At 43.2% G+C, this 71761-nt stretch overlaps 4 protein-coding genes across 7 annotated transcripts in view; 3 read left to right on the top strand and 1 right to left on the bottom strand.

The window, feature by feature from the left end:
• The window catches only part of bbs10 (Bardet-Biedl syndrome 10), a 4347-nt gene extending 1278 nt beyond the window's left edge, over positions 1-3069 (top strand). Inside the window, exons 3-4 of the mRNA XM_014152970.3 lie at positions 1085-1963; positions 2062-3069. Of these exons, the coding sequence (XP_014008445.2) occupies positions 1085-1963; positions 2062-2923 (1741 nt within the window). The 3' untranslated portion in view covers positions 2924-3069. The remainder of the gene's footprint in view (positions 1-1084; positions 1964-2061) is intronic.
• Positions 3070-3495: 426 nt separating this feature from the next.
• Positions 3496-10203, top strand: LOC106576083 (cAMP-dependent protein kinase type II-beta regulatory subunit). Its single transcript, XM_014152968.3, has 11 exons — positions 3496-4093; positions 4678-4713; positions 5226-5281; positions 5566-5649; positions 5773-5879; positions 6420-6573; positions 6913-7014; positions 7504-7578; positions 7664-7732; positions 8099-8240; positions 8409-10203. The coding sequence occupies exons 1-11, from the start codon at positions 3814-3816 to the stop codon at positions 8543-8545; spliced, it is 1242 nt and encodes a 413-aa protein (XP_014008443.2). The 5' UTR covers positions 3496-3813; the 3' UTR covers positions 8546-10203.
• A 270-nt stretch (positions 10204-10473) lies between these two features.
• Positions 10474-15895, top strand: LOC106576097 (HMG box-containing protein 1). Its single transcript, XM_014152987.3, has 11 exons — positions 10474-10606; positions 11648-11755; positions 12038-12242; positions 12403-12538; positions 12859-12970; positions 13971-14083; positions 14277-14433; positions 14585-14729; positions 14907-15170; positions 15314-15455; positions 15583-15895. Exons 1-11 carry the CDS (start codon positions 10549-10551, stop codon positions 15598-15600), a joined length of 1458 nt encoding a protein of 485 aa, XP_014008462.1. The 5' UTR covers positions 10474-10548; the 3' UTR covers positions 15601-15895.
• Positions 15896-18092: 2197 nt separating this feature from the next.
• On the bottom strand, positions 18093-71051 carry LOC106576082 (receptor-type tyrosine-protein phosphatase zeta). 4 transcript variants are annotated; one of them, XM_014152963.3, is made up of 30 exons: positions 70783-71051; positions 54571-54639; positions 46586-46765; positions 45554-45705; positions 45163-45258; positions 44984-45050; positions 44667-44824; positions 43749-43899; positions 43445-43468; positions 42331-42515; positions 41673-41799; positions 40459-41403; positions 38629-38776; positions 30255-30346; positions 30106-30191; positions 29304-29324; positions 28810-28906; positions 28576-28646; positions 28220-28354; positions 27908-28039; positions 27552-27715; positions 27200-27335; positions 26882-27028; positions 26589-26682; positions 26245-26321; positions 25447-25578; positions 25145-25297; positions 23560-23702; positions 23164-23299; positions 18093-19103 (listed from the first exon to the last, which is right to left on the bottom strand). In XM_014152963.3, the coding sequence occupies exons 1-30, from the start codon at positions 70844-70846 to the stop codon at positions 18960-18962; spliced, it is 4326 nt and encodes a 1441-aa protein (XP_014008438.3). In that variant the 5' UTR covers positions 70847-71051; the 3' UTR covers positions 18093-18959. The 4 variants fall into 4 exon arrangements, with proteins under 4 accessions (XP_014008438.3, XP_014008439.3, XP_082819969.1 ...); XM_014152964.3 differs by lacking the exon at positions 29304-29324; XM_082963843.1 differs by lacking the exon at positions 43445-43468.
• Positions 71052-71761: the final 710 nt, after the last annotated feature.

The raw sequence follows: 71761 nt of genomic DNA, 5'->3' as shown, positions 1-71761 counted from the left end.
TAGGAATTCATTTTTAGAAACACCAGTTTGGCCGGAGTCTGTGGCTTCATGCTCATGTGATGGTGCCAGCAGTGGAGAATATCCTCTCTGAGCTTGCAGAGCCACTGGGGATGCTAAACAACCCTTTTGGCTACTCTTGGCAGGCTGGGCAGGGATACAGAGTTGTTATTTTCTTCTTCTATAGGTAGGCCTAAAGGTTTTTAGTCAAACAACCCAATCAAAAACAGAAAGCGCCTTGAAAGTTGGAATATGAAAATCAATTATGGCCTATTGTATAGATACTCTAACAAAAATGAAGGAACATTTTCAGAGATCTGATTTGTTATGTGTATATACTTTGCTACAATGAAACTTAATTAGCTACTCACCTCGTTCCTTTCTTTTAGCACGTAGTAAGTACACCATCATGTATTCGGGATATGTGCCTTTTCAGATTCCGCAATTATTATTTAGTTGTGGACACTACATCACCACACTCCCTCTCTTGCTCTTGGTCCTCATCTTTGTAAGACACCTTGATTTTGCACCGGTGTGTTTTATCAGTCTGTTTATGAAAATATTTAGCAAACCATGACAGTAGCTAAAGTAAGGAGCTATAGCAGCACACAAGTAGACTACAAATGCATGCTGGGCCAGGCATGCCCTGAGCTCGTGAAGTGATTGTATAATGGAGCGCTATTGGAGCGGGCGAGAAGACCGATGCACCAGCCTTTGGGAATCTTGATCCACACCAGTTAAATAGGGCACGCTCCAGCTCCGCTCCAGCTCCGCTCACATACTCTGACTGTCTACACTGTATTTCTGATCAATTTGATGTTATTTTAATGGACAAAAAAATGGCTTATTTTTTCAAAAACAAGGTGATTTCTAAGTGACCCCAAACTTTTGAACGGTAGTGTACATACATATATACACACACACACACGTTCACGCTTACAGTACTTTGTGAAATCTCAATGTGTGTGTGTGTGTGTGTGTGTGTGTGTGTGTGTGTGTGTGTGTGTGTGTGTGTGTGTGTGTGTGTGTGTGTGTGTGTGTGTGTGTGTGTGTGTGTGTGTGTGTGTGTGTGTGTGTGTGTGTGTAGGATGGTGGTGGAGTGTGTGAGGAGACACAGCTCGGTGACAGGAGATGGCTCCAAGACCTTCGTCCTGCTGCTCGCCTCATTGCTACGGGAGATACAGAAACACACCCGAAAAGCCCGCCAGGAAGGCGCAGGCGCCAAGCGTTTGGCTGAAGCTCTGCTGGCCTTCGGATTGGACGAGCTCAGTGATGTCATCACTGTTGGAGTGGCTCCACATGGCTCCTCCCTTTCAGACCCACACAACCCAGGACAAACAGACACACACACTCTGTGTCGCCTACTCAGTGCTTTCCTTCACACCCGGCTCAGCCCTACTCATGCTGAAATCATCAGCCAACTGACCTGTGAGCTGCTCTCGCATTGGAGCTGCCATGGCGACTTCATTAACGAACACTTCCCTGCTCTTCACACAGCAGTATCAGGCTTCCCTATTGGCTGTTCCCGTCTGCTGGAGGGCCAGGTCATACATGCAGATTTCTCTACACCCCTCCCTCTCCGCGACCATGGACCAATCAGGGCCCTAGCGGTGACGGAACCCCTGGAACCCAGCCTGCTGATTGGTGGAACTGTGCTGGAGCTGGGTGGGGCTAATAGAGGGATAGAAAGTGTGTGTGTGAGATTAGGGCGGAGGTTAGACAGTGTGTGTGTCATTCTACAGCATCTAGGAGTGTCTCTGCTCCTCTCATCAGTCAGACAGTCAGAGGCCGTCCTGGCTGCAGTGGGGAGGTACGGGGTGTGTGTGTTAGAGTGTGTGTGTGAAGAGGACCTCACCTTGTTCTCTGTGCTCAGTGGAGCCCAGCCTGTCTCAGACTGGGCTGTGATTGGACAGGAACACGTTGCTACGGTTACCTTCTGCCGGCCGCTGGTGCTGGGAGCTCACAGGTATGGTAACAGGATAGTTACACACACTCTCACACACACACACACACACACACACACACATACACTATTCTAATTATGTGGTTTTCTCTCTCTCCCAGGTTCGTCAATGTGGGGTTTCCTAAGGCAGAGGACAGGGGCAGACCCCACAGTCTGGTTGTGTGTGGACTGACAGAGGGCCAGACGGAACAGAGTGTATGTGCTGTACGAGATGCTCTACTCATGCTGCATACCTCCTGGGGGCCCAAACACAGGACTAGAGCTACAGAGAGAACTGCACGCACAGACGTGATGGAGCCTTATTGTGCCATTTCCGTGGGCGGGACTTTTGAGTTCCTGTTACACCACACCCTCCTACAGCGCAAACACAGACACACACACTCTGTCACACACAGACACATACACTCTGTCACACACAGACACACACACTCTGTCACACACAGACACGCAAACACTCCGTCACACACAGACACGCACGCTCCGTCACACACAGACACGCACACTTCGTCAAACACAGACACACACACTCTGTCACACTTGGACAACCCTGCCGTCTCGGAGATGCTAGCAGAGGCCCTACTGAGTGTGCCCAGACAGATCTACTCCCACAATCCTCGGCGCTACCTGGAGGCTCACGCACACACTCTCAGTTGCATACGTAACCATGGTAACTCTCCGGACTCGCCGGAAATGAGTGCTGTTCTGGCAGCGGATGGTTCTAATATGGTCCAGGCTGACACAGGGTCAGGGTCTATGTCTGGGTCAGGATCTGGGTCAGGGGTAAACGAGGTGACGGTTTGGTCAAGCTCTGGCTCTAGTTCAGGTGTGGAGTCAGTGTCCTGTAAGTATCAACTGGTCCTGGCTGTTCTACAGTGTCTCAGGAGTCTACTGTCTGTGGACACTGTACTACACGCTAATACCTCACACACCTGTCAGAGAGAAGAGGAGGAGGATGATGACTGAGAACTCATGCTTGAATTCCTTTGTGTTTTTGTTTCATTGTTCATCCAAATGTTTCGTATTCACTGCTTGAAAAGGTAATCTATTTGTGTAGTATGTCTTTGCAGATTAATTTGTATGTTAATAAATCCGATTTCTGTTTGATGAAATAGGACTATGGTTATATTACATTGTTACAGCGACAGAACAGAGCATTTCCTTCATCGCTTCTCCCCCGCTCCACTGTAGAGAAAACACTGCCCAACCCAGACTTTTTCTTATTCATTAACTTCTAAGGAGGTCAGTTGCTGTATTTATGTATCAATTACAAATGGAATCTCCTTGTGAAATGAAGGTTCACAGTGTAGGCCTACATAGGACAATTGTTATGCCAAAAATCAAATATTACGCTATACTGTCAATATGCATGACGAAGTATATAATGTACTGATGTGAATTTTGAGAATGGTAAAATCCCAATCGTTTCTAAACGTTCTGGACTGTCTGGTAAAACGATGCTCTAGTGAGATGGAGTGGTGACCGATCTGCTCACTGTTCTATTTCTATGATTCTGCGTGCGCAATCTCTAGATGGGTGGTTGTCATGGATACCCGGGTCACATGCGTGGGTTTCCTGAAGCCAGCAGCAAAATGATGCGAGCTAGCTAGCTAGCGTCTCCACTGCCATTTTCATTCGGCTTTCATCAAAAGGCGGTAGCTAAATTAGCGAGCTATAGCTAGCTACAGATGAACAGAAATTGAGAATGGGTGTAACGTCAACAACATTTGTAACAAAAGGCTGTGTCTGTGGAATTATTTTTCAAGTGAGCTGTCAACCCTTGCAAGCCTGAGCTGGAATATATATTTTTTTATTTGTAGTATTTTTTATTTGCCTGACTCTTAAAACCGATTAAAATGAGTATTGAAATCCCAGACGGACTGACCGAGCTGTTGCAAAGCTTTACAGTGGAAGTGTTGAGGAATCAGCCAGGAGACCTTCTGGACTTTGCCTTGCAGTATTTCATCCAACTGAAGGAGAATCAGAGAGGATCCGCCTTTGACAATGCCCGAAATTCGGCTAACGGTCGACCTGGTGGTAATGTTAGCAGTGGAAGGGCGGTCAATTTTGCCGAGGAGGCAATGCAAATTGATTCGGAAAATGAAGAAGATGATGAGGAGGAGGAGGAATTCGTAGGTAGCTAACCTCACCGTTCTGCTAGAAAAGTCAGTACAGCCTGTGTGTTGCTGCTAACCTTGATAGCTAGCTAACGACGTTACGGTAGCAGCAACTGAGAAAGCCAAGCTTACTAACGGTTTGCTACTACTACACTATAGTTATAGTAGTCAGGAAAGCTGACGTTATCTACTGACCATTTTACCATGAATCCCTCATGGACAGAGGGAAGTGACAACTTTCGCGATAATTGTACTTCTGGGTAACAGATGCCAGGCCAAGAAAAGGCAATTGAACTCACAATCACATCTCGAAGGGAAATGGCTATCTAGCTACCATCCCAAAACCTTGAATAACCCCTATTGTTTACTTTGGCCAGTGCGGAGTGGAAAGATTTTTCTGAAAGTGTCAGTTGCTATCCTGACCTGTGTGAGCATCAGTAGCGTTAGCTAGCTAGATCCATTCCATGTTAGCTTGCTAACGTTAGCTAAAAACAATCAACAGTGATTTTAGATCAGAATGCTCTATCTGTTAAGCCAGAACCTTGTTACATGGTTATAGCATAGTAAAATACATCTCATCTTCATGTAACTTTGTTTTATTAGCTCCAGTGATCAACAGATTCTTGAGAAGGTCTTCAGGTAAGAAGGTTTTATATTCTAGCTATGTCATCTAATAATAGTGTAGTTAAAGAACTCTGGTTTGGTTGTCCCTTGTATTTTGCATCCACAAAAGTACCCACTTTTCCAGTGTTTTCTACAGATAGTGAAAGGAAATGAAATCTGAAGTTGTGTGTTTGATGGGCATAATGATATCCTCTCTGTGGCTGGGACTATTGATCCAGTCAGAGCAGCAATTGCTGCTGTCATCACTATCACATATGTTAATAGTACTGTAGCAGGATCACACAAACGTCTGTCTGCTAGCCAGAGGGGTTTTCAATGCACACAGTACTCAAGTATCAGGAGCAGTCTAGAGTTCAGCATGTTCACCTATAGACATTACAGGCGTAAACAATGCTGGGTGAAATGGATTACACTGCAGGTTATGTGACCTCCTGGGTTTGGTGTGGTTGGAAGCACTCTTGGAATCCTGAGTGAAATCTGAATGAGGCACTCAAGTGTAATGTGATGACTCTTGTTCCTCTCTACAGTGTGTGCTGAAGCATTCAACCCTGATGATGAGGAGGAGGAGGACAAAGAGCCCAGGGTAAGATCACTTAACCTTCATCACTATGGGGTTGACCTTTAACCTCAAGTTAGCTAATGATGTGATGCCGCTGGACCACTGCAAACCATTGTTGATCAAAACTGGTTTAGGTTGAACGTTTGTGTATTTATCAGGAACAAAATAACATTTCAGCATAAGAAGTCAGATGCTGAGTGAAACATGGTGGGAAGGAGATTAGATGACAGTATGCACTCTGTACATGAACCTGATACATTAGCTATAATAATACATGCTAATTATGGCTCTGCTCTGCTCTCTAAAAGATCACCCATCCTAAAACCGATGAGCAGAGGCACAGACTACAGGAGGCCTGCAAAGACATTCTGCTGTTCAAAAACCTAGACCCGGTAAAGTGAAGTGGGGTGGAAAGACTATAGGTTGAACAAATGTATTGAGGAAAAGTCAACAAATATTCTATAAGGATGCTGCTGTGTGCCGTGGCACTGAAATATCTCTGTTTGTGTTAACAGGAGCAGATGTCCCAGGTACTGGATGCAATGTTTGAGATGCCAGTGGAGGCTGGCGAACACATTATAGACCAGGATGACGATGGGGATAACTTCTATGTTATCGAAAGGTAGGACTTCAGATTCATCAAGACATTGTAAACAGACTAGACAGTCTATACAACACTTTTTGAGACCGGGGCCCATATTCACAAAGCGTCTCAGAGTAGAAGGGCTGTTCTAGGATCAGTTTTGTATTTTAGATCATAATGAATATAATTAGATGGACAGATCCTAGATCAGCACTCCTACTCTGAGACGCTGCTCCCGAGTGCCGCAGCGGTCTAAGGCTCTGCATCTCAGTGCTAGAGGCGTCACTACAGACACCCTGGTTCGAATCCAGGCAGTAGCCACAACCGGCCGTGATTGGGAGTCCCATAGGGCGGCGCACAATTGGCCCAGCGTCGTCCGGGTTTGGCCGGTATAGGCCGTCATTGACTTGCCTAGTTAAATAAAGGTTACAAAAAATACTGGCGCCGATGGGTCTGAAATCTATTTCCTGTATTATGCACTACTATTGGCCAGAGTTGGGTGCGATATAAGATTTTCCCATATAATAAATACTTATGAAATTAATGCATTTATCATTATGATGTTGCCTTATTTCCCAGAGGGACCTTTGACATCCTGATGAAATCAGATAAGGTGGAGCGTGTGGTGGGTTCCTATGACAACCAGGGCAGTTTTGGCGAACTGGCCCTGATGTACAACACCCCCAGGGCTGCCACCATCATTGCCACCTCTGTGGGAGCCCTCTGGTGCATGGTAGGTTGAAGGCTGTAGGGTGAACCAGTGGATTGCACTGTAGCTGATATGGATGAGAGGATGTGTAGGTAGGCTGTTACATACTGTTTGAATGGTAGGCTATGCCCCCCAGTAGATTGTGGAGTGAATTACAGAAGTGATGCCTAAAGCAAAACATGCCAACATGCCTTAGTTGTCTGAAGGCATCAGCCTACTAACTTGAAATCAGAATCTTAACCATTACGGGAACAAAATGATAAAACTGACTTGAGTGTTGAAGCAACTTGGTTACTGGAGTAACCATGTAGTGTGGTGTTTGGTTGAAATGATCTGAGGCCTGTGATGTTGTATGTACCCCAGGACCGACTGATGTTCAGGAGGATCATAGTAAAGAACAACCACAAGAAGAGGAAGATGTACGAGGCTTTCATCGAGTCACTGCCCCTGCTCACATCCCTACAGGTAACAACTGTGATCTCTATAGGTGGTTATCAGTAAACCTCCCAGTAAGGTGCAGAATGTTCGATTTGCTTGCTGGGGGGGGGGGGGGGGGGGGGCAAGGAGACCTTCAGCTCCGCTAAAACCATTGACAACTGCGTGCCATTTTCAAGGGATTGTCAAATAAATGACCATTATTTGATTTAATAATAATCAGCTCCTGAAGAACAAGTCAGAACTACTAATTTGGGATGATTCCATGCAAACCTGGAACATCTCGGAGAGTGATTCTGACTGAGTGACACTCTTGATAATCAAATCAAATTGTATTTGTCACATGCGACGAATACAACCCGTGTAGACCTTACAGTGAAACGCATGTTACAAGCCCTAAATCCATTAATAGCACAGTTCTAACACTTTGCATTCTATGGTATATACAATGCATAATGATGTACACCATCTGTAGAGCATTATAACAGCTACCACAACTGTTCTCTCTTGTCCTGACAGGTCTCTGAGAGGATGTGTGTGGTGGATGTTCTATCCTCCAAGACCTACACTGATGGAGAACAGATTATAGCTCAGGTAGTGCTCTCTCTCATTATCCCTGTATTTGGAGAAAGTCCATGTAGAATGAAAGAGGTGCAACTAACTGTTGCTGTTCTTCCAGGGGGCCACAGCTAACTGTTTCTACATAGTAGAATCTGGTCAAGTACGAATAACGATGAATACGAGCAAGGTAAGTCCACTCTATGTTTCTGGAACTGTTGATACGTACTCATGCACATTTATTTAGTTTTTATTGAACCTTTATTTAACTAGGCAAGTCAGTTAAGAACAAATTCTTATTTTCAATGACAGCCTAGGGGCAGAATGACAGATTTTTACCTTGTCAGCTCAGGGATTCGATCTTGCAACCTTTCGGTTACTAGTCCAACGCTCTAACCACTAGGCTACCTGCCGCCCCGCACATGTTAATATGTCTGGAGTTAGTGTTAACAGGTTAAAATGAGCTGAAAGCACCGGTACAGAGCATGTCCATAGTACTGTCTGTCCTATGGAAACCACTATATGTCTTGTATTGTCTGACTGTCTGTCCCCCCAGTTGAAAAAGGAGGGAGAAGGGGTGGAAGAGGAGGTGGAGATTGCCACGTGCACCAGGGGACAGTACTTTGGAGAGCTGGCTCTGGTCACCAACAAGCCCCGGGCTGCTTCAGCGTACGCTGTAGGAAACGTCAAGTGTCTAGGTAAGTAGATAATGACTGCAATCAGCTGGAGGAGCGCTGCCCTCCAGGAATGATCTCAATACTCATGCTCTCTAGTCTAGATGATATCCAACAGCCTTGCTACTTTAGCATCAGCTGATGTGGTTGTCCTTGTGTTTTTGTCTGTGTTTGTGTGTTTGTGCGTTTTAGTGATGGACGTGCAGGCGTTTGAGCGTCTGCTGGGCCCCTGCATGGACATCATGAAGAGGAACATCGTCAACTACGACGAGCAGCTGGCCACGCTGTTCGGAAGTAACACCGGCATTCACGACAACGACACCGCGTGATAGAGTACACTCGGCATAGACGGCTGAGACGTGATGTTTTTATAACAAGGGACTCCTAGACTCTCCTGAGGGGCCAAATACCCCTGGTACTGATCTTCTTTATTATCAGTCTGCTTTAACACACATCACCAACTGTGTTTATATTACAGTATTAGCAATCAGACCATTTTAGATAGACAGAGGTTTGTTCATACTGCAAACTCAGACTTCATATGAGATGAATCCCATTTGTATAGTTTTAGTATTTTGTATGAAACATGAGCATAGTGACCTTCAGATTCATTCCTGGCCTTATATCCAAATGGTACTTATTAAGACACACTTCTATCAGGTTTGTCTAATAGATTAAGTACGTTACGGCTTTTGATTCAAAATGAAACATTGGGGTCATCTATTGTCCAGCATTTAACCTTCCCTCACAGAAAAACACTTTAAAAAGACGTCGCTATTTTTTGTTGTCGCCTATAAATGTTACCACAAGCATGTGAATTCATAATGAAATAAGATTACACTTGTTGTTTCTTATCTCCCAGATGTAGTAGCTACTTTTTCGAGTAACATTTTAGTCTGGACAATGATGTCATATGAAAACAACAGTTTTTCCAGAACAAAAAAGCAACATAGAGCTGGTAGTGGTATATTTCAGTGTACCTTTTATTTGCAGTTGTCAACTTATTTTTGATTAAATTGAAAAATGCATATTGTACTTGAAGTTTGTAATAGTGTTATAGTCCTGAGTTAAGCATTTCTGATCTAGTTGGTGAAGAGCATTAGTAGCATATCATTTGTTAAACTGAGGTGTATTCAATTTGTTAAATCAAATGGGACATTGACACAACTTGGTGCTCAGTAGCTAAAAAGGCAGTATTTCCTGACAAATCCATATGTGAAGTTGGTCTAGACAGAACCAATGAATTAATGGACTGTGTTGCTTACTTCATTCTTGTACTAGTTATTGTCTTATAAGCTGTTAATTAGTTGTCAGAGGATGTTTCTTTGACATAGTGTCTTTTCCCATGTGATTTCTGATGTGTCAGTGGGTGTTTTGGGGAGCTGTTTTTGAGGTCAATATTTCCAACAGGTAAATCATAGGGTGTCTTCATAAGGGAAATATCAGATAGGGAAATTCTCTTAGCATTTTGCATATTGCTGCTAGACCTACGTTTGGTACATAGTTTCTTTGGTACAGTCTGTTAAAAAAGAAAATTGTTGTTTTTGTAATTCACGCACTGCTCTCCTTAATAGCTTAGTACCGTATTTGCCTTTTTTGAACCAGAGATTTCGTAAGTGTCATTATTTGAACCTGCCAATACATTGTCAGATAGATGTTCAACCTTCAATGCAAGTAAATCTCTAAACCAGTTTTATCAGTCAACTGAAAGGATTTATCTTGCCTACCTCTGCACATAATTACCTATGCCAACAACAGGTATCTGCCATTCCTTGTTTCATGGTGTTAATGTCAGTGTTCTTTACTTAAAAACAGACTTCAATTTGTTTTAATTTAATATTTTTTAAGGGTCCACTCCGGCACTTGCTTTGCAGTTTCCCATTTTTCCTGTAATGTTGTTACAATACACCTAATTTCCTGAGTATTTTCAGCATCTTAACTGTTATTTGAATTTCCATTGCAATAAACTTATGTTTTGTATAAATAATTGACCATTTGCATGTTTTACTGTTGTGTATATTACACATGTAAACGCAAACAGCAAATGCATGCATGTTTACAAACATTTATCAAAGACAGTCTGTGCCTTTATTTTTGACTGTCTTTGTCTGCCAGTCCCTGAAATTGTAGTCAAAACTGTAACTAAACCTCATACAGTATAAGGACTACAATAGCTAGCTGATTGAAGTCGCCCAATTAGAGCCATCTAAGAGATGAGGGACATGGATTACAGCCAAAAGGAACAGCGCAAACAAATACGAGGGTGTATTTACTCAGTGAATAACCAATTAACAAGAGAGAGGCCATAGATTGACGTCTGAAGCCACCAATAATGTTTGCGAAAAATAATAATATTTATCTCTCACTTCTCGTTGATGGTGAATGTTTTGGTGAGTTGCAAAGAAAGTTTATTTGAAATACAGTAGACAAAATGTTTAATGCATTGAAATGAAGAAATAATTAGCAGAATATTACAGACGGAGAGGAAAAAGGTGAATTTGACATTGCCTCCTTCAGTTTCGAATGACATGTCAGATCGCATACAATGTTCATTGTTGGCGTTTCGTTTTCTTAACCAGCTTGAGCAAGAGACGAATGCATAGGATCTTTCATTCTTTCATTTCACTGTATACAAATATTGACATTTGTTCCGCGTGACATGTTTTACTCTTTTCTACTTCTGCATATAGCACAAGCTCCAAATTCTGTCAGCTCGACACTTCTGTATTTTGACAAAGCCTTGGCCAAATTAGGTTGCGTTTGCCAAATCAATGGGATCGTGTATTACTATGTAAGAATTTCGTTGTAAACCAAATCACTCGGCAGTAATAAAGTTTGCTGTCAATGGCGGGTATAACTATTTATGAGATATTTTCGTGATTTTAAACTTATGGCAGTGAGTTATCGTCCTTTCACGGTATTGAATGAATGAGCTCAAATGAGCATGCGCGATGTCCTGAACGTTTATAACAAGGCCTGCAGGACATGACGCTGTTGAGAAATCGAAATGAAAAAGTTCTGTCTACGTTGATTACACAATTATACGAATCTTTATTGTTTTGTGACAGTTGCTCTCAATTTCCAAAACAAATGTTTACCAAAGGCAAAGGCGTAATTGGTTCCGCATAAGAACAGTCACCTCAGGCCCCCACCCTTTCCCTTCCTCATCTCACCCCTTTCCAATGTTGTACACCAGGGAACACTGTCCCGTAAAATCATCCTGTTGTCTCGCATTTGGGTATTTTAAATGTGGTCACCCTAGTCAAACATATTGTGTTCACATTCAATAACTTTGTTAATAAAACGTTAATGAATGAATGAATGGTGTGTGTATGTTTGTGTCCAGTCAGATGACCTAAAGAAGCATTATAACATGGTGTGGGAAGTTAAAAGTCCTCTGAGCAGCAGTAGTACTATGTTGGATATCACAGGGCCAGGGCCAGAGGCAGGTAGAGACCAGGGATTGGACCTGCTCCAGTGTGAAGAACACCTGCCCTCCTCCCCCGGATGCCCCACCAGTGACAGCCACATGGAATACGGTAATTATAAGCTAATGTCATGTTTATGATGTGATTATAGATGTGTAATGTAGGCTACGCTTTATGCAGGAAAATATAATGGTAAGTCATTACCATACTTTTAAATTGTAAAGCACCTTTTATACATCATTTAGCAGAGTGATGCAAATACATCATTCCTGATTTACTGTGAAACATCATGCTTTTAGATCTCTGTTCATTCTAGCTGTTCGATTTACATATTTAACCCCTTAAAGGAACTCTGATCAACCTAGTTATTCTATTTCTATAATTTCCCCTTAGATGACCTCCCGAAGCTGGAGGAGGTGGAGGACCAGACAGCCCCCATTGTGTTTCAGGTGGGGGCGAGGGTGTCCCATCAGGAACGTGACGGACACACACACACTCACACGGCCGGGCCCCCGGACACACACTGGCTCACACAGCTAGCTCACATTGCCACGGGCCCCCAGAGTCCCTTGCTACAGGGCTCCACTCAGGTCGTCAGGTAAGGGATGTTACTGTACCACACACACACACACACACACAACACACACACACACACACACACACACACACACACACACACACACACACACCACACACACACACACACACACACACTCCCATTTGAATACTTCATAACTATCCATTTCTAACTACCCCAGGTCAACTCCCATCCACATCTTTGGCACCAGTAGTAACCTCCATTCCTACGCCCGGCCTCCCCACACCCGGCCTCCCCTGACCTCCAGCAGCCTGCCCTCTAGAGGCCAACACAAGGAGCGCAGCAGGCGAGTCAGGGTAAGATCTGTTATGCTACACTACATCCACCAGGTGGCAACACTGGACCAGTGCAGCAAACGCACAGCACTGCTTTTACTGAGAATACACACACACACACACACACACACACACACACACACCACACACACACACACACACACACACACACACACACACACACACACACACACACACACAATTATACAATTTGAAGTCAATTGTCTTTCCCCATAAATTAGGAAATATGTAGTTGTTTGAGAATATAAGTGAAAGTTATCTAGCTAACTAATTGATCCTGTGTTAGTGATAATCCCCTCTGGTCTCTCTCATATCGACAGGTCAGTAGTGAGTGTGAGTCTGCTGTGTCCTGCCACTTCTCTGTGTCTGATGATGAGGACATGGGATGGAGCCACTCCTGGCCACCTACTGCCTGGCACTGCTTCCTCAAAGGTTCATATATATGCACTTATCTGCCAGTTTATTAGGTACGCCACCGCTTTCACGAAAATGGATCGCTCCTACAGACAGTACTGTAAGTCAAGTGGCTGTGGCTTGCTATATAAAGCAGGCAGACAGGCATCGAGACATTCAGTTACTGTTCAGTTATTGAACGTTAGAATGGGCAAAACCAGTGAGCATAGCGACTTTGAGCATGACATGATCGTCGGTGTCAGGCTCGCAAGATCCAGTATCCCAGAGTCGGCCGCCCTCCTGGGCTTTTCAAGCTCGACAGTGTCTAGGTTTTACCAAGAATGGTGTGACAAACACAACCATTCCGTCAGCAGCAGTCCTGATGGCGAAAACAGCTTGTTGATGAGAGAGGTCAAAGGAGAATGGTAAGAATCGTGCAAGCTAACAGGTAGCCGCAACAGACAAATAATGGTGCAGTACAACAGTGGTGTGCAGAACGGCATCTCGGAACGCACAACTCGTCAGTCCTTGACCTGGATGGGCTGTAGCAGCAGACGACCACACCGGGTTCCATTCCTATCAGATTAAAGAAGAAGTGGCTCCAGTGGGCACGTGATCACACTGGACAACTGAGGAGTGGAAAGACATCGCCTGGCTCAACGAATCCCGGTTCCTGTTGTGTCATGCTGATGGCAGAGTCAGGATTTAGCATAAGCAGCATGAGTCCATGGACACATCCTGCCTGGTGTCAACAGTACAGGCTGGTGGTGTACTGGTGTGAGGAATGTTTTCCTGGTACAAGTTAGATCCCTTGATACCAATTGAGCAATGAGCGTTTCCGACACCTTGTAGAATCCATGCCCCGAATAATTCAGGATGTTTTGGAGGCAAAGGGGGGTCCGACCTGGTACTAGATGTACCTAATAAACTTGCCACTGACTGTATACATCTATGTGATCACTTCCGGGACCCGAACGCCTGACCTTGTTGTGCAATGACCATTAATCTGTTTTTTATACATTTCTTCCTGTGTCCTCAGGCACTCGTCTGCAGTTCCATAAGGGTTCTAGTGTGGAGTGGCAGGATGCTGAGGAACTGGTGTCGGACGAAGACTCAGACGATGAGACAGAGGCTATATCCCACCCCCTGAAGGTACATACTCATTTAGAGGCAATATCACATCCCCTGAAGGTACAGTAATGCCTAGCTCAGTGGACTGATGTGTTCCTGAGTAACACAGATGAACTGAAATTCTTTAATATGGTCTCCTATCATCTCCTATCTCCCTGTGAGCCCCTTGTGAGTACAGTTCACCATCACTAACCCTGTTGTGTCTTGTCCTCAGGGCTATGGTCGTGAGGGCCTGAGGCTGGTGTCCCACACAGAGAGCCGGGTGTTCGGCCAGTCCGTCCTCAAGCTGACCTTTGACCCAGGTGCCTGTGGGGAGTGGCTTCTGTCCGCTGAGTGTTTGCTGGACCACCCGTTTTACGTCAGAAACAAAGGTCAGAGGCCTGGGTGTGTGTGTAATGTGTGTGATGTGTGTGTAACGTTTGTAAAGTATAAGGTGTAACGTGTGTTCTTCTAACGTGTGTGTGTGTGTGTGTGTGTGTGTGTGTGTGTGTGTGTGTGTGTGTGTGTGTGTTCCTGCGCCAGGCTGGTCGTCGTTCTACCCCAGTCTGACTGTGGTGCAGTATGGGATCCCGTGCTATGATGTGATGGTGGGTGATGTGTGTCTGCCTCCTGGACACAGAGATGCCGTCCACACTGACGACTCCCTGGTGTTCGACATGTTCAGGAGGTAAAACCTCACAGCGTTAGTTCAATATTGGTAGTAGTGTCCATTCTGTAGTTTACAACGCCTGTGTGACACACTGGATTTGAACCGCGGCTCAAGACTGTGTTAGCCCCCCTGAGCTAAAGCCTCTCAGATCTCCGTGTGTGACTCTTCTTTGTGTTCCTGTGGTTTTCACGTCAGTTATGACTTCACTCCCCTGGACTCGTCGGCAGTGTACGTTCTGAGCAGCATGGCTCGGCAGCGTAGGACCACCCAGTCCTGCGGGGGCGCCGTCAGCCCCGACCAAGACACACACCGTAACAAGCCAATTAAGAGCCAGCAGGACTCGGGAGCAGCCGGCGGGGCTTCGCCAACGAAGTGCAAGCGGCCAATGAATGCATTCATGCTATTCGCAAAGAAGTTCAGGTTAGAGTACACCCAGATGTACCCTGGGAAGGACAACAGGTGTGTGTGCGCATTTGTGTGTGCAAAAAAATCTCAAAATTCCCTGGACTAAAAAAATCAAGTGAAAATAACACATTATTGTGTGTGTGTGTGTGTGTGTGTGTGTGTGTGTGTGTGTGTGTGTGTGTGTGTGCTGCCCTCAGAGCGATCAGTGTGATCCTGGGAGAGAAGTGGAAGAAAATGCGAGGAGAGGAGAGGAGGATGTACACCATGGAGGCCAAGGCTCTGGCTGACGAGCAGAAGAGACTCAACCCTGACTGCTGGAAACGCAAGAGAACCAACTCAGTGAGGAGAGGACACGCACACACACACACATATCCTATGAAGCCTCTTGCATGGTGTTCATTTTAATATCAGCCCCTTGGAACTGTTCCTAACCTTTCCTCTCTCTTCATCTTGTTCTCCGTTACAGGGTTCCCAGGGGAACTAAGAGACGCAGACACACGAGAGAGGGATGAGGCAGATGACAGGAGAAAAGAGAGGGAGGCGAAAGAGGGGAGGACAAACTTGGGAGAGGGGTGTATGGGGGGAGGCAGGACACGGACGACGCACGCGCGCGCACATACACACACACACACACTTTAGATACGTATATAGATGTACAGTTGAAGTCTGAAGTTTACATACACCTTAGCCAAATACAGTTGAAGTCGGAAGTTTACATACACTTAGGTTGGAGTCATTAAAACTCGTTTTTCAACCACTCCACAAATTTCTTGTTAACAAACTATAGTTTTGGCAAGTCGGTTAGGACATCTACTTTGTGCATGACACAAGTAATTGTTTACAGACAGATTATTTCGCTTCTCATTCACTGTATCACAATTCCAGTGGGTCAGAAGTTAACATACAATAAGTTGACTGTGCCTTTAAACAGCTTGGAAAATTCCAAAAAGTAATGTCATGGCTTTAGAAGCTTCTGATAGGCTAATTGACATCATTTGAGTAAATTGGAGGTGTACCTGTGGATGTATTTCAAGGCCTACCTTCAAACTCAGTGCCTCTTTGCTTGACATCATGGGAAAATCAAAAGAAATCAGACAAGACCTCAGAAAAACTGCAGACCTCCACAAGTCTGGTTAATCCTTGGGAACAATTTCCAAACGCCTGAAGGTACCTTTTCCAAACGCCTGAAGGTACTTTCAGGTTATGTCGATATAGGACTCGTTTTACTGTGGATATAGATCATTTTGTACCTGTTTCCTCCAGTATCTTCACAAGGTCCTTTGCAGTTGTTCTGGGATTGATTTGCACTTTTCGCACCAAAGTACGTTAATCTCTAGGAGACAGAACGTGTCTCCTTGCTGAGCGGAATGACGGCTGCATGGTCCCATGGTGTTTATACTTGCGTACTATTGTTTGCACAGATGAACGTGGTACCTTCAGGCGTTTGGTAATTGCTCCCAAGGATGAACCAGACTTGTGGAGGTCTACAATTTTTTTTTTCTGAGGTCTTGGCTGATTTCTTTTGATTTTTCCATGACGTCAAGCAAAGAGGCACTGAGTTTGAAGGTAGGCCTTGAAATACATCCACAGGTACACCTCCAATTGACTCAAATGATGTCAATTAGCCTATCAGAAGCTTCTAAAGCCATGACATAATTTTCTGGAATTTTTCAAGCTATTTTAAGGCAGAGTCAACTTAGTGTATGTAAACTTCTGACCCACTGGAATTGTGATACAGTGAATTATAAGTGAAATAATCTGTCTGTAAACAACTGTTGGAAAAATGACTTGTGTCATGCACAAAGTAGATGTCCTAACCGACTTGCCAAAACTATAGTTTGTTAACAAGAAATTTGTGGAGTGGTTGAAAAACGAGTTTTAATGACTCCAACCTTAGTGCATGGAAACTTCCGACTCCAACTGTATATATAATATACTAACTGTGCTTGAACATAAGATATATTTTTTATGTCCGACTTGCCTTAATCTTCCAAAGCAAGAATGTATTATTTTTAAATCATTTTGATTCATTTCAGGTCATTTCATACCTTATAGCTTGAAACACATGAGCCCCTGTGGTGATGTAGAGTAAGGAAAGGGGAGGTGAAAACAACATGTCTATTTTTCAACCAGAGATCAGTCTAGGGAATTTAACAATGCTTCCGATTATGTCTATATTTGTATAACTTGATATATTATTGCTATTTTATTATATTATTACTATTTTCACTTTGTAAATGCAGAGAGGAAGGGAGGGAGGGGTGGGATATGTGCTTAACCTTGATTCTTGCTGTATTCTAAATTGACACCTACCCCTTAATTAAGCACTTAAAAACTACACTCAAAAACGATCTTTTGGTGTTTGTTACATTAGCCCATTGTTGATACCAAAATGTTTGCGGTTTTCAAGATAGTGGACTTTCAAGAAGCAAACTGTCACTTGCCCCATCATAGTTTCCTTTAAAGTAGATTTTATCTAGTCATCTCATATCTACAGTAGTGTCTAGTGGGTAGGGGTTGGTTTGGACCTGGGCATATCTTACCCAGGTCAAGTGCACTGGGTGTGTGACAAACGACTAGGCCATACAATGTGTTATATTATAATGATGTTAACATACCTATGGGACGGACATGCATACTCTCACTGCAATTATGCACTATATACACTGTATCTTCTGTACGACGGATATGTGTTGTGTACATCAATATGTAACGAATAATTCAAGTGTAGCTAAACGCAAGTATAATTACGGACTCAATCTCAGTTGAGATTGTGAAATTGATTTGATTAGTTTATTTATTTGTCTTCATCAATAATGTACAGGTCCTCCTGAAACTTGCACCCACAATGCTCTTGTATTATAGTGTAAATAAAAACATGGATCTGAACTGGTTTTTTTTAAAGAGTTTCATTGGGGTGACAGGAAAGATTACTGAGACTACGACAAAAGTTTGTTGTGATAGTAAATGACCAGGTTAAGGTTTAGAGAACATCTTTACTCATCCTGTTCAACTATACAGTGCTGTTTATAATAACCTTATGACTACTGAAAAGTCCAAACTTTATGTTAAAAAAAGATCAAAACATAACAAATAAGCATTATCGATATTTGAACTAAATTATCAACACAGTAATACCCTCCCCCCCAAAGAAAACGAGACGAAAAAAACAGTAATAGCGTTTGTAAATGGCTAGAAAGCCAACTTCATAGTAAAATATCAAATCTAGAGGTATAAATAGATTTGGCCTTTTGAAAGTGGTCAATTATTATTATTTACATAATATTACAGAATTTCACCTTTCCAACAGAACATCTCTTATTGTACAAGTTTGACACCAGTATTTACACAAGTCATCCACAAGAGCAAGAAGAAGCATACAGTAGATAGAATGACAGAATATAGGAAGGACATTTATCCCTTTTAAGTAATTACATACAAATAAGACATTTCAAATGGATAGATATTTCATTTAACTAACTCAAAAACTTTAACAAACTTTCAACAAAAAAAACAAGAGTACAGAACATTTGGCATTAGTCACAAAGACATAGTATCAAAACAGTTTTAAAGTACAACATGAATTACAAAAGGCACAGAATACCAGACCCCCTAGCAGCCAGTTACAATGTGTGGTCATACATGCAAAACAGTATGTTTTATTCTGATAATTGGATGCGTAATCTCATGTATTTTGTAGCTAGCTAAGCCTATTACTCACAATTTGCTAGCTCACGTTGCAAACGACTGGTACAAAAAAAGGTCTCTCTCTCTCTCCGCATAGAGCACAGTGTATCTCTCAGAGCGTGTGGTGCTCCTTGTAGTGTGTCTGTGTGTGAGAGGTTACATGAGGGACTCCAGGCTCTCTGCTGCAGTGGTGGCCCCCAGAGGGACAGAACCGTTGGTCTCAGGGGACCGTAGGGCCCTCTGGTCTTCCTGGCTGTCCACCAGACTCAACACGGCCCTGTACATGAACTGGTACTGCTCCTAGGAGGGGAGTGGTGAAAGACAGAGTGCAGGATGAGCCAGGTGCAGGGTGCAAATTATGGGGGAGCCGGGGGAGGCTCAGTTCCCCTGAATAATTTGTCCATTCTTCTAATTCAGTGGTAAATATGTTTTACAGTGGTACATATTAAAATAAAAGCTTCCAAATGAAACAAACACCCCCACCTCTCTTCATGGTTTAAACCATTTATTTTTTATGTGGCTCTTTTACACATCAATTTTCCTTTGTACTTCCTCATTTTCGCCATTTGTTTGCCATGTGTCCTTGATAATTTTTTAAAATTTATTCCAATGCATTAGATTTATCAGTTGATTAATCATTGTTTGCTGTTGTCAGTCAGCTGTTTAGAGAGATCATTGCTTTGTTTTTCAGGTGCATGTGGGTACTTTATTACTTTCTATCAATATATAAAGCTAGACACCAATGCACGTCACAGGATGCCACCTTTCCAACAAGTCAGTTCGTCAAATGTCTGCCCTGCTAGAGCTGCCCCGGTCAACTGTAAGTGCTGTTATTGTGAAGTGGAAACGTCTAGGAGCAACAACGGCTCAGCCGCAAAGTGGTAGGCCACACAAGCTCACAGAACAGGACCGCTGAAAATTGTCTGTCCTCAATTGCAACACTCACTACCAACTTCCAAACTGCCTCTGGAAGCAACGTCAGCACGAGAACTGAAATGGGTTTCCATGGCTGAGCAGCCTAAGCTTAAGATCACCATGAGCGATGCTAAGTGTCGGCTGGAGTGGTGTAAATCTCGCTGCCATTGGACACTTAAGCAGTGGAAACGCGTTCTCTGGAATGATCACGCTTCACCATCTGGCAGTCCGACGGATGAATCTGGGTTTGGCCAGAATGCATAGTGCCAGAATGCATAGTGCCAACTGTAAAGTTTGGTGGAGGAGAAATAATGGTCTGGGGCTGTTTTTTATGGTTTGGGCTCGGCCCCTTAGTTCCAGTGAAGAGAAATCTTAATGCTACTGCATACAATGAAATTCTAGATGATTCTATGCTTCCAACTTTAGTGTCCACATACTTTTGGTCATGTAGTGTACGGTAATGACAGTAGACCTATAGTTGACTCTTTCGGTTAAAAGCGATTTTGCAATGGCATAGGCCTACAATATTTTGCATTTGTGTGCCCATGAGAACCGTTTTCACGGCAAAACATACCCATGATACATTTTGATACATTTTGAATGGTACAGCAATAGGTTGGTACAGCTTTCTGTGAGAAATCAATGCGAATTACAATTAGTTGTGGCTAACGTTAGCAATTGTTAAAAGCTTAATAGTTACAAACAACACAGTCATAAATGTCATTAATGTAAGAAAGGAAAAGTAATGTTTGTCTTTTGTCACATGATCTGTGAAGACTCCAAGCAATAACTCATGAATGTTTTGATTCAACTCATGTATTATATTGAACACAGGCTACTTGTTCTGCATGTGTTCATGTGTGTAAAACTGCCTCGGCTGAGAGGGTATGGCTGTGGTATAGGCTTAGTGGAGCATAAATGCAAGTTTACCCACCCTTTCAGAAAAATGCATTGAAAGTATAGAGAGCGTTACTTTTTTCACCACAATTGGCAATCATAGTTTACTCACCTTTTATTTATTTTTTACCACTACACACTGGATACTGGTAGGCCTATTTGAAGTTAATAGTTAATACACATTATAGCCTAGTCTTGTAAGTTGACCTTGTGTGTTAGGCTGACCATCCCATTTTTTCCAGGACAGTTTTAGCCTCATTTTAGGTGTCCTGACTTTTCAGGCTACAAAAAAGGTCACTAATCAATGGCAATCGCTGTTGATTAGTTCTATATTAAAACACCAAGTGTTTTAATGTAGAACTAATCTGTTACAAAACACTTGGTGTTTTGTAACAGATGTCTATTTCCATTCATCAAATGTCAAGAGTACACATGCAGTTTGGATGCTGGATTCCTTTACATCTTTTTTATTATTAGGCCAACGCAAGCACGTGCACTCAATAGAGACGCCCTGAGTGTCATGGTGTAATTCGCACTCTGGCCAGGTGTGAGAGCTATTTACTTCCTGGCACAGCCAGAAGAGGACTGGCCACCCCTCATAGCCTGGTTCCTCTCTAGGTTTCATCCTAGGTTTTGGCCTTTCTAGGGAGTTTTTCCTAGCCACCGTGCTTCTACACCTGCATTGCTTGCTGTTTGGGGTTTTAGGCTGGGTTTCTGTACAGCACTTTGTGACAGCTGGTGTAAGAAGGGCTTTATAAATACATTTGATTGATTAATTTGTGAGCAGTGTGTGAGTGAGCTAACTGTGTATGGTGTGCAGGTGTGTGTGTGAGCTAACTTAGTGAACTATGTGAGCTGTTTGTGTAAGCTGTTTGTGTAACGTGTGTGTACATGTGTGTGCAACCTGGACTCAGGGGTGGGTGTAACATAGTAAATGGAAATCCGTCAGAACCAAATTAGTGTGATGTGTTCCATTTGGTGTGGTATGTATTAATATGTGGATGTCCATATCCATTTCTTATGATATGTTATTAATTACAATTCGTATGATATGTTACAAATTATAATTTGTGTGATATGTTACGAATTGCATTTCGTACAATATGTTACGAATTTGCACTACGTATTGTTGGATTCGGGGTAAACTTTGAACATTGAGATACTAAAGACATGATAGATCAGAAGCATGGTATATAAAGAGACAGTTTTTTATGAAGTTAATGGTTCTCTGTAGAAAGACAGAGTGGATGTGGAATGTGCTGGGTGGACGGGAGGGAGTCATGGGAGTGCGAAGGGTGATACGGATGGAGAGCTTAGGGTTACACATCAAGGGGGTTGAGGTCAGGTCACCTTAAGGGAGACAGGACGGTTTACCACTATCACTTAGTCTTCCTGTGGAACCATAAGATGTAAGGATTGGAGAGAAGGAGGAGTGTTTAAAGTGGAGTATATATACTTGTAATGGTGGAAACATGTTTTTGTCTGAATACAGCTGTGCCGACCCTTTGGGAAGAATTTAACTTGGTTAAGCTTTTCTAGTGTACGTGAGTTATTTACTCTGAAAAATGAGAACCTAACAGTATGATATGTTACAAATTACAATTAGTTGTGGCTAAAGTTAGCGTTAGCAAATTACAATTTGTGTGATATGTTACGAATTACAATTGGTACAATATGTTACGGATTTTTCAATACGCATGATATGTTACGAATTACAATTAGTTGTGGCTAACTAACGTTAGCTAGGTAGCTAACGCCAACGTTATCTAGTGTAACGCCCTGGCCATAGAGAGGGTTTTTTGTTCTCTATTTTTGGTTAGGCCAGGGTGTGACATGGGTGGGCGTTCTAGGTTTCTTTTTCTATGTTGGTGGTTTTCTTTGTTTCGGCCGTGTATGGCTCTCAATCAGGAACAGGTGTAGATCGTTGTTGCTGATTGAGAGTCATACATAGGCAGCCTGTTTTTCCTTTGGGGTTTGTGGGTGAATAATTTCTGTTTAGTGTTTGCACCTGACAGTACTGTTTGGCTGTCGGTTTCTTGTTTTTTTGTCTAACGTGTTCTTTCTTGAATAAATTCATTTAAGATGAACACATCCTCCGCTGCACCTTGGTCTCATTCTGACGACGGCCGTTACAGCTAGGCTAGGGGTTAAGGTTAGGAGTTAGGTTAAAGGGTTAAGTTTAGGGTTTGGGTAAGAGTTCGCTAACATGCTAAGTAGTTGCATTAGCTAAAAAGTAGAAAGTAGTTGCACAGTTGCTAAAGTTGTCCGTGATGAGATTTGAAAACGCAACCTTTGGGTTGCTAGACGTTCGCGTTATACGACCACCCATCCACCCCGACCAACTCCTGTCCTTTTTTAAGTAACCTTCTGTTTTATGTAACCACACCAAACGTAACATATCATACTCATTTCAATGTCCCGGATTTTCCTTTACTATTTTACATCTAGTCTATGAGACCAGGCTGGTGTGAGTATGTGTGTGTCTATGTATGAGCTGTGCTATGTTCCCTGTGTTTCTGTGTTGTGTGTGTGCTGTTCCAGGACGTACCATGTCGTTGAAGACACCAGGCCTCATGAGGTTAGTCATGCGAGCCACCTGGTACACATCCACAGAGCCCTGCTGCTCCAGCTGCTGTGCCAGGGTGGTGAGGGCACAGAACAGCCCCGCCATCGAGCCACCCAGCCTGGCACAGACAGGGGAAAATATGCTATGAACCAATTACGGAAACAACACCCAAGTCTTTGTCTCAAACACAGAATGAGCCAACAACTCCTGTAACAAAAAGCACTTTTATATGGTGAATCAGTGAAATCAGTTCCCATCAGTGAGATAACACACTCTTCAAATAAGATTCCTCGCACCCTACCAGCCCTCAGCTGACCTCTCAACCCCAGAGAACACAGAGGGAACAGAGGAGAGGAACAGAGGAGAGCAGTAACTCACCGATCATGTACGACTATGGTTCCTTCTCTCCGTCTGCTGTCCTCTGTGATCATGTTGAGCAGCTGGAAGGTGCTGCTGACGGGGCTGTCTGGGTTGGGCCAGCAGGGGGACATGTACTGACGCACCTCCAGGACATAGTTATCCTGGGGAAAGAAAGAGAGAGAGAGGAGTGTGGGAAGTGTGTGTGTGTGTGGTGTGTGTGTGTGTGTGTGTGTGTGTGTGTGTGTGTGTGTGTGTGTGTGTGTAGTTCTCATTTGTGTGTGGTCCTCATTTGTGTGTATGTGTCTGGTTTGATCTGTGTGTGGTTTGATCTCTCCCAGCTAGCACATTTGGTTCATTGGAAGTTGTGGGAACGTATGTTTTTGGTTTCACATTGGTTGTGAACAGTTCTGAGAACAGAAGCGAACATTTTGTCTGTTCTGGGAATGTTTATTTTTAGTTTGCATCCAGGGAGGTTCTGAGAGCGTTTTACTCTGGTTCCTTGGAAGTGTTATTAACCCTCTGAGAAATGAAATTATAGGGAATGTTTCTGAATGTTTCAATAAGACTTTTAATAACACTGCTAGATTATTTGGGGTTCGAAACATGTTTGAACTCCATGCACAGATAGGACACATGGAAATTCATTTCCTTGGGCAGTAGCCCTTTCCTGCAGTCAAATGACCAAATCACCTTCTGGTGGCCTAATGGGTGGAACGTTAAAAAACGATCAAAATTCGGTTTCTATGTGAAACGGTTTTGTTATAGTTCAGTCCTTTTTGATGTATATAAATTGAAATATTGAGATTCAAACTCAAAATGTAATACATTTCAAGATCTATATCTGGCATGGTACAGGTGTCTTCTTTTTTTATGCCCATAACCATGTGTGTGAGGTGTATACTTTTGTTTCAAAGCACTCATTAAGATCAGATGTGGACAATTAGTGGTCGCGGCCAACACACCTCAACACACTAAACAAGATAGAGGATACAAAGTGTTTGTTGATGCTGAGAATGGAATGTTTACGTTTTTAAATAACATTGCAAGAAAGTTCTCTGAACATTACAAACGTTTTCTTATGTTGGTTATGTAACGTTTTCTTCACGTTCTTGGAACAATTTGAGAACCTGACTTTAAAGAAAACCTTGAGGAAACCTTAGGAAACATTATGCTGAAGTACTGAAATTCCCACGGAAGAACTTGTTTCTTAACGTTCTCTCAACTATCTGAGAACATTCCCAAAGCCAAACTAGTTGGAGAACGTTACTCGAACATTACCAAAATTGAAATGAAATGTAACCATGTTTGAACTTTTAGGAAATGTTCTGTTAAAGTAATGAAATACCAAGAAAATAATAATTTTTTGTCAAGTTCCTTAAATGTGCCGAGAATGTTCCAAAGACAGGCAACTATCCTGCACCATTCCCAGAAAGTTGTGGAAAGGTTGCAAAATAACCATAGGACAACCATGCTCCCACCAAGCTATAAGAAACATTTGGTTCTCAGATCGTTATGTGCTAGCTGGGCTGTGTATGTGGTTAAATCTGTGTGTGTGTATGCGTGTGCGAGCTTGCACGTGTGAGTGTGTGGGGTTGGATCTTACCTGTGTGGCCTCCAGTAAGAAGTCGTGGACCACCAGTCTCTCCTCGTTGGCCAGACAGATGTGGTCCTCTCCAGAGAACGACACTATGAAACCCTCACAGCTGATTGGCTGATCCTTACTGGGCCAGTACACACAAGACTCCTCCCCCTCACTCTGATAGGACACAATGGAGACAGCGTTATAGGTGTGATACTGTTGACGTGTGTGTGTGTGTGTGTGTGTGTGTGTGTGTGTGTGTGTGTGTGTGTGTGTGTGTGTGTGTGTGTGCGTGTGTGTGTCTGTGTGAAGTGCTACCTGCTTACCTGTGCTGTGTGTGTGTCAGGCAGGGAGATGATGAGCTGTGAGTTGTGGTCCCAGACCATTCTCCAGAAGTCAGAGACAGTGGAGGGGAGAGGAGACTGGGTCAGGATAAATTCCCTGCTCTTGTGGTAACCCTGGAACACAGCACAGACACAGTCAAAATAAACAACATGAATCCGGAACACACATATCACTTTGCTTCGACATGGTTTATGAGTGTAGAAAACATTAGGAACACCTTCATTTTGGGTTGCACCCCTTTTGCCCTCAGAACAGACTCAATTCATCAGGGCATGGACTCTACAAGGTGTAGAAGCATTCCACAGGGACAGTTGTGTCAATTTGGCTGGATGTACAATACTTTGGGTGGTGGACCATTCTTGATACACACGGGAAACTGTTGAGAGTGAAAAACCCATCGGCGTTGCAGTTCTTGACACACTCAACCGGTGCACCTGGCACCTACTACCCTACCCTGTTCAAAGGCACTTAAATATTTTGTCTGGCCCATTCACCCTCTGAATGGCACACAATACACAATCCATGTCTCAATTGTCTCAAGGCTTAAAAAGCCTTCTTTAACCCGTCTCCTCCCCTTCATCTACACTGATTGAAGTGGATTTAACAGGTGACATCAATAAGGGATCATAGCTTTCACCTGGATTCACCTGGTCAGTCTATGTCATGGAAAAAGCCATTCCTAATGTTTTGTACACTCAGTGTATGTAGTGTTTATGAAGACCTTGCGAATGCTCTATAAAGCATTTATAAGGGGTCCAAATGGACAACCTCGTTCTTACCATGATATAGGAAGCGTTGATGTAGTCTGAAGATTCTCCTTCCACTGGACATGACAGACACACTCTGGATCTCTCCACTGCAGCACACACAGAAACACACCACGCAATTGACTATTTTCAAGTGGTCCTAAAGTATTGCTTGAATTTATTTATTGAAAGAGTTCTGGTTCTCTCAGATAAACTATTCCATTTTTTTATTACTCTGAATCGAAATGTTCTTTTGCCTATTTCTCTTCTCTGCTGAGGTAAGACATGGATGAAGGAGAACCTTTTCCTGGTATTGACTGAATGGCTGTCTCTAACCAACTATATCGTGTTGTGTGTGATTGGCTACTTCAACTCACCCGGCATGAGAGAGGAGGTCCTGTTTTTGTCAGCGTTTCCTTCTCTCAGGGCAGCGGCGTAGTCAGCCTGTCTGGCTCTGCGCTGACTCACCAGCTATAACACAACAGTAGTAAACATTACCAACACATTACCATCACTCCTGCTAAGTGGCTTTCACCAATCAAGTCATGCCAGATCAGTGATTACTAAAAGGATGTATCCTCAATGTGTTTGGGCAGGTCCCAAGTCAGGGCCCAGAAAGTAGCACACTAGGGTGTTGGGTTCCACTCTGTGTGTGTGTGTGTGTTCTGACCTTGAACTGTCTCTCCATGCGTGTCCTCCCGGAGGGCCCAGTGGTCAGCAGGTCCGAGACGTAGGAGTGGACCAGGTCAGAGGTCACCAGAGTGTCCCTGCTGACGATGGCCTCCACCAGGGCATCATGGATAAACACATACTGTTCCTGAGGACCAGAGAGACATAACACAGAGAGAGACTTCTCACATCAGGGCTGGATAATGACGTGATTATTAGAATCGGCTGTATAGTTCTAGCGCAAAAGCCTAAATGTGCACCCCTTCGGTTCCCCGGGACCGAGTTTGGGAAACGCTGCTCCTGTAAGTGTGTGCATTACCTCCGTCTGTACCAGGTAGTTCCTCTGTGTTCTGACGTGTTTGAGGAAGCCCAGTATGTTGACTGTTCCCTGGTCCTGGATCTGTTGCAGCATACTGTCCAGCACGATGTAGGTCCCTGTCCTCCCCACACCAGCACTACACACACAGAACATACTTGTGAGAGAGTTCCACACAACACAATGCTTCCCTTTTCAGAAATGAATACTCGGGATATTCACCTTCTGCACAAAGCCATTGGATCTGCATACTGTTATTCAACCCTTTCTCAAGCAATATTTTTGCCAAGTCTTTCCCCCTGGTTGTTATTAACCCCCCCCCCCCCCCCCCCCTTCCCACACACACCCAGCCCACCTGCAGTGTACAAGGACGGGGCCCATGTCCTGAGTCCTGGCCTGGGACGAGGCCCGTACGAAGGAGATGACAGGCAGGGTGTATTCAGGCACGCCCATGTCAGGCCACTGGGTGTAGTGGTACTGGACCACCGTCCTCTCAGCACAATATCCCCGCTGGGAAGCCTGTAGGTACAACACACAGCAGGCAGGGTCAAACAGACTAGAAGCTCTGTGCACTTCAGTGCATCTTCTTCAAGGTGTGTGTGTGTGTGTGTGTGTGTGTGTGTGTGTGTGTGTGTGTGTGTGTGTGTGTGTGTGTGTGTGTGTGTGTGTGTGTGTGTGTGTGTGTGTGTGTGTGTGTGTCCAGGCAGGTACCTTTTGTGAGGTGTCTCTGACGGTAAAGGTTCTCCGGGTATAGTAGGCCAGGGTCTTGGTGTCTTTTAGGGTCACCAGGAAATAACCGTACACCTCCTGGTTCTCCATTGGCCAGTACTGGTCACACTTCCTCTGACATCACAGTCACACAATGGTCAAAACAGTCATATAAAAGTCAGATAAAAACTTCACAAACATAGTTATGTTCCATTTTTCTTTGCTCTTGAACCAATGTTTTCTGTTCAAACTGTGTAAAAATAGACACATTAACACAGTGCCCCAGCTTGCAGTCCATCTGTGTGACTAACTGACCCGCCCCTTCTCCAACAGGTTGGTGATCATGATGATGACTCCAACATTCTCCTGCCACACCATCCTCCAGAAGTCCTCTGTTCCAGACTTCAGGGGGCCCTGGGCTGCGATGTAGGCTCTTGTACGCTCAAAACCCTGACAGGAACACACACACACACACACACACACACACACACACACACACACACACACACACACACACACACCCCCCCCCCGATCAATCAATCAATGAACCAATCAGTCAATCTTCCATACTACCCCTCAGTCTGTATTTCTATACCAATCCTCTTTACATAGTGTACGTACATGTTCAGTAGTTGATATAGATATGAATGATAAGGAGAGGAGCTACTTACATCTACAAAGTTAGCATTGATGTAGTCTCCACCTTTTCCCTCTTCCAGCAGTTTGACTCTGCTGTGGTCATCTAGAACAACAAAGAGGGTTAATGCATAGTGTGTCTGTGAGTGTGTGTGTGTGTGTGTGTGTGTGTGTGTGTGTGTGTGTGTGTGTGTGTGTGTGTGTGTGTGTGTGTGTGTGTGTGTGTGTGTGTGTGTGTGTGTGTGTGTGTGTGTGTGTGTGAGACGTACAGGCCATGATGTTGATGTATCGGTTCTTGTTCTTGTTGTCTGGGTGGTTGGAGCTGTCAGTGGTGATGCCCATCTCCACCGTGCACGACTGCACCTCCTGTAAGAGAAACACACACTGGCACTCAGTCACACAACCCTGAACAATGAATGACCAATAGACACACACGCTGAGCCATTACGAACCAACCCACACAACCCGGCCTGTGCCCAACACGCAAGTCCAATGATCAAATAGAAGGTAGCATGCAAGAAGAACACAACAAACAAGAAAAGACTCAAATACATGACAGCAGACAGTACAGCTACTCAGAGATGTGATCCATGCAACAAAGAAAACACTATCAGTCAATTCCAATGATAGGATAAAGAGAAAAGGCCTTCCTGATTCTGAGGTCAAAGGTCAAAGACTCAGGAAGTCCTGATGAATCAGGATAAGATGAGATCACATCTTTGATACTGTGTGCATATCTAATCTAACACAAAGGAAGTCTTACCTCATAACACTCTGTCACAATCTAATGGGGGGGGGGGGGGGGGAGTAGGGGGTGAGAATGGGAGGTGGAAGGGTGGTGGGGAGGAGGGGGTGAGAATGCAGAAAGCACAGCGATGAGGGGTTGGGCGACACACAGTGACCAGTCAGTGTAGATACACAAACATGAGGAACATCTCTCTGTGTGTGTGTATGTCTCTGGAGGTAGTGGGCATGCCTATTGACAGGGTCAGCTACTGATGCACCCACTTTTGCAAACTGTACGCCATGTTGACACCAAACATTCTATTTGAACGTTCTCTCGGAATGGGTGGTGTGAACACGGCACACATTAAAATGTCTAAACGTTTTGCCCAACTCTGTATCTATAGCTATGTACAGGGTGTATTAGAGTAAGGTTACCTACAGAGACAGTGTAATGTAGTCCCTCACCCAAACATACAGTACACCCTCAACATGCTAACCCACAACCACAACAGTTACACTGAGATAGATAGGGACATCTAATACACATAGTAACATCTACAGACGACAACTAAAGTGTTGCTCTAACCATTAAACAAACGTTTCTGTTTCAGACAGTGCCACCTTTCAGACAGGACGCCTCACTTACCAGTAGTGTTGAGTTCAGTTATACTCTGAACAAACACTTGTATTGATTAGAAAGGAATAGCTTTAGTAAGCAGTGAGGGTGAAACCCTAACCATGACTACCACACTGTGTCTAGGTGATGTTAATACTGCTGGGGAGCATTAAGAGTGGTATGTATCATACATACAGTAGTATCAGGCTGATGTCTCTCTCACCTCAAACTCCTTGGAGAAGGTGTTGGTCTGGTGGAGCTCTGCCACGTGCTTCACAAACTGCTTCACTGACAGCGCCTCGTGCTCTTCTGAAAACACAGACAGGAATGAATGAATGGACGATGTGTGTGGTGTGTGTGTGGGAGTGTTACCTGTGGCGAGCAGCAGAGGTGAAGACAAAGCAGAGATGACTTTGGGTGAGGCGGTGTCTTCAGTGAAGAAGTCAACCGTCTGGAAGCAGTTTCTACAAACGTTGCAAATAGAAATATAATGAATAGAGCTGACACGACTCCAAATTCTACAGCACAGACAATCATACCTGCTCTACACGATACATTTCTATCTGAACACACACTGTAAAACATTTGCTGTAAAATGTACAGTAACTTACTGGCAGCAATTGGCCAGTAAGTTACTGTCATTTATTTTAGAGTACAGCTACTGTAATACATTTAACAGTAATTAATTGTAATCGAATTACAGTATATTATTGGAATTACCCATGCAGTGACATATTACCCAGTATTCTTTTTCCATTTCCATTTTGGTCATTTAGAGGGCACTCTTGTCCTTAGCAACTTACAGTCAGTGTATTCACCCAAGGTTGATACAAACATGCTCAGTCATAGCAAGTAAAAAGCTTCTCCATTACTTGTAATTACAACAAGACATCTTATGATATATCTCTGGATAGTGCCAATACAATACTGAGATATTTACAGTAACTTGATGACAGAGCAATGAAACACAGTGCAACACAGTAAAACGGACTATTAAACTATAAAAGAAAACAACAGTATTTTACTGTAATTACAAGGGATTAGACCAAGCAGGTAGGCTGTATGCATTTGCATATTAATTCATACTAGGTGTTTCATATCACTTTCCCTTCTAGAGGCCTAATCAAAGGCTTTCAAACTGGCCTTGATTACAGGGCAAAACATTGAATGGACATGAGTACATATTCAGCCATGAAAAGACCTGCTTCTACTCCGATCTGTTCCCTATAGGTACACTGAACACAAATATAAACACAACATGTAACCTGTTGGTCCCATGTTTCATGAACTGAAATAAAAGATCCCAAACATTTTTCATATGCACAAAAAAAATATTGATCTAAAAAATGTGTTTACATCCGTTAGTGAGCATTTCTCCTTTGCCAAGATAATCCACCCACCTGACAGGTGTGGCATATCAACCAGCTGATTAAACAGCATGGCCATTACACAGGTGCACCTTGTGCTGGGGACAATAAAAAGCCACTCTAAAATGTGCAGTTCCGTCGAATGTTCACCAGAGCTGTTGCCAGAGAATCTAATGCTAATTGCTCTACCATAAACCTTATAGAATTTGACAGTACTTCCAACCCGCCTCACAACCGTAGACCACGTGTATGGCGTCATGTGGGCGAGTGGTTGGCTGATAACAACAAGAGGAGGTGATGAGACTTAACAGCCACAGCTTGTCCCATGAATTTATCACAAAAATTGAGGATTAGCTGATAACTACGAAACAAACATTCTGGATAATATAGAGCATCTGGAACTATTTATTGATCGAAAAAGAAACGGATACATCGAAGCGAACAAGAGAAGACCTTTCCTCGAGGTCTGCGAGCTAAACAGGAGGAAAACCGCCGTCTAAAATTCATAACGTTTTTATAACTATGTTTCCAGAAGATAGAGCATTGCTTACATGCATGAGCGAGCAGTTAAAAAAACTGGATCTATTGCCTGGCCTACTGGGGGAGGTTGAGGCCTTAAAAACAGTTATAAAATGGAAAATAAGACCGTGGACTCCCTAAAAGACACTAACGTTACAGAGGCTACGGTATGATAATAAAACAATGAAAGCCGAATTACTTGATCTAAAGTGCAGAAGTATGAGAAATAATACTGTTATAATGGGAATAAAGGTTGAAGAAAACTATCAGTCAACGGAGGAAAAAGTCAAGGTGTTCATGAAACGATCCGGTGGAGCTCCACCGTTTCGGTGGCAGAGTAGATGGAAGGCCCCGTCCGATCGTACGTATGCTAACCCACTACAGAAATGAAAATCGCCTTGTTTACAACCGGGTAGGGAATTGAAAACCCCATTCTCTATTAATGAACAATTTCCTCAGGAGATAGTGGAGCCAAGCAGAGATGCAGAATGTTCGTCTAGTGGTCGATAAATGATATGGAAATAATCTCGATGACTCGATGACTACAACGTGGCTGTGAGGGATAGCTGCCTCCTGTGATAGCTGTGATAGCTGCCTCCTGTTGAAGTAGTTCCTGATACATATTTGCATCGCATTACACAGTACAAATATGGATTCATTGTTTGTTTTTTTGTTTGTTGCATGTACGACTTTTTTTGGTTTTTATTCATGCGTTATGGAACCGTGGACTATGTGGACTTAAAATAAGGTTGGATTTATGGTAATGAAGAATGGGTATGATTAACTTATCATCTTTCTATTTAGGCAAAATGGAGCTTTGGACTGTATGGACGTAATATCAGATTTTGATTTAGGGGAAGGCAAGGATGGGTAAGGCTGACCTCTTTTTATGAGTAAAAAAAATAATTAATTTGAAGATTAGTATTTCTAATGTACAAGGTAGTTTTTTTGTTTAATATGATATGTCCTAATTGTAGAGGTTGGGTATATTATGACTTAAAATATGTTATATAGTGCGGCCCTTGTACGCCGATGGGAATAGGAAAGATTCGCTTTTCAGATAAAACTTAATAAATATGAATAGATGTATTATAGGGCTAGGATAAAGGATTATATAATTTAAAAACCCGCATAGGTTCTCTATTGGAATAGGCCTATACGATCCTGAAAAATTGGCAATACCCTTTTACATTAAAACAATTATTCTCAATATAAAAAATTTAAAGGATGATTATTCTTCCGATACACACCGGCAAAAGGATGGATTAGGTATTGTCAACAGGGTTGTTGTCTCTAGTGTGTGTGGGCTGGTTAACACTGGGATAAAGTGATTAAAGTTAACGGTAGAACTAATACAATAATTGGCTTATGGAAGCACTTCTCTAAGCGAGAGAAATGTATATTATATATTTCTATGAGCTATTTATGTTACCTTTTTTATATTCTTGATCCTAATGATATAGGCCTAGGTGTAAAACAGCCGAGGTGATAGAGCAACGACCCTGGAATAAAAAATAAAAAAAATGTGTAGGGTGGAGAGAGGGTTGGTTTTACAGGTTTACTCGCTCCGGATTGTCAGTACTGCATGTGTTATTGGCTGTCGTGTCGGGAATCGATTGTGAGTTTGAATTTGAGTATTCCTTCCCATAAGGGAGTGCCGGAGTTGGTCGGCTCTGGCATTGCTATGGCACGATACAACAGGATATAATGTAATGCCTAAGACAAGTTTTTATTTGCGTTAGAATCTGTTTCTTTTTCCTCCTTTTTTTGTCAAAATATAATTAGGACTACATGAAATATGTCTTGCATGTAATGGACATAACAAAAGGACTGGTCTTGCGATATATTTAGGTTCTCTTTTTTCATAATTTCTTTTTTTTTTTACGAACAACTGAATCCAATGAACTGAGCAGGCTGGGCTCACATGCTTATAGTTTTGCTAGGACTTTCAAATATGAGCATGCTTTTATAAGATTGTGCTGTTATTAATATGATATATTACAGTTTTTTTTCTGACTGTTTTCCATGTTATGTGGTTAGTTCTCTTAAGCGTCCTGATAGATAATTATGTTATCATGGGACTGACCATATTTCCCTCTGGCCAACGCCAATTGGCGGCCAAGGGTTTGCCTTAGGACGAAAAAAGGTGAGCCATGAGTCAGGGAGATGGTCTGATGATATGGGGGGAGGTTTTAGTGGGTGGAATATTAGGACAATTGGAGCTTTATGAAGTTGCACCTACAGTATGCTTAACAGTGCAAATTATTATCATCATGGTACTTTTTAATTGTAAGTTTGCAAACACTGGTTGTGATAAGTATAATTGAAACTTGGGTATCATTATGGTAAGTGGGGAAATAAGTATAGCAAGTTATAATTGTAATGGCTTAGCAGATCATAAAAAAATATCAATTTTTACATGGCTAAAAGAGAGATATCTACTGTTTACAGGAAACTCATTCTACAAATATAGATGAGGTTGGGTGGGAAAAGGACTGGGAGGGAGAAATATATTTTTGTCATGGTCAAAGAAATTCAAAAGGGGTGAATATATTAATTAATACAAATTTTGATCCGATTGTGCAGACAGATCCGCAAGGAAGATGGATTATTTTAAATATTCTATTGGACCAAAAACATATCTGGCTAATGTATCTATATGGGCCAAATAATGATCCAAACTTTTTCGAAAATATATAAACCGTCTTTCAAAGATAATTTGTAAAAATCCAAATAGCTTCACAGATCTTAATTGTAAAGGGTTTAAACACTGTTTCCCATGCTTGTTCAATGAACCATAAACAATTAATGAACATGCACCTGTGGAACGGTCGTTAACTTTTTTAGGATAGGGGGCAGCATTTGGATGAAGTGTGCCCAAAGTAAACTGCCTGCTACTCAGGCCCAGAAGCTAGGATATGCATATAATTGGTAGAGTTGGATAGAAAACACTCTAGTGTTTCTAAAACTGTTTCTAAAACTGTTAAAATAATGTCTGAGTATAACAGAACTTATTTGTCAGGCGAAACCCAGAGGACAAGCCATCCAGGAATTTTTGTTGTTGTTGAGGTGACAGTGTTTTCAATGGGGTTTCTATGTGGATCTAGATTTCTAAGGCACTTGCTTGCAGTTCCTATCGCTTCCACTGGATGTCAACAGTCTTTAGAAATTGGTTTATGTTTTTCTTTTGAGTAATGAAGAAGTATGGCTGTTCAGAACGAGGGTCGAGTCTAGTGCACTGTTGTGGTTGGGGCGCGTGACCTGAAAGCTCGCTCCACTTTGTTTTCGTCCGGTATTGAACACAGTTTATCCCGTCTTAAATTTTATCGATTATTTACATAAAAAAAAACTAAAGTTGTATTAGGAAAGTTGTTGGAAATGTTTGGATCAAGATTACAGGTAACTTATTAGATAATCTGTAGTCATGTTGCGCGAGTTGGAACCGGTGTTTTTCTGATTCAAACGCGCCAAATAAATGAACATTTTGGAGATATAACGACGGAATTTATTGAACAAAAGGACCATTTATGATGTTTATGGGACATATTGGAGTGCCAACAGAAGAAGGTAAGGCATGAATTATATCGTTATTTCTGAGTTTTGTGTCCCGCCTGGTGGGTTGAATTATGATTGTCATGTGTTTGTTTGATGGGGTGCTGTCCTCAGATAAGAGCAGGGTTTGCTTTCGCCGTAAAGCCTTTTTGAAATCTGACACGGTGACTAGATTAACAAGAAGTTAAGCTTTAATTTGGTGTATTGCACTTGTGAATGTATAAAAGTTAAATATTTCTAATAATTCTTTTTGAATTTCGTGCTCTGCCATTTCACCGGATGTTGTCAAAATGTTCCGCTAGCGGAACCCCTAGCCGTAAAAGGTTAACCCCTTGATGTTCTTGTTGGATCTAATTTTAATAACTAGCATTTCAAATGGCCATAATAAATAAATATGGAGACAACGGACAGCCTTGTTTTACTCCTCTTAAAATCTCAATACTTTCTGAGAAGTAACCATTGTTTACATCTGGGTTTGTTGTACATAACTTTAACCCATTGTATAAGAGATTCACCAAAATTAAAGTATTCCAGGCATTTATATATAAATTATAATCGTACTTTATCAAATGCCTTTTCAAAATCTGCAATGAAGACCAGACCTGGTATCTTCAATGTTTCATAATGTTCAATTGTTTCAAGTAATTGTCGTATATTATCTCCAATATATTGTCCAGGTAAAAAACCTGTCTGATCAGGATGAACATTATCTGGTATAACCTTTTTTTATTCTATATGCTATGCATTTCGCCAGGATTTTCACATCACAAGATTGAAGTGTTAGAGGCCTCCAGTTTTATACCACTCGTATAAGAGTAATTAAAACATGCTAATAATGGATCTTTGAGTACATCAAAAAGGTCTGATATACTTCTACTGGTATGCCGTCAAGCCCTGTTTTTTTTCCAGACTGAAAAGATTTTATTGCCTCAAAAAGTTCCTCTTCTGTAAGTTGGCCTTCACACCGATCTTTCTGTAATTTTGTTAATTTTACATTATTATTATTATTGAAAGAAATCCTTACAGTTAACATCATTCAGTGGAAATGGAGGAGACTGAAAAGAAAACATAAATAAAATATTTTGCTTCCGTCCTGTCTCCCTGTAGCGTTGTCTTAGGCATCTCACAATATGGACATTGCAATTTATTGCCCTGGCCACATCTGCAGTCCTCATGCCTTCTTGCAGCATGCCTAAGGAAAGTTCACGCAGATGCAGGGACCCTGGGCATCTTTCTTTTGGTGTTTTTCAGAGTCAGTAGAAAGGCCTCTTTAGTGTCCTAAGTATTCATAACTGTGACCTTAATTGCCTCCCGTCTGAAAGCTGTTAGTGTCTTAGAAATCCAGGGGATAAAAACAGTAGTGTCAATGTATGCTGATGACTTTTTTTTTTAAGTCCGCAATCTGGATCCCTGCTCAGTCTCATTGAAGAACTTGATCACTTTTCCAGCCTCTGGATTAAAACCTAATTATGACAAGTGTACCATATTACGTATTGGATCGTTAAAAAAATACAGTGTATACACTACCTTGTAGTTTACCAATAAAATGGGCAGATGGTGAAGTAGACATACTTGGTATTCACATCTCAAAAAATATAAATTAACTTACCACAATTAATTTCAATAGAAAGTTCGCAAAAATAGATAAGATTCTGCAACCATGGAGAGGTAAATACTTGTCTATTTATGGAAAAAATCACATTGATTAACTCTTTGGTCCTATCACAGTTTACTTACTTACTAATGGCACTGTCTCCTCCAGATGATTCGTTTTTAGATCATATGAGCAAAAAATATTTCATTTTATTTGGAATGCTAAGCCAGACAAAATTAAATGTGCCTATTTATATAATGAATGAGTTCGGGGGGCTAAAATTATTAAAGCTTTAAGCCTCTCACTGAAAGCGTCACTCATACATAAATTATACTTAAACCCAAAATGGTTCTCCAGTAGATTATTAAGAAAAGCTGATCCTTTGTTCTAAAATTGCTTTTTTGCCTTCATACAGAATACAACTTCTAATTTCTGACTAATTGAACATGTAATTATCGTAATTAGCACTACCAAATAAAATGGAGGCAAGTGGAAAAGGGAGAAGGTAGGGAATTTGTTTGCCTGCCATATATTAAAGATACAAATTGGCTGAAAGGAACTGGCATAAATAGAAAAATATACCAGTTTCATCTGAGGACAAAAAGGTTGACAGCTGCGCCGTACAGGTTGCAAAGTAAATGGGAGGAGATTTTCGATGTAGCAATTCCCTGACACATGATTTATGAACTAGTACAAAAAACTACACGTGACTCAACACTTTTCACTTTTCAGTTTCAATTATTATATACAATTCTTTCCACAAACAGAATGCTATATATATATATATAGGTCATACAACAATCTCAGTTCTGTAGATTGTGTTGCGAAGAGACAGAATCAATAGATCACTTATTCTGGTATTGCCCCTATGGCGATCTGGAAAGCCACAGCCAGTCCCCAAAAATTATATAATACTCATAGGAAAGGTTTTCATCTTTAGATCACAATCTGTGGATAATATACAAATAGAAAGTTTCAAACATTTTGTGAAACATCACAGCGCAATTGAAAAAATATATGGCACATGGAAACCTAAGGGCGGTCTATGGTGATAGGTGGGATGGGCTGAGAGTGGCTGAGGGTTGGGATTAAAGAGTTTGTTTGGTAATGTGGGGGGGGGGGGGGTGGGGTAGGTAGGGGCAGGCATAAGCTATGGACAACAAACACAATTGCATTTCATCAATGACAATTTAATTGTACAGAGATGCTGTGACGAGATCCTGAGGCCCATTGTCGTGCCATTCATCCGCTGCCATCACCTCACATTTCAGCATGATAATGCATGACCCCATGTCACAAGGATCTGTACACAATTCTTGGAAGCTGAAAATGTCCCAGTTATTCCATGGCCTGCATAATCACCAGAATTGTCACCCATTGAGCATGTTTGGGATGCACTGGATCGACAGCATGTTCCAGTTTCCGCCAATATCCAGTAACTATGCACAGCCATGGGAGAAGGAGTCGGACAACATTCTTTCTTCTCACACAATATTTCACCAGAATGCACCATAATTAATAATGTAAAACACATTTACAGTATTTTACTGTGCATTTCATAGGTTTTGAAATTATAGAAATGTCTTACAGTGTGCTGTAAAACAAATGCACGGTATTTTACTGTGGATTGTAAAGTAATCTACTGTATTCAGTTTATACAGTAAGTTACTGATAAAATTACAAAACTGCTAACAGTGCAGTGTGCTAATCGTACCTCCAGTAGATGAGGATGCCCACCAGGACCAGTAGACAGATAATTGTGAGGGTGGATACCACAGCCAGAGGGACCACTGTCCTCCTCTCCCTCTCAGCAACACTTCCCACCATTTCTACCCTTGACTCATGGCTGCTGTTACTGATCTCTGGGGGGAGGAAGAATCAGTTATTATTTACAGACTTGTATGCACACGCACACTCCCTGGATTTAAAAAATACATTTATTTCAATCAGTAGGAAATCTGTTACCACATCATTGAGTACAAATACCAGAATCATATTTCCTCTCATACACAAGGAAATCTCATATTACTCTCCAAATAACACCACCTAACCCGCCACCATGACTGGAGATTCCTGAGTGTATGTTACCTTTCCTCAGCTCCTCCACAGCCCTGCTGTCAGGGAGAACAGGGACATGTAGATCTATAAAAGGGATATGCAGCTCTATAGCAGAGTTACCAGCGCTGGGCAGCTCCACTAGGACCTCTCCAGCTCTGTCTCCAGACCCACTAGCCTCCCCCAGCACCACAGACCCCTGAGGATTGGCCCCTGCTCTGTCCACCTCGGACACACCACTACCAGTCTCACTCTCAAAGTAGAAGATAGAAGAAAGAACCCCTAAGTCACCGCTGCTCTCTTCCTGTGTCTCTCCCTCTGTTGTGTCCATGGCTGAGGCCAGTGTGAGTGAACGTAGGTCTGTCCAAAGGGAAAGTGTTGCCCCTCAAGGCCAGTCCTGACCTGGGGTGACCCCGTCCCCGTAGAGGCCAGAGCCTGACCCACTGATGTCTGTCTGTCCAACCTGAGAGGTCACAGTCTGTCTGTCCGACCTGGGGTCTTCTTCAGAGGGACAGACAGAGGGGGAGAGGATTGTGTCTTTTTCGGAGGGGGTGATAGACAGGTAGAGGGTTGCTGTCTCTTCTGAATGGCTGAGAGAAGGGTGCAAGGTGGTGTAGCCCCCTTGGAAGGGTGTGAGAGAATCGTCTTCAGAGTGGGAGATAGAGGGGTATGGGGCTGGAAAGTTGAGAGGCTCTGTGGGCTGCTGAACCCAAGTCCCCCTCTGAAAGCTGGTACTGACTGGAACAGAGAGGCCTGTCTGGTCAGACTGAGTGTGGAAATAAGCACTAAACTGAATACTTAACACTACATCAGACCACCAGAGAGGAGCATAACAACCACAGAGTCTGAGTGGTTATACAGAGCAGCCACCAGAGGGCAGACTGGAGTCAGGGAGGAGCAGCCAGGTCACACACAGCAAGGCGGGTAAAGAGTCCCAGAAGAAGACATAAGACGTGAATCTTTATGATTCAGCGGGAGGAAGACAGACTGGCAGAGGAATACCACCACCACTGGATACTGGTAGGAGACATGGATCTCTGAAGTACCAGTGTGAACCATTATGAACCACTGGGCAGCCAAAGGATGAGAGAGAAGTTGAAAAGGGCAGATCACTATAGACAGACACAAAGAGTCTGACTGTTACAGCACATCACCAGCATAACCACCATCAGCCAGTAGAGCCAGTCCCTTCACCACCATCATTATCACCATCGTAGGTCTAAGCGGCAATATCACCCTTATCAACAGCACAGCAGCAGAGAGGTACAGGTCACACAACCAAAACACAACCATCATACAACCATCAAACAACCATCATTCATCCATCAAACAACCACCACACAACCAAACAATGTAAGAGTGCACTATACAGTGCCACGCTTTGGCAACAGGAGGAGAGGCAAAGGCATAAAGGTAATGTATAATTTATTTTATATGTCCACACACAGACATTTACAGCACACATGCAGGGTACACAGGTGTTTCTTACCAGTGAATATGGGCTGGGTGGTGTGCTGTAAGACCTTGACGAGGCCGGAGGTAGTGGAGGAGCCGTAGGCCGTGGAGAGGGAGTTGCTGGGACTTGAGGTCCTGGATCTGATCCAGGGCACAGAGGGGGTTGAGGTTACAGAAGCCGGGGTCTGTTGAATAGGGGTGGCCCTTGTCACTGTGCTAACTCTGTTATCAGACAGCCTGGAGGTCAAAACCAAGCCCCTGTCCTGTCCTTTCATTGTGACTTTAGGTCTGGCAGTAACAGTACTGAGAACTCTATCATCCAGTGTTTTGTTCAGTGTTGTTTTAGATGGCGTAGTTGCGAACTCTAAGGCAGTGGTGTTGACAACGTCCTTATAGTAAACATCAGTGACCACCATGCCCCCCGCCGGAGGGGTGTACATATCGCTCTCTGGGGGTAGCAGGCCGATGCCGGAAATGACAGGTTTCTGGGCAGCGGAACCACGGTTTTGGTTCCGGCTCTGCTGAGGCGACCACGACAATGAGGCCTCCTCTGTGATTTTCTGGCGGACAGGAGCCGGGCTGGTCGTCCGGGAGATGGGAATCAGGAAGCCCGGCTGGTCGGTCACCATGGTGACCCAGGTGGCACTCTTGCCGTTGGAGGCGGCGCTGGTGAAGGGGCGGTGCGGAGGGATACGCTGCTTCTTCTTGTCCTTCCTGGTCTGGTCCTTCTTGGGTTTGTCCACCCTGGACTGGTTCACAGGGTTCTGGTCGATCCGGTTCTGGTCATCTCTGGTCCCTGGTGGTACCGGCACAGAGCTCACCTGAGATGCAGCAGTGGTGGAGGGCTGGTCAGGGAAAATCTGCTGGCGATCCTCTCTGGTTCTGCTCTCTTCTACTAGGTTCTGGTCTACTGGTTCTAATATATCTACTGGTTCCAATATATTCTCAGGTTCTGTATTGTCTGGATCAGACTCAAATTCTGGAGAAAAGAGAATGGGTGGATATATATATATATTAGACAACTGTTATCATGATGAGTACAACTATTTTGATAACTTTCGTACTTACTTTCAACTCCGTTAACCTAAGTTATTTACTCTCTCCTATGAATCTCAGTGGTACAGGCTCACGCTGGACACAGTTTCAGCCTTTTCCTGGACTAAAAATCATTTTGAGAATCTGGTCTCTCGTGACAGCCTGAACACTAAAATGTTTGGTTGTGGGTGCTGAGATTATAGCTGGTCTCACCCGGGTCCTCCTGAGGCATGTCCACTATAATCTGGTCACTCCAGCGTCCCATCAGGCCATTGGTGCAGACAGCTACCACCTGGACCACATAGCTGCTGTTGGACAGGAGGCCGGGGATGATGGCCCCCTGAGAGAGGGTGATTGATCAGTAATAGGTCAGTCAACTCATCAATACATCAGCCAATCACACTCATCAATAAGTCAGCCAATCACAGTAGTGACAGTCAGTTGCTTGTCTCAGCTTTTTTTCACCCTATTTAACAGATGAGACTGATTTCTGATTAACATGCAATGCTATCGATTTGTGTAAGAAGGCACATCAGGTCAGGTGAATACAAACCATCACACACACACAACAAAAAACAATCACATCTGTATTGATATTGAATATTGTAAACCTCTGGCCAGATGGTTTACAGGTATTTTTTTGGTTATCACTATGGCAACAGTCTCCAGGAACAACACAATATTTACATCATCCAGTTATTCCGAAAAGAATCATAAGAGAACAAACGAGAGAGCGAGAGAGAGAGAGAAAGAGTGAGGGAGAGAGACAGAGAGAGTGAGCGAGAGAGAGATGATCCACAGACAGACAAGTAGTCCCTTCAAGCACTGACATGTATGTAACAGTAGATGGATAAGTAGACAGGTGTATTACCACGTCCTGGTCTCCGTCGGTGCGGTACTCGTGTTTGGGCTGGTTCTGGTCCTGCAGCCGCTGGTAGGTGACAGAGTACCAGTCGATGGTGGTGTCATACACCACACGGGGGCGCTCCCACATCACCATGATGGTAGTGTCGTTCTGGGCATCCGCCTGCATGTTCTGAGGTTCCGAGCTGCACACTGGAGAACACAGAAAAATGAGGTTAGATTACGTCAAATATAATCTCTGATGATAACATATGTTTGTGTCTGGTTATCAACATTGTCAGATTGGGAATATGTCAATTTTTAACACAGGGGAAACAATGGGAAATTAGGATTGAGCTTTCCTAAGGAAAACATGTAGGTAGACAACAACATCTCTCTTAGAGCAACACTGGAAGAGGGAAAGGAAGATGTGAAGGGAGACATTTTGGGTATAGATATGGAAAGGGGATATATATCCATGCTTTTAGCATTTTGCATTTCTGAACAGACATATTTCAATTTCAAAAAAGAGAAAATATTAAATAAATTGCTACACTGAAAGAGGGGGACTTACAAAGTCAGGTTTCCTAGCAACCCAGAGTGCTTATTTGGGGTCTTTTTAAAAGGCAGAGTGAGAGAAAGAGAGAGGAAGGGAGAGGGCTTTTGATGAGCTGTACTCAAAAGACCTTGGGAGTAGGCTCTAAAACATCACTAAATACTGAAAATATAGGAGAATCTCAATTGCATAATCCTCGCGTCCCGGCCTCCTTAAAACCAATTGGAGGAGAAGGTCTGAGTGGCAGGACCTCTGGCTTTCTCATCCAATGGGTTTTGAGAAGGAGACGAGGAAAGAGGAGTCTACAATTGAGATCTTCCCTATGTGACTGGTTACACGTTTGGGGGCTTTTTGGCGCTAGTTCCTACTTCACGGTATGGCCTGTTAGTGTTACAGTACAGCTTAGTGTGAGTGTGTCTGAATCATGCTATGGTTTTACAGAGGTCAAGTATGGGAGAAGAGAGGAGCCAGGAGTAGGGTCAGCATCTGGTAGTTAGGGTGCGTGCTAAAGGTTAGGGGTCAGGTGTTGGGGTCAGTGGGTAGATAAGGGTCAGGGGTCAGGCATTAAAGTAAAACAGGTACATACTATAAATGAGAACATCCTCTGTCCCTGTGGGAGAAAAAGGTGAAGACCAGTTAGAGTTAGGGGTTAAAAGTAAAGGTTTTGAGGTCAGGGGTTATAGGTTAAGGGTACATGCTAGGAGTGAGGACCTCCTTCTTTGCCAGTGTAAGGTGAGGGTAAGGATTAGGGGTCTAGGGTTAGAGGTTAGGGTTCAGGGTATAGCCTACAGGTACGAACTGGGGGTGACCTCAACTGTGCCTGTGTAGAAGGAGTGTGAGGGTCAGGGGTCAGAGGCTAGGGTTCAGGGTTAAGAGTTACGGATACATACTGGGAGTGAGGACCTCCTCTGTTCCAGTGTAGGAGGAGAAGACCTGGCCCAAGAACTGCTGCTGCTGCTCCCTGAAGTTGTTCTGCAGATAGTCCATCAGCATCACATAGCCTGCCTGCTGCATGGTCATCACCTCACAGAACACCTCCAACTGAGAGGGAGAGAGAGAGAGAGAGATGCAAAATATGACATTTGTAATGTCCTTATTCTTTAGGAACTTCTGTGAGTGTAATGTTTACTATTCATTTTTAATTGTTTATTTCACTTTTGTATATTATCTACTTCGCTTGCTTTGGCAATGTAAACATTATGTTTCCCATGCCAATAAAGCCCCTTGAATTGAATTGAGAGAAAGACATTGAGAGAGAGATGTGAGATGTGCATTCATGTATGTCTTTTGTGCTTCCCCAAAGTAGCACTACGATCTTTAAATGGTTGAGTCATCAGCTTGTTTCTGCCACTACCTTACTTCTCCCTTCCTAAAACGAGCAGGAAGTGGAGGGGAAATGGGAAGGTCCTCCCCTGTGGAGGGGGTTGTCTCTGTAGTGTCTTCCTGCTCCTACTGCTACTGCTGCTGTAGTGAAATATTGATATTTTTTGTGTGAGTGTGTAAGGTCTGATAGTGGAGGGCTTAAAGGATTGTCATGGCAGAAATCAGGGAGAGTGCTGCTCTATTTTCGTGGTGTCTTTGAGAGGCGGAGATCTGTGCCCACTGAGTATTGATGCCCACGTCACTTGGCGTTTTGCCAGCCACACACACCCACACACACACACACTCCTGTTCTCCTGCTCTTCTCTGTTCCTCACACTTGGGAAGCTGTCTCACTGTATGACATCATCGCGACACTGCCTCACTGTATGACATCGTCACGTGTGTGTGTGTGTACCCCCATGTTTATGTTTGTGTGTGACACTCACCTGTGTCTCAGAGATGGGCACGGGGTGTTTGAAGACGATCCACTCCACCGTCTCAGAGCAGGGCGGGGAGGTGAGGGAACCGTTGTACATGTAATATTTATCAGTAGAGTTAGGGAGCAGGGCCAGCAGAGAGAAGGGCTCAACATTCTCAGTCTTACCTGAACGATAGAGAGTGATAGAGCGATGTGAGAGTGATAGATACACCTGCTTTTCGGTAGGTCACTGGGACTCCTGAAGCCTCCGAATATAGATATAGAAATAATAGAACATAAAAATAGAGTCAAATAAATAGAGTAGAATAATGAGCAGCTGCATACCAAACCTGCTGACGCTGTTGACACCTTCTATGATGGTGTTGTAGTTGTCATTGTTATCCAGGCTGGTCTGTGGAGAAGAAATCACAGTGAGCTGACATACTAACACGCTAGCATACTATCTAGCATGCATCGATTCATGCTAAGTAGTATGCGGTGTGGATATTGGTTCAGAGCTCCACCTCAAACAGGACGGCCAGCGCTGCGATCCTCCCTCCATCCTTCACCGCGTCGTCTATAGACCGGTACAGGTCGGACTCATAACAGAAGATCTGCACCTGGATCAGAGAGAGAGACAGAGAGAGAGAGAGACAGAAAGAAAGAGAGAGAGAGAGGAAGACAGAGAGAGAAAGAAAAAAGAAAGAGAGAGAGAGAGAGAGAAAGAGAGCGAGAGAGAGAGTGAGAGACAAAGACAGAGAGAGAGGGAGAGAGAGAGAGAGATTGTTACTCATTGTGGGTTTTGTGATGTCGGCGTAAAGTGACGTGTGGTCATACTGTGTACTGTAGGTGCGGTGTGCCATGATGTGGTGTGGTATTTGCTATGATTGATTCATTGATTGATTGATGTGCCACCTCCAGGGGGAACTTGAGTCCGTTAAGGCTGTGTTCTGATCCGTCTGAGGAGGCGTTGCAGCGGCCCCAGTGGAACGTCATCCTCCCCAACCTGAACCTGGTACTCAGACCACCGCCACTCACATAGTACTCCCCGTCCAGGCCTAGCACCACTGGAACACAACACACATATTAATGCCCACGCAAAAACCTACGTGCACACGCACATGCACACACACAACCATATTACCCACCCACTAGTCTTGCTTGGGCAGCCTTCCAAAGCCTGTCTAGTTCACTCGACTACGTGAGAAGCCTGGGCTTCTGAGGCTTCCCACCCACCAGCGATGTGCTTGGACACACATACTTTTAATTACAGGTCTCTGGCAGAATACGCAATGGTACTTACCGTTTGTACATGCCACAGTCTAATTTCGAATTACAAATACAGAACATGTTCAGCACATTTAAACGTTACATTTACAATACAACCATAATGTCTTTGAAGCCATAATATCCTTTTCCATATGAAAACACATCTACACATCTACACAAAACATCCCTCCTTCGTCTCCCTGGCCTGATCCCTATCCTCACACAATAGAATCATAATAGATGTTTCAAATAGATTGTTTTATTGGTAAATTGCTTTTCTGTCAGCGTATTGGAACAGAGAGATTAATACTACCCTACTGGCAGCATTTTCATAACACAGCCACAGGGAGACATACTGGAGAGATGATATCCAAGAGTCATTTCATTTCCTCTGGAAGACAGACCTATTATTCTCACCCCTCTCTCTCTCTCTGTCTCTGTCTCTTGCTCTCTCCATCTATCTGTCTCTGTCTCTCTCTCAATAAACCCATCACTCATATTGAGTTATACTTCCATAACTATCTGAAACTGAAACAATCTGTTCTTACTAATTATTAATAACCATGTGGCGTTTCGTGCCTACTGAACACGACCAACGATATTATCCTTTTCACACTATAATGCCAACCCAAACTGTACTACTGGGTTGGATATTTAACGGCTCATGTAGTACAGTACCTGTGTTGCCGTCGTTGCTGATGGTGGTGGTCTCTGGGGTGTTCTTCTCCCAGCCCTCCAGCTGCAGGCCCTGGTACTCCACCCGGACCTGGGTAAACGTCTCATCGATGTCGATGGGTGACTGACGGGCATTGTTGCACGCCGGGTACCTCTTACCCCAGATCTTCTGGTTCAACTGGCCTGAGAAGGAAAAACACAGAGAGGAAGAATCTTTACAATGGATCAGTAATACCAAAGATGGGAATGAGATGGCAAACTGTGATTTGGAATTGACTTCACAGTGCAGGCAGCAGGTAATGTAGCTGAACAACTCCCACACAACCCTGCAGGGAGAACGGCTTTAAAGGAAATACTTTATAGAGGTCAGCTACAGTAGAGTATAATCCTGTTTAGTATTTGTTTCCTGCTGCAAAACATACATTTTTCCCCATTTAAATAATCCCTCAATATCCATTGTGATGACAACTCCTGCAATGACCAATCCTCATAATCCTCAAGTGAACTTTAACCCCAACTGTGTTTACACACAGCACATACAGAATCAGCTCTACTGCGTCGCCCTGTAGTCCAGCAGATGAGGAGTTAACGGAGCAGATGGCCTGACAGTTTGTCACAAATGGCTGAGCAGGTAGCATACAGATTTAGGAAGTTAATTTGATCGCCGTGTTGCAGGATAAATATCAGAATATGCAGAAATCGCTCCGCCGTTTCCTGGTTGCTAAAACTCGAGTAGTTCATGTGACAAAATAAGCTAGTATAGTGTAGAGAATTATTGTACCATCTAAACCGCTGTGAAATATATTTTCCATAACCAAAAATATTGTCCTTTCAGCGGTTTGAAGCTAGTGTACAAAACCGAAAGTAAAAGATGCAAAAACAAAACTTAAGAACGGAAAGTATAGAAATAGCGCACATAGAACAGATCTACCGCTTCTTAGACTCGCTTTCAATGAGAATGACAGCTCTATAACTCACATTTCTATGTGAATTTGGTCGGGTCATTTGTAATTTCCACTTTGAAATTTCAGATCCTACATTTGTACGTCATATACAGTACAGCACTTACAGTAAGTACATCCATACAGTAAGCCATATGTACAGTATGCTAGCATACATCCACATCATACTGTACTGTGAGTATTATGACATTCCCTGCTGAGTCTCTGAGATGTCTGCTGACCCTGAGCAGGGTGAGGGAGCATGTTGCTGTAAAGGAGTAACGAGACGGTTGTTATTGTCTGAGCTCAGAGACGTTAGCATGAGAACGGCCAGGCTGAGGCTGCACACTGAGAGGAGAGGAGGAAAGACTTCATTATCACCTCTTCCTCTCCCCAGTGTCCTAAAAACGACTATATCTCTCTCCGTCCGCCCTCCCTCTCTCATAATAAATACTCTATCTCGCTGTGTGTGTGAACGAGTGTGAGAGTGAGAGAGAGATATTGTCTTCCCAGCAGCTTTCTCTCTCTCTCTCAATTTAATTTCAATTTAAGGGCTTTATTAGCATGGGAAACCTATGTTTACTTTGCCAAAGCAAGTGAGATATGTAATAAACAAAAGTGAAATAAACTATTAAAAATGAACAGTAAACATTAACAGTAAACATCTCTCTCTCCCTCTCTCTCTCCCTCCCTCCCCCCCTCCCTCTCATTATAACTCTACTGGCTAATAACCCAGTAGAATGATTACAGAGTCATCAAAGGAGGAGGTCAGGTGCGAAAGATAAGAGTTTATCAGGCATGACCGACATTCACAGCCATTTATTGGGTCAAATCATTTCCACTCTGAATTCAGCCGTATTGCCATTGTGAGTTGAATGACAGTTTACTGCGTTGGTGACAGGAGTAGCTTCTGGCTGTGTGTCACGTCCTGACCTGTAAAAGGGTCATTTGTAATTGTAGTATGGTCAGGGCCTGGCAAGGGGTGTTTGTTTTGTGTGATTTGTTTTTTTTTGGTTCTAGGGGATTTTGGTTCTAGTTTTCTATTTCTATGTTTCTTTTTCTATGTGTGGCCAGGTATGGCTTCCAATCAGAGGTAGGTGTCTTTCGTTGTCTCTGATTGGAAGCCATACTTAGGCAGCCTGTTTTTCCTGTGTCTTTGTGGGTGGTCGCTTTCTGTATAGTTGGGTTACCTTACAGAACTGTTGGTTGTTGTTTATTGTTTTCATTTAAGTGTTTACTTTAGTAAGTAAATAAAGAAGATGATCACTATACCCGCTGCGTTTTGGTCTCCTCAATACGACCGTTATGACACTGTGCCACTTAAATGGTCTGTGTAACAACAAGGAGTGTGCCTGTCAATTTGGTGTGCAAGTGTGCCTGTGCGTGTGAGTGTGTATGTGTAGGTTGGGAAAGAGTTTGACTCTTTATTTGGTGTGTGTGTTTGTGCATGCTTGCATATGTGACTGTGTGCCTGAACGTGTGTGTGTGCTTCTCCTATGCTGGCAGCAAAGTGAAAAGGGGCTGTCGGGTGGTTCTGGGGTCTCATCTGGCATGAATGCCATGACACAACACTACTGCTACACTCACAAGATGCTACCATGGCAACAAGTAGCGCAGAGGTTCGGAGGAGAATTAAGTGCCAGGAGCAACACGTATTCTGTCAGTCTTACCAGGAACACACACAAAGGATCTGTCCCCCATTACATTGCACTACTTTTAAACCGAGCCTCAAATGACAGATGATTGACATCCCAGTACACTATGTGACTCACATGTAATGACTGGTCTTTTAGCGAGTCAGTCTTTATAGTAGAGGAGGAGAAATGTGGCGTTCTGTTCCTCTGAAAGGTTGAATGTCCCTGGGGACTAAGACAGCCAACTTCTGACTCACACATACACACACACACACACACACACACACACACACACACACACACACACACACACACACACACACACACACACACACACACACACACACACACACACACACACACACACACACACACACACACCCCATACACACACACACCACACATACAGACACAGACACACCACACACGCAGACAGACACACAGACACACACACAGACACACCACACACACAGACACACATACAGACACACGACACACAGCCACACACACAGACACACCACACACAGACACACCACACACACAGACACACCACACACACACCACACACACAGACACACCACAGACACACCACACACACTCAGCTACCCCTTTGTCCTCTCGATAAAGAAATCATCCCAACTTACCAGCAGTCAGTGACAGTTGTTTAAATGGCTAAAGAAAGAGGATAACCCCCTTGTAATAGGGCTCAGTGGAGCAGAACTAACATTTTGGAGATGCGTCCAACTTGTCAAAATGAATAACAGATAAATCACTTAACATATCAATATCAGGCAACTCTCTCTGTTTTCTGTTTAGCAAAGAGTTTTGTAGGATGAAAGACATATAATAAGGATAAAAGTGGCTGTTATTCATCCTCCGACATCCCACAAACAACATCTGTTATTGGTTGTCTGATAGATCAAGCCTACTTTCCTGTCTTGTATTTTGTAGAATACAGCATGAACATTCTTCACTCTAGCTGTTGCCCTTTCATGTAAGAAGACATAGGCAGCAAGGAGAGTGGATTCAAGCAAATTAATTCATGTATGTTAGGATTTAGCTAAGCAAACACACCATCATTGTGTGTGTGTGTGTGCGAGCGCGCGTGTGTGTGTGTGTGTGTGTGTGTGTGTGTGTGTGTGTGTGTGTGTGTGTGTGTGTGTGTGTGTGTGTGTGTGTGTGTGTGAGTGTGTGTGTGTGCATGTGTGTCTGTGTGTGAGGGGAGGGGGTACTGTTCCTCCACTCGCCCCCCCCATCTGTCAACTCTACTAGAGGTCCTCAGTCAATATAATGATGCCCTGAAACACATCACCATCCAGCATGACTAAGTCTCTTCCTGGGTCTCTGAGTCCTGCTGCATTATTACCTAAGCCCCAGCTACTACACTATTATCCCAGGGCCTAACCCGAACCCAAGCTCCGGAGAGGGAGAAGGGAGCGGGGGCAACTCAACCCTTACCTCACCACCAACCTCAGCAGCTCTAGGACAGGAGGGGGAGAAGACGGCTGGGGACAACTGGAGCAGAAACAACTCTAACTAACGACTGCCTGTATGACTAAGAAAGCAGAGCTGGAGTAAGTCAATGAGGTGGTGGTTAACAGCCCGTTAGAGCTGTTAGAAGCTGCTGCAGAGGCTGCTGTCTGTACTGAATGTGCATTATGCCGGCCAGTGTGTTTGTGTAAGACTGGGTCCGTCCTGTGTTAGCCCGCTGAGCATTAGCTTGGGGGAGCTAACGCAAGTCTTCAGGTCTCAGGCGAGGTTAGTCATCACGCAAGCCACCTCCATTACACGTTGATGGGGAAGAGAGTTGGATCATTTATTCTGTCCCTTGTGTTAGAGCCCAGCAGAAGGAGAAAGAGGCAGACAAAGAGTGAGGAGAGTGTAGGGACACACAGGCCCTGTAGCCATGAGAAGGAGATTAGAGGGTTTACACATGCAGGAAATGGGCTGCTGTGGTGGCTGGGGACCCTGTCTCGCGTGGCCTACACTGGGGCCTGGGGTTATCAGAGGATAGAGACTACACACTCACACTGGCAGATGGAGATGGGGGAAATGGGGGAGGGGGTTAACGGATCATAGGGACCCCCTGGGGAGAGGGGTTAACGGGTTGATACTGTGGATTTGTACTGTATCAACTTTGGAAACACAAACAGTAGCAGAGCACGCAAGGATACACAGTCTGAAAAACAACACATTCCACATGTTCCATATGTTCAAATATGAACACAGAACCTGACAATTCAGTATACAGTGAGGGAAAAAAGTATTTGATCCCCTGCTGATTTTGTACGTTTGCCCACTGACAAAGAAATGATCAGTCTATAATTTTAATGGTAGGTTTATTTGAACAGTGAGAGACAGAATAACAACAAAAAAATCCAGAAAAACGCATGTCAAAAATGTTAGAAATTGATTTGCATTTTAATGAGGGAAATAAGTATTTGACACCCTCTCAATCAGAAAGATTTCTGGCTCCCAGGTGTCTTTTATACAGGTAACGAGCTGAGATTAGGAGCACACTCTTAAAGGGAGTGATTCTAATCTCAGCTTGTTACCTGTATAAAGGACACCTGTCCACAGAAGCAATCAATCAGATTCCAAACTCTCCACCATGGCCAAGACCAAAGAGCTCTCCAAGGATGTCAGGGACAAGATTGTAGTCCTACACAAGGCTGGAATGGGCTACAAGACCATCACCAAGCAGCTTGGTGAGAAGGTAACAACAGTTGGTGCGATTATTCGCAAATGGAAGAAACACAAAAGAACTGTCAATCTCCCTCGGCCTGGGGCTCCATGCAAGATCTCACCTCGTGGAGTTGCAATGATCATGAGAACGGTGAGGAATCAGCCCAGAACTACACGGGAGGATCTTGTCAATGATCTCAAGGCAGCTGGGACCATAGTCACCAAGAAAACAATTGGTAACACACTACGCCGTGAAGGACTGAAATCCTGCAGCGCCCTCAAGGTCCCCCTGCTCAAGAAAGCACATATACATGCCCGTCTGAAGTTTGCAATGAACATCTGAATGATTCAAAGGACAACTGGGTGAAAGTGTTGTGGTTAGATGAGACCAAAATGGAGCTCTTTGGCATCAACTCAACTCACCGTGTTTGGAGGAGGAGGAGAAATGCTGCCTATGACCCCACTGTCAAACATGGAGGTGGAAACATTATGCTTTGGGGGTGTTTTTCTGCTAAGGGGACAGGACAACTTCACCGCATCAAAGGGACGATGGACGGGGCCATGTACCGTCAAATCTTGGGTGAGAACCTCCTTCCCTCAGCCAGGGCATTGAAAATGGGTCGTGGATGGGTATTCCAGCATGACAATGACCCAAAACACACGGCCAAGGCAACAAAGGAGTGGCTCAAGAAGAAGCACATTAAGGTCCTGGAGTGGCCTAGCCAGTCTCCAGACCTTAATCCCATAGAAAATCTGTGGAGGGAGCTGAAGGTTCGAGTTGCCAAATGTCAGCCTCGAAACCTTAATGACTTGGAGAAGATCTACAAAGAGGAGTGGGACAAAATCCCTCCTAAGATGTGTGCAAACCTGGAGGCCAACTACAAGAAACGTCTGACCTCTGTGATTGCCAACAAGGGTTTTGCCACCAAGTACTAAGTCATGTTTTGCAGAGGGGGTCAAATACTTATTTCCCTCATTAAAATGCAAATCATTTTCTAACATTTTTTAGATGCGTTTTTCTGGATTTTTTTGTTGTTATTCGGTCTCTCACTGTTCAAATAAACCTACCATTAAAATTATAGACTGATCATTTCTTTGTCAGTGGGCAAACGCACAAAATCAGCAGGGGATCAAATACTTTTTTCCCTCACTGTATACTGAATGTCAGGTTCTGTGTTCATATTTGAACATATGGAACATGTGGAATGTGTTGTTTTTCAGACTGTGTATCCTTGCGTGCTCTGCTACTGTTTGTGTTTCCAAAGTTGAAATCCACCAAATATTTTTTTCCCTCACTATATACAATTTATCACCTATGTGATTGTGATAGACTGCCTGTACAAAGATAAATCCTTTAGCTCACACTGTCTGTTTGACATTCAAATGTTTACAGAGAAATTACATTTCGTACTCTAACTCAGGGGAATACTGACAATCTAATTCATGTTCAGTATAACATAAATCATACCAATGGATCTCAAAAGTAAAGAGCCACTTAATGGGAGTGCAACCTTGAGCCAAGACATTCTGAGCAAATGCTGTTGCATATTCCAAGAGGATTGCATATTCCGTAAAGGCTACCAGCATTAAGGCTTAAAAGCTAGCTACCATATGGTAATGTCCGAGAAGGTTTATCTCCCTTTTTCTCTCTCACTTCCTCTTCACGTTTTCCGTGTTTCTCTCTCTCCATAGGTTTCTTTCTCTATTCTTTCTCTCCCTCTTTCTCTGTCTTTCCCCATTTCTCTGTCTCCATACTGTGCGCTGTGCCTCACAATGAGGTGTGCGCTTTCACATGTTAATTCTCTTCCTCACGGCTCAGTACCTCATACTGACAGCACACTCACTACTGTTATATCACGGGCTGATAAACAAATCTGCTCCACAACACACACACACACACACACACACCCCCCTGCATGCACACATGCACGAACAAAGGCATACACATGCAAGCATAAATAAAGGCACAAACATGCACACACACACACACAACCCACACTTGAGCCCTGCAGTCTCTCTCCCGTCTCTCTGGGACTTGTTGTGACGGGGCCCTGAACTTTAGGAGCAGCAGAGTGGAAAATGTAAAGTATAACGCCTATTACCAAGCAAGCAGAATTGTTTCTTATTTGAATACAAATTGACAGAGAGAGTGTAATGAAATTAAGTCATTTGGGACGAAGGATGGAAATCATATACACGACGGGACATGAAAGAAAATGCCTTTCATGCCTGAAAATACGTTTCACTGAGTATTTAGCTTTTTTTTAACGTGACTGGCCCTTAGAGCAATTGAAACACCCTCGCTCAATTTCCCTCAACCAGAACACAGTTAGTATTGAACAAGCTAGACCAGTCAAGTCAGGTCTATCTCACTGATGGAACAATCCCTCCTGGTAAGGGCTTAGGATAACTGAGCTTAATCCCCTATGTCTGTCAGCATGTGGAGAAAAGACCGGCAGCGTTGGTTGTGTTGAGCAGGTTTAACATTAGTGCACCAGTCAGGGCTGAGGTACCGTATGACACTATTCTAACCATATGCTCTGATCTGTCACTGAGAGGCAGAGTAGAGGCAAATGTCTGCAGGGTTTGCATTATACATCGACTCTTGAGGGTTCCCGAAGTTTCTTGGGGTGACCGACGCTCACATTGGTATTTTAGCCCCCCCCCAACTGTAATTCGAAACCTCAATACCGCATGGCATGAATACGGCTCATGTAACTGTACTGACCTGTGTAGGACCAGTCGATGTCGTCTGTGAATTTTCTCTGGGCCTTGAAGTACGCCTCTGTCAAGGCCACTATAAGAGAAAGGGGGAGAGAGAGAGAGAGAGAGCGAGAGAGAGAGAGAGAGAGAGAGAGAGAGGAGAAGGGGGAAAATAGAGAGAGTTAGAATACGCTTGACTGAGAAAAACATGCACACTATGTCACGTGAGACCCCAGCACCTGCTGCATGACATTGTATATGAAGACATACGTCAAAGGACACATCCCGACCACTTAGTTTACCTACAGGGAAATGATTGAGCTGCCATTTGTTGAGTGTCTCTCAAAACTCACTCTCTTCTCAAGGGCAGGGGAGAGGGTACTGTGGAGATGGGTGAGGCACAGGAGAGAGGGGTGAGAAACACGATAAAAGTGGTGAGTCACGAGATAGAGGGCACTTCTCTCTCTCTCCTTCTCCCTTTTTCTCTGTTTACAAGCCTTTGGCTGGAGTGACTGATGAGGGTCACGTTCCACCCACTTTCTATGCATGTCACAGTGCTGATTGTTCCAGCCCCTCTCATCCCTCGTTCATGCCTCTCTCATCCAGCAGAGTTCTCTGTAAACAGCTTGGTTAATGGGAACGTGATGAAGGACTGGTCATCTTTATTGACTCACCCAGAGAGATCGCGTTGTTCTCTCCATTCCACATCCACATCCACATAGTGATGTAGTGAGCTATCTGCTACAGAGACAGTAGAAGGTAATGGCTACACACACACACACACACACACACACACACACACACACACACACACACACACACACACACACACACACACACACACACACACACACACACACACACACACACACACACACACACACACACCGCTGTGGAGGAGATGAGACACCTCAGTAGAGTTCAGAAGGTCCAAAGTAATTACTGGAAAGAGACAACAGTGTTGAGAGAGCTGAATGGTCTAGGGAAAATGGCTGCTCAATCTGTATGTGTGTGTGTGTGTGTCTTTGTGTGTGTATTTGTGTGTGTGTGTGTCTGCTACGGCACAAAGTTTACACACATCTACTGCTCTAATGGGTTTCTGCCTCCTCCTCTTCTTTGTATATCTCTTTTTCTTTCCCCTCCATCTTTCTCCCCAATTTCACTCTCATTACATTATCTCTCTCCATATCTCTCTCTCACACACACACACAGAGGCTTCGGGTTGTTTTACACTATCAGAGTGTCGCTGTGTAGATCGAATGAAGAATATTAAGCTTTAGTGGATTTAATCCCACAGATCTTAACAGGACGGAAGCCTAATGATCCGTATCAGAGTCCACTTTAAGAGCACTATACTATACCTACTGCTGACATTTACACTACTGTGACAATCTTCCTCCTACGCCCTCCTCTTACCGCCACTCAAACCTCTCCATTTCAAATAGCTCAGTTACCCAGTGGACACGCTCTTTCTGACCCGGTAATGTCCGAGGATAATAGCGCTCTCTGTGCCATGTAGGAAAGGAAACAGATAGCTGGCTGCCTGGTGTGTGTGTGTGTGTGTGTGTGTGTGTGACACTCAGAGAAGGAGCTCCAGAGTATTAGCTGGAATCAGTGTCAGATGGCATCCTTTACTTTACAGGACACCTGCTCTTTCTGACTGCATGGGCTGCTGTTACTGCTCACCGCTGGTCACTTGTTTTACTGGTTACGGATGATTGATTTCCACTGGTTCATGTGAAAAAATGAACCAAAATCTGTAGTGAGAAAAATTCAAAGTACTGTTTACTTCCTCGAAATCTTGATACTCACATTGCTTTGTATCTACCGAGCTACTGCTTAGTTACTAACCCACCTGTGTTGATGTTGTTATGTTAAGTCAGAGGTTAAGGGTCATGATGACCAACTTTGTTTCTATCCTATGTTGTTGTCACGTGGTAGGCCTAATGCTGCATATAATCCTATTGTTTTTACCATACTGTAAAAAACTAAGAGGGGGGGGGGGGATGAAGGGAGAATGTCCATTGTCACCATTGAAGAAACAGTCATTGATATGAATACATACTCTCCATTCTATAGCATACACGATCTAGGATAGGTCTTTACCATGTACCGCTGACCTCTGTTTGATGCCACAATACTAACTGTATGCTATAACTTCTAGAGGGGAACAGACCTGGGAAAAGAAAGATCTGTACTACACACACACACACACACACACACACACACACACACACACACACACACACACACACACACACACACACACACACACACACACACACACACACACACACACACACACACGCCCCCCCTCCACTCCCTTGTGACAGATCCGTCTGAGATCCAGTGTCCTGGCCCTGCTCCAGGCTCAGTGTCACAGAGAAAACTCAGAGGCAAATTAGATTACAATCCCTCACAGTGAGATATTAATGAGCCCATTATCAACGCTAGCTGCAACCTCTCGGCTCTCTCCCTCCTTCCTTTCCTCTCTCTTTCACTCCTTTTCTCTCCTCCTTTTGGTCCTCATCAGCACTAACGATGGGGCCCATATACGACTATATCACCAACGAACGCGTCACACTCAAGCTGGCCTGAAACCTCTCGGCTTTCCCTCCTTCTCCCTCCTTCTCACTCCTCTTTCTTTCATTCGCTCCTTCTCTCCATCTTCTCTCTGTCACTATCAGCTCTAATGATGATGCTCCTAAGTCTATCTTACACTCACACTCAAATGTTCCTGTTTCTTTGGTTCAAGGCCATGTGGTTTCTAACCGTCATTAAGTGAATTAGTTGGACACGGAGTGTTGACCTCTTCTTTTAACCCCAGATCAGATAGACTGAGTGGGCGCCTGCCTGCCATGGTCAGGAACTAAAAGTGTATCTGTTACAATAGAGCCAGTCATGACAGAAAGGCCAAACCTGAACACTCTAGTCTAGACAGGACATGGAGTCGCTGACCTGGCCTTCTACTAATGAGTAAGGACAGTGTATAACCATGGATGGATGGATGGATGGATGGTGGGTGTGTGTGTGCGACTGTACTGTACACTGTGTTGTTGTAGCAGAGGAGAGTCTCACTAGAATGTTAATGAATAGCCGATTAGTGGACCCCTGAGAGAGATGAAAGCTGGCTCAGACTGAAACTAAAAGACAGGAAGGATTCACTTTACTCTGGCTTGGCACTGAACCGCTCAGCCGCCCAGCGCATGTGGTTCACTTCACTGTCCCTAGGGACTCACCGTACGGCCACGGTCATGGTCCGTTTACTGGGGCGTGAAATCCCGTATCTGGATCGTACAACACATCCTCCGTCTGTGAGGGGACAGGAGTAATATGCTACTCACATCAAACAAGAGGCACTGAGACAGAAAGACTGGCACCATCTCTGAGTCTGTGCAGTGAGACGCTTCAAGAGCTTTAGCAGAGCAGAAGTGCATCCACGATGCCAAATGCCAATGGTCATCATTATTCTTTCCTTTGATCAATACACACTGAGAACATTCTAGAGAGCACCTGTTGGACATGAAGTGAGATATACATACCTCCCTGCCACACCCCATGACATGTTCATGTCACAGCTGCTGTGACTGAAAGCCATGTGTGAATTAGTGAATTAGTAGCATGTGTTCTCTCCTAGCAGGTTCTACTTGCAGGTCTTCCACTGGAGTCATACAGCGGGAAGACTGAAGAGGGTTTGGCCCAAATTAAACAGGGGATATTGCCTCTGAGCGCTGTCAAACGCTGCATTGGTCCAGGGGGACTTATACAGTATATAACAACATAAATCAATGTCATGATGAGGTGTGTCGGTCTTTGAGAGGGCCTATGGGAATGTGTCATGGTCCAGCTGCTGCAGGGAGGTCAGAGGACATGTGACATGTGGTAACCGTGGGAACGTGAGACCTAGAAGCCTACTTGTGGAGGTGGTAATATAGGGGAACAGCTGGGGCTTAGAACAACTGTTCAGAACAACTGGACAGTGAAACGACAGTGGAACAAACATCCCTCTTGGAAACGATAAATCTTTTTTTTATTGACAGTTCTTCATTGTCCCCAAGAGGGAAATTTGTTAATTCGCCATCAAGTTGAGTGCTGCTGCACAGCAAATCGGACAGTGTTACCTGGAGTTGATTTTTAGTGTAACATTTCTTGTGCTGATTCAGGTGTTAAATTAACTCTGTAATTATTAAATTAACACTCATTGGTGTAAAAGACCCCCAGTGTTGGTTCAAATAACCAGTGTTAAAACAAAACCACGCCCATCATTATCATATTTCCCAGCATGCTGCATTTCAGGTTGATTTTTAGAATAGTTTTTCTCAATATCTCTGTTTTTGCATATAAATTCATTGATTAATTAATCTTATTCTACTCAAATATAAATAACATAAATGTTTCTAAACGAATCTAATCTGTTAAGTGGACGTATTGCGCCTGTTACTGAAATGGTTGTTCCAGTTTAGATAATTTAAGTAGTCTTGTATCTTAGCCTTCCCAACCCAGCAGTCATTCTTAATGCAGGTTGTGTGTGAATAAAAATTCCAAATGTTGGATATCCCCACTCTGGCTGGATTCCAATAGGAATTACACATCACTTTACAAGCCAGCATAATGTGATTTGCAGGCCTGATGTAGCCTGTAAACCATGAGTTTCAGGCCACGGCATTAAGGTAAAACTAGCCCTGTGTTGCAGTGTGTTAAAGAATTGACATAACATATTTGCTGAGGGTCTCACTTGGTGAAGGCCATAGGACTGAACATGGATGAATGCAGCAACCATGTCTCAACCAAAACCAAGGCTTTACACTAAGCAGTGAGTTAATTTAACACTGAAAAGTGTGGACCCGTATATACACTGGACCAGCATTCAGTTTAACACTCTCAGTGTTGATTTAACACTGGAGAATTTGCTGTGTGGTTTAACTTCACCATTTGTAGAGAACAACTGGGTTTTTAACCAGAACCATTGAGTTTAAGACACTGGACAGAGCTGTCCTGTTCTCAGTGATAGGCCTGTGGAAGGTCTGCTCATTCATCATGGGAGTTTGTCTGTGACAGATTCGGTGCCTCTGCGACGACTACTCCCCTGATTCTGCTGCATCCATTGACAGAAATGAGTGTGTGCTGTGCATCGCACTCAAGAAGAGCCCATCAATCTCCCCTATGGTCCTGCACTCTGAAGGCTGTGTCAAGGTAGATTTTCTCCAAATTCTGTTTAATGAGATTAAGTTTAATGCCGATGGAGAGGGTTTACTTGCCCCCTCCACAAAACTCTCCATGAAATACAGCATTTGTGAACAAACAACCCATGAAAAAGCCTGTTATTAATGTGAGCCGCTAGCCAGGGAGTTTCCTGGTGAGGGATGGCCTAAAATAATAAACACAAAGTTTCAGATCCTTCCTCCCAAGAAGAACTCATAAATAAATCAGGCACAGAGAGAGACACCCCTGGGGAGGGGAGAGAACACAGAGAGCGGGAGAAAACGGAGAAACAGAGAGCTTCATAACGCAGAGCCAGTATTTTAGAGCCAGGTACAGTCACTGCACTTACTGTAGTCAGCCCCACTGGGATTGTGTGGTTGATGATGACATAAATGCTCAGTCCCACTTTGAAGTCATGACTGTGTGTACACTGGTAGAGTGTTTATTTGTTACTTGGGTACGTAGGATCGTGTCCATGTGAGTTAGTGGGGATGGTGTGTGTGTGTGTGGCACGTGTGTGTGTGCGCGTGTATGCTAGAACCAGTCGGTTCTCCCACTCTGAGTGCAGTGAAATGCACCGTGTTCATCTGCTCAGCATCACAGCACTGAGCTATATAAGCATCTCAATAGTCTAATGTGGCTTCCTGGAGGAAAGGAGACGGGAAGAGGAAGTGACAGGCAGTATTGAGATGCATCACAGGTTTCCCATCAGTTCCATCAGCATGCTGGGAGCATCAGCACTGGACTCCTTGACAACCGTATAATGTCTTGTGGTGTCTGGCCACCCTGATTTCCACACTGACATCCTTTGCTGCCTCCCCCAATGCCATGGACACACACTCCCCTATCTTTCACTGCCCCCACCCGTGCAACCACCTTTCACTTGAGGTTCCCCTCCATCTTTCACTGCAGTCTGCAGCCCCTCTCCCACCAGCTTTCCCTGGGTTCCCCCCCAGCCTTAGTCATCTCATTCCCCCAGACCCACCATCTCCCACTGCCTCTTATTAAAGTCTCTCTCCTTTAAACAAAACTGTCCTTTGTGACAGACCACCCAGCCACAGACAAACCTTGCTCTTGTCAGGCATCCGGGATGCTGGCCTTCTAGGCAGAGTTCCTCTGTCCAGTGCCTGTGTTCTTTTGCCCATCTTAATCTTTTCTTTTTATTGGCCAGTCTGAGATATGGCTTTTTCTTTGCAACTCTGCCTAGAAGGCCAGCATCCTGGAGTCGCCTCTTCACTGTTGATGATGAGACTGGTGTTTTGCGGGTACTATTTAATGAAGTTGCCAGGTGAGAACTTGTGAGGCATCTGTTTCTCAAACTAGACACTCTAATATACTTGTCTTCTCGCTCAGTTGTGCACCGGGGCCTCCCACTCCTCTTTCTATTCTGGTTAGAGCCAGTTTGCGCTGTTCTGTGAAGGGAGTAGTACACAGCGTTGTACGAGAGCTCCAGTTTCTTGGCAATTTCTCGCATGGAATAGCCTTCATTTCTCAGAACAAGAATAGACTGGCGAGTTCGAGAAGAAAGGTCTTTATTTCTGGCCTTTTTGAGCCTGTAATTGAACCGTCAAATGCTGATGCTCCAGATACTCAACTAGACTAAAGAAGGCCAGTTTTATTGCTTCTTTAATCAGAACAACAGTTTTCAGCTGTGCTAACATAATAGCAAAAGGGTTTTCTAATGATCAACTAGCCTTTTAAAATTATAATCTTGGATTAGCTAACACAACGTGCCATTGGAACACAGGAGTGATAGTTGCTGATAATGGGCCTCTGTATGCCTATGTAGATATTCCATTAAAAATCTGCTGTTTCCAGCTACAATAGTCATTTACAACATTAACAATGTCTACACTGTATTTCTGATCAATTTTATATTATTTTAATGGACCAAAAATGTGCTTTTCTTTAAAAAACAAGGACATTTGTAAGTGACCCCAAACTTTTGAACGGTAGTGTACATTTTTCTAAACTAATCCAATCAGTTAGTTAGATTTATTGCACACATTACTGAAATGGTTGTACCGGTTGAAATGGTTTAGGTAGTGTGTTTTTTGAATGAAGTTTCTTCACAGTCATTCTATGCAGGTTGCGGGTGAATTAAAATTCCAACTGTTGGATATCCTAACTATGTCTGGATTCCAATTGAAATTATACATCCCTTTGCAAGCCAGTAAAATGTGACTTGTAGGCCTGATGTGGCCACTGTGTTAGGGTAAAACGAGGACACTTACTAGGCCAATAATTAAGGCCTTATGATATATGGACTGTATTGCCAGAGTTTAATTTGAATGATAACATTCCCCTAGGAACTCATTTGGTGAAAGCCACAGGCTGTTAAAAGGAAATAAATCAACCACCATGTCTCTGTCACTAAGAAATACAGTTACGGGTGTTAAGTCTACAATTTACTCAAAAAGAAAAGGCACCCTGGGAAATATGCAAATTAGGCTTTAAAAGAACACCCACAATGATGTACTGTAACACTACAGGTTTTAATTTCTGACACTGAGAAAGTGTAACAGCCTCATCACTAAGCAAAGGGAGCCCAGTTTACTCTAAATCAAATGTTATGTTTTACACTGTAGATGTTGCATATTACTCAACAGTTGAGTTTTGCAAATGCCACAATCCAGTTCTGGGGAACACTGCAACATAGTTAAATCTTTAACACTTTCAAAAGTTTTATTTGAACACCAGTACAGTGGGACTTATATGTTCACTGATAATAGTGTACATTTGACACTTTCAGAGTTCAATGTACACCACTGATTTTGCTGTGCATGTCAACATTATGAGTACGAGTTAGTAATAGGGTAGTAATGCATAGACTGGTACTGGCATGTTGCTATATTTTCATTTTATTTATTTAACTAGGCAAGTCAGTTAAGAACAAATTTGTATTTACAATGACTGTTTAGGAACAGTGGGTTAACTGTCTTGTTCAGGGGCAGAACGAGAGATTTTTACCTTGTCAGCTCGGGGATTCGATCTAGAAAACTTTCGGTTACTGGCCCAACGCTCTAACCACTAGGCTCCCTGCCACCCCTATAGACATGATTCATTCATTATTGACATCTCTTGGGCTATAGCAGGGTATACTGAGAACCATATGGCATAGTATTGCTAGGGAACAACTCGCAGTAAGACCAAGTAGACAATATGCCGCAATCAAAGTCATGACTGGGATGGAGCTAGCTCTAATAACTGTGACTAAATGTTTCAGATAGTCAATAAGTGTATTAGTGTTATAGGCTAAGTACGCTTGCATAACAATTGACTAGGAATGTCACGCTGATAAAATACATTTACGGAAAATATACAAAATAAAGGGTTTAAATAAAGCATAGGCATGAATAATTCAATAATATTGCTTTCAGATACATCAAAAGACACCTCGGAATCAAAGTGAGAGCTTTATGATACGGTATGCAATATCCAAATCTGAGTCTAACTTCTCTTCATGTTAAGACAATTATAGTTGTTTTAGACGCCCAAAGAGAGACACATAAGAAAATATTTTTAACAAGATTCATCCTTCCATGAAGACTTTGTTGTGCTGGCAGCACAGAGGGACAGAGCGGCTCTGTTCTGAGCTGCAGCGTAAAGGTCCGTCCGGTTCTACAGTTCTAATCACATTTTACACATGGAGCGCTATGGAACACGACACACACTGGCCCTCAACAGTGGTGTGTGTGCGTGTCTGTGTCTGCGTCCATGCGTCCGTGTTTGAGAGAGACATGGAGGGGAGACAGATGAGATGCCAAATGATGTGGACAAATCACATGTTCCAAATCACCTCTAACTCTTCTGTTCTTATTACAGAGCTGGGTCTTAACTTGAGATACGTGTGCCTATCCCGTACTGCATAGCTAACTCTTATTTCCATCCATACATTAGACTGTCTGGGGCGCAAGCAGTTCCCTCAGATCACTTTGTTCTAGTAATTTACCATATTACATGTTACCATGACTACTGCTGACATCCTCTATTAGATTTATAGTCTGATGAAACACCCTGTACTGGTGAATAACCATGACAGAAAAAGCAGAAGAGCGAGTGAACGTGAAGAGAGACTCAGCATGAACACTTCGGGATGCAATGTGCACAATGGATTCTGTCACAGGAGAAAGGCCTGCTTACAGAAACACGGTAGGAGAAGTGAGATCCTGCCACTATGTTTGTTTCCATGAACACCCACACACCCACACACACTCCCGTCTCTGGAGACAGATACACAGGGCTAAACAGATAGCTATAGAGCAGATAAGACCGACATTCATCTGTCTCTCTCCTCTAATCCAAACTGCCGACATTGAAATCAGAAGAGGAGACAAACCATATCAGTGATTCTTTGACATTTAACTCTAGACTAAACTCATTTATTAACATGTGAAAGCAACGGCCCGAAATAGCAAACAAATCTAATTAGACCGAGAGAGATGGAGAGAGGTCCTGTGGACGTCTTTTTACAAACGTTAAGAGACATCGATCATTTGATCGTCCAGAAGAAGAGGGGGCTCTCTCTCTCTCTCCTCATTATGTACGTAGCATTAGGATGACATAACTACACGTGGGACTAATGACCAGATGTTGTAGGGTCACAGGACGTCATAAGCACCCAGGGGTAAACCAGTCAAACCTGATGGCTAACAGGCAGCTTCTCTGTTATGCATCATCTGCTTGTATCACAGGTCTCTTTAGGTGACGTTGCTTTGATAAGGAACATGATTTACAGAGCTAGGGAAGAAAAGAGTTCTGAAAGGGTTCTGGGTTCTAAACGGAACCATTCATTTGAAGAGGCCCGTTTGGTTCTATAGCATCAGGTGTGTGATCTGCTTCATTCACAGTTCTAAAGAGGTCACGTTGCTTTATTAAGGCAAATTGCTCATATTATAAATAGTATCATAATACACAGTTAATAAAGGTTTTATAAGCAGTAATTATTTATGAGCATGATTGGATGTAATTGATCCTAACCCAGGTTGCAGTTGAATCGGTTACTGGTTTGACCCAGACACATTTGCGTCTGCAACACTAGCAAGTGTCTATTCAGTAGAAGACTCCTATTCTATATTTAAAAGTCCTTCTGGCTTTTCATTATGTTTCATCATCTAGTGCTCTGGTCGAGGGCTTTGTTTTCTTTATTCCATGTACATTCTGTCAAGGTTCAAAGGAAACTGCAGTGGACATGCTGCCAAATGCCAATTATCTGTACACCATGGGTTTAGAGCGGAGTAAACTAGCCTAATTAATGATGCTGGATCCCATAACAGTACTCAGCAGGCTCACCCAGGCTCACCCAGGCTCACCCAGGCTCACCCACCTTCACCACATCCACATAGGGTAGTTACACTTGCACACACTGTATAGAGATTGTATCTATTGTGTTATTGACTGTATGTTGGTTTATCCCATGTGTAACTCTGTGTTGTTGTTTTTGTCGCACTGCTTTGCTTTATCTTGGCCAGGTCGCCCTTGTAAATGAGAACTTGTTCTCAACTGGCCTACCGGGTTAAATAAAGGTGAAATAAAATAGAGAAATGACACTGCAACTGTTACAGTCTCACACAGGCTGCTGCTACAGCTCACTATTAAAGAGAGCATCAACAATCTGTTCATGTCTGCCAAGAGATACTATTATATTATATTAGACTCTGTAGGTCTGATTGACACAAAGTTTTAGAAAACGAGGGGGGGGGGGGGGGGGGGGGTGTCTAGAGTAGAGAATCGTGATATTCTTTTTGACTGTATTATATTAATTCTATGACATTGATGTATTTATTTGTTGCTAAGTAGTTAACATTAGTTATCTCTAGCCGGTTGTACCAGCCCCAAAACATCGGTATTTCTCCTCCTATAGGTTGGCCACAATATTCTTTTTAAACGGTGAGCCAACATGTTTTCAGCTCTTTTATATCCCTGACTGATCAAAACTCGTTTTTATTATGGCTCTCTGTTGTCCGTCTGTAGCAGACATATAGTGAGCAATATGTTTCGAACATTGAATCGGCCAGAAAATCTCAGTATCAAGTCGCAATACATATAGAATTGTGATATATCATGATACATATCGTATTGGCACTTACAGTTGAAGTCGAAGTTTACATACACCTCAGCCAAATACATTTAAACTCAGTTTTTCACAATTCCTGACATTTATTCAGAGTAGAAATTCCCTGTCTTAGGTCAGTTAGGATCACCACTTTATGTTAAGAATGTGAAATGTCAGAATAATACTAGAGAGAATGATTTATTTCAGCTTTTATTTCTTTCATCACATTCTCAGTGGGTCAGAAGTTTACATGCACTCAATTAGTATTTGTTAGCATTGCCTTTAAATTGTTTAATTTGGGTCAAAGTTTTGGGTAGTCTTCCACGAGCTTCCCACATTCCTCCTGACAGAGCTGGTGTAACTGAGTCAGGTTTGTAGGCCTCCTTGCTCGCACACACTTTTTCAGTTCTACCCACAAATAATTTTCTATGGGATTGAGGTCAGGGCTTTGTGATGGCCATTCCAATACCTTGACTTTGTTGTCCTTAGGCCATTTTGCCACAACTTTGGAAGAATGCTTGGGGTCATTGTCCATTTGGAAGACCCATTAGCAACCAAACTTTAACTTCCTGACTGATGTCTTGAGATATTGCTTCAATATATCCACATAATTTTCCTCCCTCATGATGCCACATATTTGTGAAGTGCACTAGTCCCTCCTGCAGAAAAGCACCCCCACAACATGATGCTGCCACCGCCGTGCTTCACGGTTGGGATGGTGTTCTTCAGCTAGCAAGCATCCCCCTTTTTCCTCCAAACATAACGATGGTCAATATGGCCAAACAGTTCTATTTTTGTTTCATCAGACCAGAGGACATTTCTCCAAAAAGTACGATCTTTGTCCCCATGTGCAGTTGCAAACCGTAGTCTGGCTTTTTTATGACGGTTTTGGAGCAGTGGCTTCTTCCTTGCTAAGTGGCCTTTCAGGTTATGTCCATATAGGACTCGTTTTACTGTTGATATAGATACTTTTGTACCTGTTTCTGGCCAGCATCTTCACAAGGTCCTTTGCTGTTGTTCTGGGATTGATTTGCACTTTTCGCACCAAAGTACGTTTATCTCTAGGAGACAGAACGCGTCTCCTTCCTGAGCAGTATGACGGCTGCGTGGTCCCATGGTGTTTATACTTGCGTACTATTGTTTGTACAGATGAACGTGGTACCTTCAGGCATTTGGAAAGGATGAACCAGACTTGTGGAGGTCTACAATTTTTTTCTGAGGTCTTGGCTGATTTCTTTTGATTTTCCCATGATGTCAAGCAAAGAGGGACTGAGTTTGAAGGTAGGCCTTGAAATACATCCACAGGTACACCTCCAATTAACTCAAATTATGTCAATTAGCCTATCAGAAGTTTCTAAAGCCATTACATAATTTTCTGGAGTTTTCCAAGCTCTTTAAAGGCAGAGTCAACTTAGTGTATGTTAACTTCTGACCCACTGGAATTGTGATACAGTGAATTATAAGTGAAATAATCTGTCTGTAAACAATTGTTAGAAAAATGACTTGTGTCATGCACATAGTAGATGTCCTAACCGACTTGCCAAAACTATAGTTTCTTAACAAGAAATATGTGGAGGGGTTGAAAAACAAGTTTTAAAGACTCCAACCTAAGTGTATGTAAACTTCCGACTTCAACTGTATGTATCGTGATAGTATCGTATCGTGAGGTCCCTGGCAATTCCCAGCCCTATAGGAGATCCATTTTTGGTTCCAGGTAGAACTATTCTTGGTTCCACGTAGAACCCTTTTGGGTTCCATGTAGAACCATCTGTGGAAAGAGTTCTACATGGAACCCAAAGGGGTTCTACTTGGAACCCAAAATGGGTTCCTCAAAGGTTTCTCCTATGGGGACAGCCAGAGAACCCTTGTAGGTTCTAGATAGCACCTTTTTTTCTGAGAGTGCACCATCGCGTGCTGTTACTTCATACATCCCAATCACACCCGTTGAGATAACAGTGTGGAAGATCAATTCTTCACATTCATTCAATAATACTCTAGGGCCATTCCATGTCATTTCAGCAAGCCATGACACCCACCATGTCAGATTGTTCTGAAATCGTTTACGTAGTTAGAAACAGATAATATGAGCAATCCTTCAACACTATTTTGTTGAAATATTACTTGATATCTAAGAAAGGAAGCTAATTGATTGCACCCAAATCAATTCAACATGAATTCAACATCCGATTTGGACCAAACTTTTTTCAAACAATGAGTAAGACATGAGAAATTCAAAGAACTTGTCAAAAGCCCGCCACGGACCCACCACACCCCACGACAATCCCACCCCAACAAGGAGTATACAGTATCAGTTCTCTATGTCTGACAAGTAGTTGCGGTTCTGAGTATTGTTTCTATGTAATGTATTGTCAGTGAATTTGGTGATGCTTTTTTTTCTTCCCCTGTTCAGAGAAATTAGTCATTGAAGTTGTTCGGTTTATGTCCCATCCTACATCCTGATATTACCAGGTTCTGACCATTAGATGGTGATGTTTCAAATGCTAAATTTGTTTCAAATCCAATGCAAGTCAGTGTTAGTCAATGCATTTTCACGCTTCATTTCCAAATCATCTAGAAGTAACATCGTTGAGCTACAAAATACTTTTTTGATACTTTAGCATGATTTACTAATATAGATACCATTGACTTGCATTGGATTTGTGTCACAAATGCTACAAATGCAGCATTTTGAACAGTGGACAACAAAACCAAAGCATGGTTTGCTGTCATACCTTGTCCATAGACTGCTTACAGGGTAAGGAAACCAGTATGTAATTTTGTAATTGTAATTTTGTAATTTGGGTGAACTATCCCTTTAACATTGAGGGGGAGGATTATTTTTAAAAAATCGCCTAAAAGCAGGAACAGCGCCATCTAGAGGTCAGAATTTGGTAATACCAGGATGTAGGATGGGACGTAACAACTTCAATTAATAATTTATCTAAACAGGGGAAAAAACATTATCAAATTCACTGGGAATACATTACATAGGATGAAGAAGCAATACTCCCAGCCGCAGCTCCATGCTACTTGTCAGATACTATGTATTCGTTGTTGGGGTGTGGGATCTGTGGGTGGCTTCAAACAGTTTCTTTGGATTCCTCGTGTCTAACTCATTGTTAGAAAAATGTTTGGTCCAAATCAGATGTTAGGTACTATAATTTTGGAATATTATATGAGTCCTATACATTTAAATGGCCAAATTTGGATGTAATCAGATGTAATTAGCTTAATTTCTCAGAGATAAAATTGTATTTCAACAAAATAATGTTGCAGGAATGGTAATCGTATCTCTTTCTAACTACAGAAACAATTTCAGAACAATCTGACATGGTGGGTGTCGAAATGCTGGTGCTTTTTCAGGTTTAACGACACTCTTGCCCTGCCCATCGATGGTGTTACAACCATCTCATGTAGATACATAACAGGCCAACATTATCCGCAGTGATCCACTGATCAGCATCAGCGTTAGGATGAGATCTTCTCTGATGGTGGAACTAACAGACTCTGTGTGCTCTCAGAGCCTCGCACGTACACGAACGCTGTCCCTGTCCACCCAGCCCCGAGAGAAATAAAGAGAGCCTGCCCTATAGCGCTGCTGCCTCTGATCAATGGGTATTATGTCATTACCACGCTGCTGCTTATCAACTCTCCCTGGGCTCTCCTGATCAGGGTTGGGGTCAGTTCCGTTTTCCATTCAGTCAATCATCCATTGCCCATTTCACTGAATTGAAAACGAACCCTAGCCATGCCCACTACCCGTGCTCAAAACTTGACCCTGACACTGGCACACACCACAGCTGTTACTATACAATGAGTTCCTAATGTACTGTTCTGCACTGTTCATATCTAGGCTAATTACCGTAATCTAGTCTACAGTAAATATATATATATTATTTTTTGTTTTTTTACATATGGCATGGTGTGAATGTGTTGATTGTATCCAAACAGTCAAATTGGTGATAGTCTTGCATGCAGATGGATGTGTCTATTTCTGAGACACAGGATGAGTGCCTTATGCTGTTTATGTATGTGTGTGTGTGTGTGTGTGTGTGTGTGTGTGTGTGTGTGTGTGTGTGTGTGTGTGTGTGTGTGTGTGTGTGTGTGTGTGTGTGTGTGTGTGTGTGTGTGTGTGTGTGTGTGTGTGTGTGTGTGTGTAGCCAACTCCTGTATGGTGGCCTGGCATATTGAGGAACAGATGGCTTAGAGATGTGCTCCCTCCTTCTTTTCCCTCCAAATAATTTCCCCCATAATTCCCAATTCCCATAAAACCCCATAGCAAAACTGTCCATCTCTTAGATGCTTCTTTTAGATCACAGATAATGACTCAGCCAAGGGATTAGAAGAAACGGAAAAGCAGATGGCAGATATCAAATCTCAAATCTCTCAAAAGCACTTCCTCTTTCTTTTCCATCTAATCTTTGACCAGAAGACCATCCACGGAACCGACCCTATTGTCAGTGTTCATGCCAGGGAAACAGTAGATAGACAAGACAACCTTATAAAGGATCAATACTAAGGCTTTCAACATCAAGTTAAAGGCTCTCAATGGCATGTCCAAATGCCATCAGAAACACTCTGTTAACAGCCTACAAATGAGTCCACTTGAAATATCAAGTGAAATGCTTCTATCAAAATGAAGAAGTTCTCCAAATGTTAAAAGTCTCTTCATGATAAAAAATCATATAGGGCATACCTTGGAATCAACTGTGTAATTTCTCCAAATTCACAGTCCTGAGATGTGTCAGGTGGAGTGGCATTTGGGATGCACATTTTATATTCACCATGGTCCCTGTCTTTATTTGTTTGCCAGTGTTAAATATGGCACCGTTGAGTGAATGCACAATAACATCAAATATAGAGACTACAGTAGCCAGTTACTCACATCGGCTGTGCACACTCCAGTAAAAACCGCTGATAATGCGTTTCACACATAAATCATAGCACTTATCAAAATCTATAAATATTCTTCTTCCTTACCTATCTGGCAGAAAACCAGGAGCTGCGCAATGGAAATCAGCACTCTGGATACAGTCAGTTCCATAGTCTCCGATTCAGCTCCAAACTCAATTTTAAACGCAAAAAAAATATTGTAGCTAAACAATCTGAATTTCTGGCACGGGCGCTAAGATGCTACACTCGCTTCATACCGCCGATGTCGGCGCTCCGGTCCTCCTGCCTCTCTTCCCTCCCTGTCTTTCGCTCTCTGCTTGGAGGAAACGGAGTGGCTCCACTCTCTCACGTACAACACTGGCTGGGTATGGAGAGGGGGATTTGGTATGCGCGCCGCCCACTACTCACACAGGCGCAGCGGGAGGGAAAAACTGATTGTTGAACATACTCTCTGAATGGTGATATGAAATGGCTACTGACTGGCCAGTGATAAAAGTGAAACGTGCATATTCAGAAGGCAAAACTTTTATTTTTGTGAGCTCACAAGACGTGCCAATTTAGTGCCTAACGCAACTACAATAAGAAGTTGTGATTTAAATGAAAATAGAGTCAATCAGCATAATTGCATGATGGAGAAGTAAAGCCAGGATAATGTCTAGGGGCCGACTATAACAGCTGGGAGAGGGGCCTACTGGGGGCCTACTATAACAGCTGGGAGATGAGTAGGGCTGTTTCATCATTTACCAATAATAAGGGCCTACGACTGTGCCACTATTCATCTGAATAAACCGTTGTGAAATTGTTGTTACAATAATAATGTAATATTTGTGAAATTGATATAAATAATAATAAATATTCCTATAGGAATCCAGATCTCAAGTCTCATTATATTTCTCCTCTGCAGAGTATGAAGCTGGGGGTAGGATGTTGGCTTTGCCCCATGTGAGACCTCACATTCTCCGCGGCCGACGTGAGTAAGACATTTAAGCATGTTAACCCTCGCAAGTCTTCCGGTCCAGGCGGCATCCCTAGCCGCGTTCTCAGAGCATACGCAGACCAGCTTGCT

Source organism: Salmo salar, chromosome 17 (genome assembly GCF_965601325.2).
Source record: "Salmo salar chromosome 17, fSalSal1, whole genome shotgun sequence".
Taxonomy (NCBI): domain Eukaryota; kingdom Metazoa; phylum Chordata; class Actinopteri; order Salmoniformes; family Salmonidae; genus Salmo; species Salmo salar.
The sequence above is the reverse complement of the archived record's forward strand: the minus strand, read 5'-3'. Positions and strand labels throughout refer to the sequence as shown.

Bases quoted from the DNA above. Each gene is read 5' to 3' on its own strand.
- LOC106576083 (XM_014152968.3), top strand. From the start codon at position 3,814: ATGAGTATTGAAATCCCAGACGGACTGACCGAGCTGTTGCAAAGCTTT. The intron at 5,282-5,565 runs GTAAGATCACTT...GCTCTCTAAAAG, and splicing joins AGGAGGACAAAGAGCCCAGG to ATCACCCATCCTAAAACCGA. The intron at 7,015-7,503 runs GTAACAACTGTG...TTGTCCTGACAG, and splicing joins CCCTGCTCACATCCCTACAG to GTCTCTGAGAGGATGTGTGT.
- LOC106576097 (XM_014152987.3), top strand. From the start codon at position 10,549: ATGTTTGCGAAAAATAATAATATTTATCTCTCACTTCTCGTTGATGGT. The intron at 11,756-12,037 runs GTAATTATAAGC...ATTTCCCCTTAG, and splicing joins TGACAGCCACATGGAATACG to ATGACCTCCCGAAGCTGGAG. The intron at 14,730-14,906 runs GTAAAACCTCAC...TTTTCACGTCAG, and splicing joins GTGTTCGACATGTTCAGGAG to TTATGACTTCACTCCCCTGG.
- LOC106576082 (XM_014152963.3), bottom strand. From the start codon at position 70,846: ATGGAACTGACTGTATCCAGAGTGCTGATTTCCATTGCGCAGCTCCTG. The intron at 41,404-41,672 runs GTGAGACCAGCT...TCTTTTCTCCAG, and splicing joins CATGCCTCAGGAGGACCCGG to AATTTGAGTCTGATCCAGAC. The intron at 30,192-30,254 runs GTAACACTCCCA...CTGTGTTTTCAG, and splicing joins ACCTCTGCTGCTCGCCACAG to AAGAGCACGAGGCGCTGTCA.